This window comes from Dioscorea cayenensis, chromosome 20 (genome assembly GCF_009730915.1).
Source record: "Dioscorea cayenensis subsp. rotundata cultivar TDr96_F1 chromosome 20, TDr96_F1_v2_PseudoChromosome.rev07_lg8_w22 25.fasta, whole genome shotgun sequence".
Classification (NCBI taxonomy): domain Eukaryota; kingdom Viridiplantae; phylum Streptophyta; class Magnoliopsida; order Dioscoreales; family Dioscoreaceae; genus Dioscorea; species Dioscorea cayenensis.
Window position 1 is genome coordinate 29,702,537 of NC_052490.1, and position 72,089 is coordinate 29,774,625.

Consider the following 72,089-nt stretch of genomic DNA (forward strand, 5'->3'; position numbering starts at 1 on the left):
TTATCAATATCAATATAAAAAGATAGAAAGGACTTGAGTTTGTTGACCGCGTCAAAAAAATATTCTCTTCTTTTTTTATAGTGTTCTTTGTGTGTTTTTTATCTAATTATCCTAACAGAGAAGACACGATTTCTAGGAAGCGGCCAGAGATTAGGACAAAAAACCAATGACTACAAAGGTTCCAATACCCAGCTAGAACAAATATATAAAATTCTTTCTTACATTAGTCTCAATAGAATTACAAGTATATAAAGATAGCCACTATTATATAAGGAAATTATCAATATAAGGAATCCTATGCCAACTGCAAATTATCATTTACATATTTGGGAAATAGAGTGAATCATGAATATTTTCTAATATTCATTTACATCTTTGGGAGATTGGAAGATGGCACAGATATTCTCTAATAAATGTAGCACACTTGGATTCTGATTTGCAAACGCTGAACCCAATATTATTTATTTCTGAAAATTTAAATATAAATTAACTTTAAATAAAGTTGGGGTTATCTTTTTAAGAAAAATTATTTAAAAAAACTTTTTCCCTTGTTCAAAAGGACAGCTAAAGGTCTAAGAAGCTTCGTTGGAAAATACATGTGATTTAATTTAACAATATGGGATACTATTTAATGTGTAAACTTAGTAGTTAAACCCATTAAAATATACTAAATTTTAGAAATTATTTTTAAATAAATATATATATATATATATCACATTCATTAAAACTACTAGAACGTATAGGCATATGATAGTACATAGAGTACAAAATAAAACAATGACAACCAAAAGACTAACACATACCATTCATCTTGCACTTGAGAGAAAGAGAGGGACATAAGAATTCCAAGTTTCTCTAGAAAATCGTGGCAAAGTCTTCCAGTCTCACATTCTTAGTCTTTAGAGTTGTATGCATTTCATATAAAAAAACATATGGTTAACTTTCAAAATGATCGAAGATCATGGAAGTATCTTTGCTTTGAAGATAGACACATTTCACTACAACTAGATGTTTTAAAGCATTCCCTCAGATACTTAAGTCCCAAACATGCTTAAACATGGGTTGGATATGGTTTCTATTAGTAAAATTAAGAAAGTGGAAGGAATTTGGATGCCTTTGAGGGGTGAGATTAGTGTAATATTGCTTTGCTATCAAACCAATTTACTCTTGGAAAACAACAAACCAATTAAAAATGCTATAAGGAATTTAGTAGAAAAGAGTTACCTTCTTAACAGATAATTCATGTGTGCATCTGTTTGCCCGTACAAGTTAGTTATTAATAATTGAATTATCTGTCATTAATATTATATATATATATATATATATACATATATTGCACTAACTCTTCTTTGTCATTTATTTAAATTGAATTTCATAGTGACTCAAGTGTTTATTTTTGACTATAAGAACTAGTTTAACTGATTAGTTATCTGCAACCTATGGAAAGAAAAAGATGAGCATATTGAGAATTTTTTTTTTTCAAAAAACTCCTTGTGTAACAAACTATTTAAATTTTGAAAAAAAGTGGATAAACCACATGCATTAAAACTGATACAAAAAATCCACTAGATGTGGAAAAGACACAAAACAACAACGAAACAAGAAAAATAGAGCCGGTGAACAAACAACAACAGAAAGCAACTCCCACCGACAGGAGTGGAAAGAAACACGCCTAACCCTCCAGCTGCACCGGGTCCATCCCACCGGTTGGCCGACCACCGGCAAAGTTGGCACAGGGCGCTAACATCTCTAAAAATTCTCTCAGCTGACAACCCGCTTGTAGACCAACAAGTTTTCCCAATTTAAAAGAACCCACTTCATTCCAATCGGAGCGAGAGCTAAGCTCCACCGTCACATGAGTAGACTCAGAACATATAAAAATGCTCTTCTCAGCATCTTCGACCAGGAGATCACTTGCCCAACTCACTAAAATATTTCTTAATTTTTCCGCAATAAGGGTCCTACTACCATGCATGAAAATCCAATTAAAATGCGGGTGGAGATTGTGGTTTGATGTTGTCCAGGTTGGAACACAAAAGGGATCAAACTCCCAGGATTTAACATGTGCTTGTTGAGTACTGGGCACAGAATTCCCCACCATATATTGGCTAGTGTCCAGAGGCCCAAAAGAATTTGGGCGGCCCATATGTTGGACCCCATTTGACAAAGAAGGCCCATGCATGTCTAGCTCATGCATGATAACTCCCTCAGTGTTAACCTGGTCCAGCGCACTCAGGCACATCACAAGAGACAATAGACATGCGCTAGCTGTCAGCAGCTTCTTCGCCAGCCCATGCAAGATACCTCCTTTAGCGTTAACATGTTCTTGCGCACTCAAGCGCTTCACATGCAACACCAGACATGCGCCAGATGTCAGCCAATTTTTCGCCGAGGAAGAGACAAAGTTTCCTCTGTGGCACAGTTGTCCGACAACCTTAATAACATCGGCCAATAGCAATTCGACAATGTGAGTACTGTCTATCATTATGTCAGGCCTCGCACTTAAAGCATATGACGTCAAAAAATACTTGGGTGCAGGCTCTTACCTCTTGGACAGAATAAACGGTGACCGACCAACGGTCCGATCCAAATCAAGCCAGCGAGCCTCCCTGCCCCCATAGTAGACGACAAAGGCCAAATCACATACGATCCACGCCTCTGAATTTTCCGGTAAGACCCCGGTAGTAAAGTTCTCTTGACAAGACAACGAAACAAACCGAAGCATCGACGAGACCCCGAGAGCTCCGCTCACCGGCCGGGTCCTCTTCTCCGTGTTTAACACAACCTCGGACGAGACCCCGGGAGCTCCGCTCACCGGGCGGGTCCTCTTGTCCGTGTTTAACATGACCCTGGGAGCGTCGCTCACCGGTCAGGTCCTCTTCTTTGTGTTTAACACGATTCCAGGAGCCGCGCTCTCCTTTTTTCTGTAGTTACAGGCAACCTCTTTCATCTTCAACTCACTCATGGCCTCCTGCAAAGATAAACCAATGGCGAATCCAAACTGAGTGACACGGGAGTGAAACTCTTCAACTGTGTCCAACGGAGCCGGCGAAAACATTTAACGGTGGGCATCTCCATATGCGTCACGTTGGGTGGGCACCTCCATTTATGGCACACCACATGCAGCAGCTTTGCCCTCAACGGGCACAACAACCTCTTTGTTCCAAGGCTGTTCTCTAACCTTAACGAGACTGTTATCTAGGTAAACCAGTGATTCGGCGTTCGGTGACTCAAGGTCGAGCAACGCCTCATCGTCTCCCTCTTCGTTATCCAAAAAAAGATTCACACCTTCGTCGCTCAGAGGATGTGAGTGAAACACTGGAGTGTAGAAAGGAAGACCCTCAGGAGTGTAGAAAGGGAGACCCTCAGGAGTGAAGCACAAGTGCACGTCACCGTTCATCTCGATCTACTTAACTATTTAATATTCTCCCACTAGTTTGTTAACACAAGAAATACTATTCCAATAAATATAATGCATACAAAAAAAGTATCTTATTGATGAAAAGTGTGAGTATAAGGATGTTGATGAAAGTGCATGGTGTCCTAAGATTAAACCATGACTTCTTACCATTGGGATCGAAAATATTTGCACACATTATATTTATTTTATTTCCATAAAGTTTATTATATGCTTCTAGCACTGTTAATGGCCATGCATTAGCTATCCCATATTCTATGAATATTTACAAAAGTAGACCCTTTAAAGCTCTTGTTGAAGCGGCACCATTTCATACTCATATAGGTGGAGTTTCTTTATTATCTTTATTTTAGACAACCTCTATTATACTTCATTAAGAGTTAAAACTCATCCTTTCACACATTATTTTAGACAACCTCTATTGATGTGGCATAGCATACATTAAGCTTTATACAACACTAGCATACTTTATTTGTTCTATTGGTCTAATATCATTCTTTTCAAGTTTAACACTAGAATCTAATACATACTGCAAGTGTATGGATCGTTCAAGTAATAATTAAAATATCATTCCCATGAGGACTTTGTTGCTAGCTACCAATTTTTTACAATTATAGTTATTTAAGCAAATCGATAGGTATGTGAATTGTAAAAATAATAAATAATGAAAATTAACTAACAAAATTAAGGCTATTAATGACTTAGGTGATTAATTCAAATTGTGAGGGCTTCTATGATTAAGGGGTTTAGTGGTTAGTTGTTTCACATGTAAAAGTTAGTTTTACATCAAACCAAAAAATAAATTTTACATGTAAAACTATCACACCTACTTATCTTTACTTACTGTCAATCAAACAACCTCTCAGAGAACAATGAGAAATTTGAATAATCTTTTCGACTTCTATCTTGGTATTATATTTATATTTATATTTTATTTGTTTGTTATCCGTTGAGAATCTTGCACTAATGCTTAGTTAGGTATAATTCCTACTCTCGCTTTATTTTTTAGATAAATATGTTTAATAATTATTTTTTAAAATTATTAATACTAATAAATGTTTTTTAATATTTATAAAAATTAACTTTTAACGTAAAGTAATTAATTTTTATTAGTTTTAATTAAATCAAATTATGATCAGATATAATACACATATAGAGGAAGATACGGGCCGATTTTTGGCACAACCCAACTCAATAAACTGGACGTATCAGCTAACCCAACGAATTGGCCAAATCATCATGTTGGTCAACACGCCAAGTTGAGCTGGTCAACAGGTTAGTTTATTTTATTTTAATTTAAAAAGAAATTATAAAAAAAAAAATGGTTCACTTTACATAGGGTTCGAACCAATGATCAACTTCTACCCGAACGGCTCATCGTTTCTTAGTGAACAGTTGGGGGAAATTACACATTTATAGAAATTATTGATGTAACATATAATATATATATAAATATTATTATACAAATCAATATTTTGAATGATATGCAATGCTTTAAACATCTTAATTTAAAACTAATAATTATCTGTGAAACATTTTTTTACATATAATTAATTTAAAATCATATTATTTTCTGAAATTTTGGTTAATACATAATTAACTTAAAATTTTCTTAATTAATAATAAACTTTTCACTCTAAACATAATTTATATAAAAAAATCTTATAATTATAAATTTTTATCAAACTTTATGTTAACAATATATTTTAACAGAAAATTTAAAATTAAAAAAATATATTCATTATAAAATAATGTTAACCACTATTGGTAAAAGAATCATTTGAAATATTTTTATATTAATCATTTCTATATTTAATAGTTTTCATTTAAAAAATATTTTTTCATTTAGTAAGATTATTCAATTCCCACCGTTATTTTATTTTTTATTTTTTTTATGAAATCAATGATTGTCAAAGAACTTTAAATTTAATCCCATATAACAAAGTTGTGAAAAATATTATCAAATATAATAAGTATTTAATAAAATAATTAACTATTAAGGGTCCGTTTGGATACAAGGGGAGTGACATGTGCATGCCCCTATTTGGGCATGCACCAAGGGACATGGGAAGAGATTGAGGGGAGATTGTATGCCCCTCAACCCCTTCATGCTCATCCCCTCATTTTTGGGGGATTGAGTATGCCTGGATAAGCTAATGACATTTGTACCCTCTACAAATTACAAAATGACATGATATATATATATATATATATATATGAATTCCTCTCTCGCACTGATTCTGAACCCTACCTCCACTATAATCGTCTCCACCTTATTGTTGTCGCTGCTGCCACGGTCGCTACTGTTGCTACCATCAAGTCTTCTTAGTTAGGATTCTGGCTAATAGTTTTTTTTTTTTAAATTATGTTTTTAAGAATAGTGGAGATCTAGAGAGAAAGCGAGATTGAAAGGGATAATCACTACAAAGCTGGATCTGAGGATTTTTCTCAACAACATTTAGTTTTATTTCTTATTTGGATAATTATGAATTATGTTTATTTTTTTTAAAACATAAAATTCAGTGAAATTCTTTAGAGATCTGAATTTTTTTACTATTTTATATGTCTTCTTTTTAATTCCTTATTTTGTATAATTATGAATTGTGTTTATCATTGTTGTAGACTTAGTATATAAATTTTTGTGAAACTCTTTAAAGATCCCTGAAGCTTTTAAGGAAATGCAATAAGTGATATTTTACAAATTAGTGGGTTCATTTGGAGCTATGAAAGGTGCACTATTGAGTATGAGAAATGTTAAGGTACGTATCACTACATTTCGTGGTTAATTGATAATTTAATGGATATATTTTACTTATATTACTCATTTTCTTATTTGATGCAATGTAAAACCATAAAGAAGTAGCTAGTCTTACGGGAAGTGTTTTCCATTTTTAATGATCTTCCTCCAGTGTTCACAAAAGAGGAACTACACGGGTGACATTGGAGATGATGCATAACAATATGTTCAAGGAAACATTAGTTGGGATGAGGACATGGGTTTCTCTCAGTTACCAACTGATGAGTTTTCCATGCCTATGCAAGAACCTGCATCATATCAATCACCTGTGGCTTCAGAAGGTACTAGTACCGCCATATCCAGCCGAAAACAAAAAAGTATTGGTCGGGACCCTTCCATGGACACACTGTATGAAAATTTCCGCAACTTTGTGGAAACAGTTGGACCAGAATTTTGGTCAATGGCCGAAGCAGCTGCTAAAAAAGATGCTAATCGTGAAGAGCATGAAGAAAGGAGGAAATTGCTACCTCAAATACTTCCATTGGTTGAAGGTCTCTCTATTCATGAAGTGATGCTTATCTTGCAGGTTTTGCCAAAACATGAAGATGAACTCAAAACATTTATTGAGTTACCAGGCAGCATGAAACTACTACTATTTTGTCATGTACTTCTAGCAAGATTGGGATATATACCGCATAGTATATGAACTATGCATATTAATGGTGTTATGTTCCTTGTTTTAATGCTTTATAAATTATATGTAATGGTGTTATATTTCTTGTTTTAATGCTTGGCTATGTAATAGATCCATCATATTATGTCAAACTCAAACTTTGGACTTTCATGTAATATGTCTACTTTCATGTGGATTTTATGTTTTTCTTAATTGGGAGCATTCCTATAATGTGTTTTTTTTTATTGGTGCATAATATCTCAAAATTTGTTAGGAATGTTCTTGTGATTTTTAAAACGAGGAGAAGTTGATTTTTTTTTTTTTAAATTTTTGCATAATGTTTTGGATGGAAATTAAAAATCTTGTTATGGTTTGTATTTATTTTTGAAATATTAGATTTATTAAAATTTTGGTGATTTAAAAATTATTAAATTTGGACATTTGTTTATTTTAATTAAAAATAATTAAATTGTATTTGTCAATTAAAATGTATTTATTTAAAATTTTATTTTAAAAAATAAATACATCAATAACTCATTTAAGTATTATTTATGGAAATTGGAGTCATTTAATAATTGTTTCTTTTACAATTAAGATATATTATTTAATTAAAATATTCAAGGGTAAAAAAGTAATTTTACCAAAATTTTCCCCTATACCCTCTCATATTCATATCCATATTCCCTACAACTAAACATTACTTTTATTCCCAACCCCCAAACCACTTTCTCTATTCCTATTCCCATCCCCATCCCTATTCCCATATTCCCATTCCCTCTAACCAAATAGACCCTCAAAATTTTTATTATTGTGATTTATTTTAAATTATTTTAATTTTTTAGATATTTATTTGATTTTCGGCAAAAATAATAATAATTGTAATCATATAACACCAACACTCTAGTAACTTTATCATGCTAGCCAATCAAACAATAGGTTAAGTTGTTTTTGTGGGGTCCTTTATTCTTACCAGTATTTAATTAAGGTCGATCGGTTAAAAATGATGGATCACTAATCAAATTTTAATTATTTTTATATTCAGATAATTGCAAGTTCATGACTTCCATTAGGGGTCTTGCCACTAATGTCAATTACCCCAGACTCTATCTTGGGAACCTCTAATTAAAAAACAAGTATAAATGAGAAATAACTTGATAAACATGAAATTAATTTTTTATTGATTTCAAAAAACATACCAGTGCATAATCATGAGCGAGAATACCAACGTACTACGAAAACTTTTTTTTTAATCATGCATTTCATACTTTTTTTTATATTTGCACGATTTGGTTGACGCTCTTAACTCTTTTACTAAAAGCATATTGGAAGACCCTTTTAGCTCGGTGACTGTGACCTTCTTCGATTTTTTTATGTGTATTTGCATTTTGACTTATCGCATAGCTCTCAAGCTACAACCACTCTAAATTTATGAGTTGCCTATTTGATCTTCGTCAATTTTTTTATTACTGAAGACTTCGAAGCTTTGTGCTTTTGAAATGTTCAAGTCTTTGATTTGTGGAATTTCTTAGATCTTTAACTTTTTCATGTTTTGGGACTTCAGCGCTACATTTGTCATTTATATGAAATGTTTAGGTCTTAACTCTTCCATGCTTTTAAGCCTTGACTATAGTATCATCAAGTTATGACCTCCCACATGATCATGTCTTTGTTATTTTGATCTCATCCAAATAAAAAAATAACACACACACTCTTAAATTTATTTTTAAATTTAATCTAAATGTATTTTTATAGTTTATACAAATACCACCCGAATATATTAAAACTTAGGACTTCCTTAACTCAGGTGGTATTTGTATAAACTTAATACATGATTATATAATGTTTTTTTTCAATTCACCCGAATAGAAGCGATAATAATATAATGTAATATAATATTTATATAATTGTATATATTAAGTTTAAAAATTAATAAACCTAGTTTTCAATAATTATGTTTTAAATTTTATATAAAAACATATATTTATCCTCTATGCAAATGAGCTCAAAAACATTTTTATTTATATTGTCATTTTATTTTATTTTAATTTTATAATAATATGTGCCTTTACTGGTATATGGTATTTTTTTTCTAACTTTTATAATGATATAATGTTGTTCTTTTTTTATTTTCCAAAAGTTTAAAAATCTTGTTTTGTAGTTTGTGAATTATGAATGTTGAAAAAAATTATTTATAATATTAATAATTTCTAAATTTAATTTGAAACAAAAAATTGTTCAAAATGGGGGTACTTGACCTTAAAAATGGGGTAAGCCAGTTAATTGGCTATCAGATAAATTTTGATCAGGTTAGAATCAAGTTTTCGAAACTTGATAGGTTTGGGTTGGGTCTAAATTTTTAGATTAGGGTTTGGTACCTTAACCATGCCCACCCCCAGATGAGGCCCATTAGAGGTCTTTTTCCATTCCATTTGATAAGGAAGTCAACATCATGTATTATGGGATTTTAAAAATAAAAAATAAAAATAAAAAATAAAATGAGAATGGCTTGTTTAGTCTACTCTCACAATTTATGGAATTTTAAAGTTAATACATAAGGCAATTTATTGTTATGTATAAGTACTGTTTGCATATGTGTGGGTTGGGATCATATATCTAGCTAATGCATGAGACAAAGAAAATAATGTGGTATTTTTGGCTTTTGATTGGTAGTGTTTTTTGTTGTTTGGTTTTAGTAATTTAATTAAAAAGCTTTTATATTAAATTTTACTGTCTCAATCTTCAATTTTTTTTTTATTTTTATTTTATATATATTATTAAAAATTATATAAGTACTTGCCATTCTATTAATTAATTTATTTCATATCGGATAAGCTACTATTTACCCTATTTGCCACATAAAGTGAGAGATTTTCACTGCCGACCTTCTACATGGGACTTATAATATTTGTTTTTTATTTTTTTATTCTTACTTTAGAATTTAGGAAATATTAAGATTAATTAAACGAGTTTATCAAATTTAGAATAATTTACTGAAGAGTTAATAAAAAAAGATTAAAAAGATTAAAAAGATTAAAAAATAAGAAAAAACTCATTAGATATAATTTAAAAAAGTTCCCTGAAATTTAATCAACAAACTATATTTGTTTTAAAACTTTTCCATACATACATACATACATACATATATTACTTTCTTGTCACTTTAGGAAAAAAAATTCACTAAAACTAAAATTTCTTCAACTAAGCCCAGCCCAAGATGGAGCCCAATATGCCATTATGATCCTGTCCAGCAGTACTTGAAATTTCTTTTTACTTCACTTTTTATCAAATAATGTATTAAAAGCCTACAAGAACTACTAGGTAATAAGCACGATTCCAATGGTTGTGAACGTTTGTTTTTCAAGAGGTACGTGTTAATTGAAATAACTTTGCACCATGTATCAGTTTATTACAAATTTTTACTAATTATGAATTAACAACATGATGATCAAGCTCACACTATGAATTATTATTTAAACACTTCTTAATAGTGTTTTCATTGTTAATGGAGTTTCGCTATAGCCTCAAATATGTGATTATTTATTGGTTACATAATTGCACTTTGGTTAAGAAACATTGAAATTAGTTACTAGTTGTTTTATTATACTTTAAATTTAACAGGATAAAATAATTAAGAATAATTAAATCTTTTAAAATATTAGATTAATACAATCTAAATTTTATAATATAGATTTTTGGTTGAGAGTGAGTTTGAGTTAAAATTTAGTAGGATTTATAGAAAAGTAGTTTTTTCTACCGCGTTTTTTTAAAGATAAATCATAGTTTTGTTAAATAAAATCATATGGACTTATACTTAAGTTAAAAATGAAGCAATGGACAAAGAGGTATTGTTTAGAAGTCCACTAATGACGAATGTGAGAGTTGTAAAATTATAGTAGATAAAATAATAACTATGTTGACTATTTGAAACTGGTAGTAACATTCAAAAAATAGTTAATTTAAGTGATCATCTGTCTTAGGTGATACGGAATGAAACCATGGTTGAGCTCTTTAGTTGGATTTAATATTGAGTGTCTTTTCACTAAAGATAATAATGAGTGAGTTAAGGAAGTTGTGACTAAAATTTAACAACTATATGGACTACTCCAATTTCATTTTTTTTTTTTTTCCTATTTGGTGTTTATGAGGAGATATCACTGGTGCCTTTCCTTGCATTCTTGTCTTAGCTAAAATAAATATATCTATTCTTTTAAATTATTTTAATCTAAGATAGAGTGAGTGATTACCACTTTTCTTATTTTCTCATCTCATGGAAAAATTAGACACCAATGTATTTTATATTTAAAAATAAAAAACAAAAACAAAAATAAGATAATTTTTAAAATAAGATAATTTTAAAATGTAGCATTTTTATTTAAAAAAATTGGAGTGTAATGTTATCTTTGTTTTTGATAAATATAATAAATGCATTATACAATCAGGGGTGAGCATAGGTGGAGAATTTGATTATCAAGAACCAACATATAGTCTAGTGGTTTTTTATCGTATTTGTGTTTGAGAAGTTTTGAGTTTAAAATCTTTCAAGACTGAAAACAAAAAAAGAAAGTGTTTATTGTTAATTTATAAAAAAAAATTTGATCATCCACCCCCTTCAAATTTTGTATAAAAAGAGTTATTTTAAATTTAAAAATTATTTTAAATTACCCACCTATGTTTCAAATTAGCCAATACTAAAAATAAGGGTATTTTAGAAGTGGAACTTCATGTTTTAATTCTCACTTCAGGGAACCAAATAAAGAGAAGTCACTTGAAAGCCACCACTTCAGTCACTTCGGTGCCCACTTCGGCGAATCAAATACGCTAATACTAAGATGATTTGGGGAAGCCACTAAATTGTAAAATAAATTATAACAATTTATCGGGGTTAAAATAAAATCAAACTTTCACAAGGGCCAAAATGTGAAAAAGCAGCCAGCCCTTCTTGGAGCACAAGCAAAACTGAGGAAACGCCGCAGCCCAAAATAAAAAAGCCCTCTTTGGAAGCTCACACATCTCAGCAACACGCGACGAAGACGACGGAGCAGCCCTAGATCGAGCTGTAGCCATGTTTAGGAACCAGTACGATACCGATGTCACGACGTGGAGCCCCGCCGGAAGGCTCTTCCAGGTCGAGTACGCCATGGAAGCCGTCAAGCAGGGATCAGCGGCGATCGGCCTCCGTTCCGCCACTCACGCCGTCCTAGCCACCGTAAACAAGGCTAGCTCTGAGCTCTCATCCGCCCAGCGCAAGGTATTCAAGATCGATGATCATATCGGTGTTGCCATCGCCGGCCTTACTGCTGATGGGCGCGTCCTTTCTCGCTACCTCCGCAACGAGTGTATCAACCACTCGTTTGTCTATGAGTCGCCGCTTCCTGTTGGTCGCCTCGTCGTCAGACTCGCTGACAAAGCTCAGGTCTTCACTTTGCTCTCTCATTCTTGAATCTGCTTTGCCTGTTATGTTTTCACATTCTAATTGCTTTTTTAGTTGCTTTTGTTGATCTGCGATGAATGATTTCGTGTTTTCGGTGTGGATCGTGGGAATCTGGGAATTGGGATTCAGTGACATAGATTGAGAATGGGATATGGTTGTGAGATCTATATTGCCTTTTTTCCCTTTTTTTAGTTGTTTTTGTTTTTGATTGATCTGCGGATAGTGTTTTGAAGGGTTTTAACGAGCTTGGGTTTATGCTACTTTGCATCGTTTCCATTTGAGCAAAGTGGCTTTGGATGTGTCATTAGGGTTTGTAGATCTTTTATTCAGTGGTATCATAGTGTTAATAGGATGCTTTGATTGTTATTGTTGAGCATTACACTGTGGAATTCTGGTGTTGGTGAATAGATTATGGGGGCTTGTCCATAGAAAAGGAGAGAGGGCAATGTTTGGTTAACGCCACCCCAGCACACTTGAATTATTTTTTAGGATTGGCCTTGGCACACAGGTAAGTTTGTGATGGTTGCTTGCAACCTGGGCATCATGAGTTGCGCACAAGGTAATGAGTTGCTGGGAAGAACTTTGTACATGTGCCATTTGTTGGCTTTAAATGTCTTTCCTTCATGGGGAAACAACAATGTGGCTTTTAACTACTTGCTAGTTGCAAAAAAATTATAAGGATAAAACTGTAAAAGAGTAGATGTGATGCTCTCAGTCCTAATGATTTGACTGACTACTAATGGAGGAAGCATAGATTGGAGAATTTACTAGGATTTGGTGAGACCCAGTCAAAATATTATGAAAAATCGTAATATGTTTGTGGATTTGGTAAGAGTAGATGTGATGCTCTCAGTCCTAATGATTTTTTCTTCAAGGTTACATTTTGTGGATATGAGAAATCGTAATATGTTTTTTTAGTTTGCATGTTTTAGGGTTTAGAGTTATAATTTCTCTTGAGAAGAGTTTGGATAGAGTTCACAGACAATTGATTTCCAACATCTTGAAATCAGAAATTTCCAATCTGGGTAGAATTTCAAATTTTTATGATTTATCTATTTCCTTGGAACACCAATATTTTCAAACACATAAGTTCATTTTGTTATTTAATGTGAGTTTGTGATGTAAATGGCTTTATCTTGTTATAGTTTATAATATTAGTTCAGTGTTACCTTTTTCAGGTGACATATAATTCAAGAAATTAAATCAGTTCAACATCAATAGTTTATCCTAGTATGGCCATCAAATCTATGTCATCACTTGAGCCATTCCCATCCAAAAATTTATCTATGTTTCCTGTGCTTTTTTCAGGAATATGTGGTTTGGGTTGTCTTCAAATCAAAGCTTTTCTGTTCTTTTTTGCCACACATATATAATACCTTTTCAAAAATACGTTGTCCTAGTGTATTACTGTTAGCTAGCTGTCTCCTGTTTTTCGTTTGGAAAATGCATTTAGGCCACCTTTTTTTTTTCTCCCAATTCCATCAAGGTATGTGTAAAGTGAAGAAACAACTTTATATAAATATTAATAGCAAAATTTAGCAATAAATACCTCGTTGTTATGACTTGGTTGAATGGTCAAATAGCTAATATGGTCTTTCAAAACCAACTATGATCTTTCTTTAAAATATTTCTTAATTCAAAGAATGAATAAAAGTCCACCTAATTGGGGCTCACAATTTGCAAGTGAAAGCTGCATGACAATGGATAGCAAGTGGTTGTCATAGGTACACGCTTGGTGAAAGTTCATTTAAGTCAATTGCCTTATGTTGCAGTTGATCTGAGAAACCATCCAGATGCGAAATTTTATTCTCATGCCCATGATGCTTGACTTGAAATCTCCAAACATATCTTGGCTGAAACTCTTGGTGTATACAGTTGTATGCTTTACATTTTGTACAGGTTGTTTTGATTTGTTTGCCATTGCTTCTCTATATAACATGTTTTGTCCTTGGTGTTATGTTTCTCAGATGATTAGCCCGTGCTTCATTAGTAAATAATAATAATAAAAATTATTATTATCATCATCTATTGTTATCAGAAAAAAGCTTGATATTGCTTTGCTTTGTTACTGGCTTATGTGAACAGCAATACCTATCAATGTTTCCGCATAGCGTATTTTGCTGTTACCAGACCATATTTGTGGTTGTTCTGTTTTCAAGGGACGGGCATGACAAATATATTCTCTGTTAAAAATTTAGATTGCTCGAAAGAAACCGGGACTTTGTTACTTTGAGATGACTGCTTCTTCTCTCCCTTTCAATCATTTTGATTATATTTTTTTTGTCAATTTGGCTTAGAGCAAGAAGGGTTATGCATCTTTTCCTTCTTGATGTCTTGAAATGCTGGCCTTCCATATCTGATGGAGGCCTTTAAGGTTTTCTTGGTTAGTTTTGAATTTATGTTACATGGTAGGATTTCTTATGTTATTCTCTAGGTTGTTTTTTCTTGGATTTGTCATCTTTCTAGTTCTAGAACCTTGATTCAACTGAAAGGAGGAGGTAACCTAGGGATTTTAAAGATTTATTATAGAATTAAGTGATGTGATTGATTATTTTCTTCTGTCACACATAAACATCTGCTATCCAGCCTATCCTTTTTTTTGTTGCTATTTGTTATTTTTATTTTTTAATTTTTTGATGAAGGACGACTCTTTCTCTTTTTGATATGATTTTCAAGTGTCATGCTTGATGTGCAGATCTATTATGTTCTTCATCCTCAGCAAAATGCTAGACAGTCTTTCTTCATTTAATATTTGAAGTTTTGGATGAACTACATCTCATGATAACACCCTTTAGATCACAAAATAAGAAGACTAGGTGGAATGTACCTTAAAGAAATTCTAAAAAAGAAGATGGACTTTTGAAAACTTTTGTACCTTCAGGTCAATATTTTCTCTGCCAAATATGTGTAGCATGCGCAACTTTTAAGTAACATCAAATCTTCTATATTTACATATTAAGCATTTTACCTAGGATGAAAATTTTAATATGGTCAAAGATGTGCATAACGACAGGTAAAGAGCTTGTTAAGATATCTTGGTTCATTCTCTCCTTTCCATTTTTTTATTGTATTATTATACATTTCTCTTTTGTATCCCAAGTAAATTTGAAATTTTTTCAACTGATGGAAAGAGGATGGACACAGAAACTGCTTATGCTTATCTACTAAAAATATGTGTTGACATAGTCAAATGTTGGAGTTAACTTTTTTGCTAAGTTACATTTGTGTGCATCTTCTTGAATCATCGTGCATAGGGAGCATGAATTTGTTATGTTATCATGGCACTGTGCATGATTGGCTGTTGAGAACCATCCATGTTAATTATATAAGCATGTTAGGCAAGTTTAGATAAATCCAAAGGTTTAAGTATCTTTTTAGCATGATTTGAATAAAATCTTGTACTGGATGTTTTATGTTTGACTTGATGAATGAGAAGTTTAAAAATATTTGAAAACAATGTTCTTTGGTATGTTTTACAATAGATAACATGAAAATGTTGAGGACTGACTTCGATGGTTGATCATGCATTTACACTACAAGGAGCAACCAGCAATTTTAAAACATTTTGCCCTAAATTTCCCCCATATGATGTTAGTTTTTACATCAGAGGCAATCCCTTTACTAGAAATCTTGACATAATATTTGTTTTTTGATGTTAATTTGAATATTCATTTTCATTGCAACAAGCATTTTGTGTATTCAGTTTGATTACTTTATTTTATTTTATTTTATTTCAGTGCCTATAGCAGAATAACTGTCCGACATCAGTTCTTCTTTATTATCAAAGTGTTCCATCTTAGTTCAAAATGTAATTTTGTTTCCTTGTTGACATTGGTTGAAGAGTTCTCTCAGATATAATGAGAAACTTGATCATTCGCATCCAAAACATCTCCAGAATATTTCACAACCAAAAATTGTCATTCAGAAGATCTACGTAAGTCCCCTTTGTGCACCCAAGCTCGATTTCAGGATTTGAAAAATCAATCTTTATGTTGTTGTTCCTCTATTTTCTTGTCCACTATTTTTCAAGTCAGTCATCGCTATCTACTGCAGAACATAGAATAGAACTTGTTATTTTACAAGAAATCATGTGTTGACTGAACCTTCAAATTTATGTTCCAATGGTCCCCATACTGGTTTGCAAGGCGTCCTTTTATCTTGTGCTATATTATTCTAGTTGCACAGTCATCGGTTTCTGTGAAATGCGGAAAGCTTTAATTCAAATTTCTAACTCTATTCTTCTATCTCAGGTCTGCACGCAACGTTCCTGGAAAAGACCTTATGGTGTGGGCCTGCTGGTTGCTGGCCTAGATGAATCTGGTGCTCACCTCTATTATAACTGTCCCAGTGGCAACTACTTTGAATACCAAGCATTCGCTATAGGATCACGATCTCAAGCTGCGAAGACCTTCTTAGAACGGAAATACGGGACTTACTCTAGGGCCTCTTGCGATGAACTGATCAAGGATGCTCTCTTTGCCATTAAAGAAACATTGCAAGGTGAGAAATTAATGAGCTCGATCTGCACAGTGGCTGTTGTTGGAGTTGGAGAACCATTTCATGTACTTGACCAAAAGACAATCCAAGAGTTGATTGATTCTATCGAAACTCGAGAGGAAGCTCCCGCAGCCGAACCAGGAGCCATGCAGGAGGATCAGGGCCAAGATGTTGCACCAATGGATATCTGATTCAAAGGTTGAGTTCCATGGTACCATGAGGGATTGCATTGTTAGGATTTTATTTTTATGGTCTCAAACTTTCTAAATCCATAATGGCAACTGTTTTATTGTTTTGTTTAATCTTTAGGAATTTACTGATGATGTTGTGTTAATACTATTTGGGTAAAACTTTGATGTTGTTCACTTGGATGATTTGGTGAACTATAGACCCAGATGCATTTGAAGGATGAAAGTTATGTGTTTGTCTCTGTTCATCGTTAATTCATTATGCATGTAGCTGTGGATGGCATGTAGCTGTGGATGGCCGACGGAAACAAAAAAAAAATGCATTTATGTATTTTTCCCCTCCTTTAATTTTATAACGCGGGGAGTTGTTTTTGTTTGAAATTTATAAATTTTGTTTTTGTTATTGTTATTGTTTTTAAAATTCGAGGGGGATACAAATAATTAATAAATATCAAGGTATGATATTTGGCTTTTTAAATGGGCTGGCAGAGATGACTGGTTTTAAAAGATAATTTCATAAAGGATTTTTTCCATGGCTGATTTTAAAATTTTACAAAAACTTTGTCAGTTACTTTTGAATTTGGATTTTTTCAAAAGCTTCTAATTTAAGTGCTGAGCATTAATTTACACTGAATATGCAAAACAAGATCTAAAACATTAATTAAAAAAAAAGGAAAATTAATGTTCACCCCTCGTCATTTTCAAAATTTCCCAAAAACCCCCCTCCAACTTTTGCACACCCCGGACAACCATCCGTTATATTTTACATTCCCTTTAACCCCCCGCTGGTAAGTTGAAGTGGGTCCATGATATAAAATTCTTTTTTTGCCCTTGCAAAAGGAGGGAAAAATGGCGCCCAATCATATCATGTCCGAACTTTATGCATAGTTTTCCAATGCCTCCTGCTTGCTTTTTCTCAAACAAAGTTTAGGGTGCTCATATCTTGTTCTTGTTCTTCTTTTTCTTCTTCTCATTTGATGTACTCAATTTTAGCTCTTCCGATTAAATTATGGAGAGTTTTTGTGATGTTGCTAGATACAAGAGGATCGAGTCGTAGCGTCAGGGGACGGTGAGTTGCGTTTTTAGCCATTGCCACCCTTCCGGTCCGTAAGTTGTGTTGTAGCCATTACCACGCTTAGGGTCACGATCGCGGATCGTGCTGATGAATCATGTCTCGAATAGGCATTGTGTATATACTTCTTAGTATTGTTTAAATATTGAACTTTAGATTTAAATATATCTGTTATGGTTTAAATATTGGCTTCTATGTTTAAATTTGTTCTTTTATCGTTTAAACTGTATTTTTATCCACTTAAAATATACAACGCGATGGTGGCAGCGGTCTCGAAGCGTAATTAATGCACGCTCGGTTACCCAAGCGTTTCCATCTGCATCGCACATAAAAAAATCGAGGCCGAAGCGTGACAGTCGTTGGATTTCGCAGTATAAATGGGAAGGAAGAACCATTTCGTTGAACATACTCTATTGGCGCAACCACTCCTCTTCCTCTTCTTCTTGTGTGATGGTCATCCTGTCGAGTCGAACATTTGGTGTTCACGACATTCGCTCCATTCAAACCACATTTTTAAGATCATAGACTTTTTACAGGATGTGTCATGATTGTTTTCCTCTTGTCATCCCTAAACAACCTGTAGGTGAAAACTTTTTTTTCTTGCCCAAGTCGAAATGCTCGCCTTCTTGCTCTACTCTACGGGTAAGCAATGACGGAAGTGCGTTTCGCCTTGGGTCAAGTAAAAAAAGTTTCACCTACAAGTTGATTGCGGATGATTACCAGAAGAAGGTTCATCACATATCCTTTAAAAAGAACTTGATCAATAAAAAAATATGGTCTGGCTGGAGCGAGTGTTGTGGACACCGTATTCAAAGGTGTACTTGATCTATAAAGCAATGACTGTCCGTGATGGTTACGTCGTGCGTTAAACGGAGAGTTTGAAGCTTAAACAGAGAATTTTTGTATTGTCTTACATTCTATTTTTATCAGAGATTTGTATTTTAAGTGATGGTCATTTTGTAATTACTGTCGATATTTAATAATAAAATGAATGTTGTATTGTATTGTATTAAATGTATTTTTTTATCGAGATTTGTATTTTTAAGTACATTTCATTGTAATTACGTTGATACTTCATAAGAAAAATGTTAAACCGATAAAAATGAAATTTAAACAGGGCAAAAATAAAGTTAATATTGAATAAGAATGTTATCGAGATTTGTATTTTCAAATTTAAAGCAGAGACATAACAAAAGAACGGCATTGTAAACAATACAAACAGTTATACAATAATCGATTTACTCTTTAAACAATGACAACGGTGTTTAATCACATACATAAAGATGTTTAAACGTTTTACATATTATTTACATTATATAGACTTTAGTTAAAAAGTAAACCGTTATTTTAAACACTATATGTATCTGTTTAAACATAAAAAGCTTGACGTTTAAACAAAGACTCACGTTGAGGTGAGAACTTTCATTCGAGCGATGACAATATGTCTTCCTCGCGACATTGACATATATTTCCCTTTTTGCCCTTGGGATGGAGGGAAAAATACCGCCCAATCACATCACATCACGTCTAGTCTATCCTCTATGCATACAACTATGCACTTTTTTGTTTGCCTATCTGACTGCTGTTTGTTGTTTACATCTTCTTTTTCTTCTTCTTCGTCTTCTTTTTGTTCTTCTTTTCATTTGGTTTGTACGATTTGGTTTTCGGCCGGTATATTATGGAGAATTTTTGCGGTATTGCTAGATTCAATGGGGAGGGAAGAGTGCTAATGTTCACGGCTCAGACTTCTTGGGAGTTGGTGTTAGCTGAGATATGTAAGCGATGGGGTCTCGAAGTTTCCCTTGTCAGGGTGAAGTTTATAACACCAGATGGATATAAAACGGTTTGTCCAATAGAAAACGATGTTGACTTCCAGCGAATGTGTCACATGCACTCCATCTTCAAATGCGGTGTAGTTGATCTTGTTGTCGAGACAGACAATGTGCCATTGCGGAATCCTAATGAAAACGAGTTTTACTCGTTGTAAGTTCCTTCTCTTTTATTTGATCCAGTTGTATGGGTTCATTATTGTTTAAATATGTCAGTTACTGCTTAACATATTGTACTATTCGTTTACGTTAATTGGTAACGGTTTAAGTATTTAAGTTAACGTTTAAATATTGGCATTATCCCTTAAATATTATATTCTCCGCTTAATATATTGATCTTTTCATTTGACTGAAGTGTTGGCAGGAATTCAGATTCTGCGAGTGCTCCCGTTCAATCCCATGGTGACCCTGACGGTGTGGGATGTCTTCCATTCTCGTCAGACCATTCTGAAGTGCTATTGTTGGATATTGGACAACGTTTTGACGGTGTGGAACATTTCAGAGTCGTACTTCGAAATTATGCAATCAAACGGAATTTGACTTCAAATTCATAAAGAACGAGAAACATCGAGTGACTGTGGAATGCGCTGCCGATGGTTGTCATTGGCGCCTTCATGCTTCAAAAGAGTATAATAAAAATACTTTCAGAATCAAGACAATCAACCCGTCACACACTTGCGGTGGTGGCATAGGTTCGGCGTCACATCCGAAAGCATCCAAAAAATGGGTAAGCGCACGAGTGATTCAGAAGCTCAAGGACCGGCCCTTGTACAAGGCCATCGACATTCAGAAGGACATGTTGCTCATCACTGGTTGATTAATAAATCGGATATGGCACATTGGTCGAATTATCTGTTCAGAGGTGATCGTTGGGGTGAGATGTATTCAAATGTCGCGGAGTCGTTCAATGCTTGGATCAAAGAAGCTCGTCATTTACCGGTGACGAAAATGGTCGACTCCATAAGGTCTACGAATTTTGATTTATACTTAACATTTCGTGTTACCCTTTAAAATGTTTCCATCTTTGTTTAATTAGACTTCTCCGACATTAGATATTAATCTTATCGTTTAACTTTTTAGAATAATGTTTAAACAGGTTCACGAATTATTTAACCATCACTATCTTTGTTTAATGTTATTTGTAGGTACAAGTTGATGCACATGTTATGTAACCGGCGTGAGCAAGCGAACAAATGGGAGACCTACTTATGCCCAGACATACATTCGAAGGTAGAGATAATTGTTGAGGATAGCCGAAATCTTCGCGTTAGTCGTTGTGTCGATGATCGTTACGAAGTGATCGACCCGGTCGCGACGAACTCTCGTGGATCTTGCCATCGAACTTGTTCATGTCGAAGGTGGCAAGTTTATGGTATCCCTTGCAAACACGCTTGCTGCTGCAATAATGCGCATGAACACCAACGTTCATCGATTTATTAGTGGCTACTTCACCGCCGACAATTACAAACGGGCGTATAGAAGCTATATTCCCCATACACGCGATGACGAGGGCCTTCGGGGACGGAAATCGTGAGCTTCATTCATCGACCGCTTTGGCGAGAAGGCAACTCGGGCGTCCCTAGGCGAAAGAAGATCGAGTCGCAAGAGTTTGATGTCCATGAGTTACATTGCGCTACGCGCCATGGATCCCGGTCATAATCGTAGATCTTGTAATGAAATCGTCGCCCGACTAGGCATTGTAAATAAGCTAACTTCTAAAGAGAAACAATTTGAATTGACTGCCAATTTTTCATATATTTAAACTCTTATTCTTCACAGTGTTATCCGTTATTTAAACGAGATCACGGTGTTATGTTAAACAGAGAACACTGTAATTTTTAAATGTTTCAAACTGATATTTAAACGATATATGGTAAAGTTAAATAATTAAACTGAAATGTAAACAATCACACGCCATGGATCCGGTCATAATCGTAGATCTTGTAATGAAACTGTCGCCGACTAGGCATTGTAAATAAGCTGACTTCTAAAAAGAAACAATTTGAATTGACTGCCAATTTTTCATATATTTAAACTCTTATTCTTCACAGTGTTATCCGTTATTTAAACAGACATACGATGTTATGTTAAACAGAGAACACAGTAATTTTAAATGTTTTCAAAACTCGATATTTAAACGATATATGGTAAAGTTAAATAATTAAAACTGAAATATAAACAATCACATCGTAGATTAAACAATGAAATGAAAGCCGAATGGAATTTAACATGCTTTACAATTGAAAAACAAACAAAATTTACATTGACATGTACAAGTCATGTTCAAATCGAAAAAATGAAAAACAATGAATTGAATACAAGTCCTGCTCGCGAAAACAAAAATTTAACTCGCTTGGACGACCCCCTTTCTCATGGATGACTGGTCCCTCCCTCCTTAAGTATGCGGGTAACATACTTTAATCTCAGGTAAGGAACGTCTGTCTGCAGTAGCCGTAGCTTCTCACCCCAAAGTAATTGCTCGATAAACCGCATGACATAGGCAGGCGTAATCGACGCTTCCTTGTTTTTGCCGTGGGGTTTCCATGTCGCATGCAGTGGGTACTTTTCGGGTCGCCGACTCGTCGAACTCCATATCGACAGTACGTGTCGAATAGATTCCATTGTCGAGATATGCAAGTTGAGATTAACATACCGAATTAAATAACAAACACTATCATTCGGAATAATTAAAGAACTTACCATGTCCGACGCGTCTTTTTCGTACCCCGCGCATGAAGAATAATGCATGTATTCTTGTTTGTCATTGTCAAGGACGACAACATGGAAGTGGCCATTCATTATTATCGGGAGGATGACAATTTGAACTTCATGCAAGCAGCGCACAACATCTCCGATCATAGCCATAGTTGTATCATGTGCGTCATCCTGCTTTGACATAAACAGCGCCAACGGTCTTATGATGGAGGCGCGCTTCTTGTAGGGATATGGCACCTTGCTCAGCGACTTTGTATTATGCATACAAAAGCGTCCATCACATCATCTGTGACCATCTCCTTCCCCTCAAGCAGAGTGTATAAATTGGCTCGTGATGGTCGACGACGATCATTCTTCCACACGCAGTCATTTCGAGATTAAAGCGATATGTATATAATTAGCCCATATTCTAAATAGTTAAATGATATTAGCAATGTTCAAATGATAGTATAAATAATTAAATGTTAAGTAGAAAACTAAAACGATAACATATAAACATTTAAACAATATCAATAGAAAGTTAAACACTATAAACAAAAATTTAAACACTATCATGAAAAACTTTAAACTTACCGTCCATACGGCAATTAAGGAAGATTCTCATCAACTCCCTCGCTCAGTACTTGTTAAGTCGAGATTGACCAACCCATTTTTTCTTCTTCGGAACGAAGACTTGCCTAGCCGTCTTGTCCCATTGTTGATTGGCCTTGATCATCTCTCGCGTTGATCGGTCGGGGTCTTCATGCGGGCATCGCTTCGAGCCTTGAAGGTGTTCGACACCGACCGCATCTTCCTTCGATCGCGGGGACGACGGCGACAACATCAACCGCGGACACATCCTTACGTGGTTGTTCTTGTTGTCAGGATTGTGTCCGGCTCGCGGGGACGACGGCGACAACATCAACCGCATGACACATCCTTACATGGTTTTTTTGTTGTTGTGGGATTGTGTCCCCGCTTTGATGCGGTCGATCGGCCACTGCGATGCAATCAACTATCTTCTCACCGTGGCCACGGCAACGACGATTATCGGAGACAAATCCTTAGCTTGTTCTTGTTCTTCGAGGATTGTGTCCGTCTTTTGATGCCGCATCCCGACGGCCCGGTTCCACTGGGTCGAGGATTTCGTTAACAAGAGAGTTGACGATCTTTTCCACCGCGGCGACGGCCACATCATCTACGATGTCCTCCACCGTCATGGCCATGTCATCAACGGCGACAGACTCGATGAATGACATCGAGCCCGATGGTTTTTGCTATTGTTTTCATCGTTAGCCGGCGGTGGAGACGAGGCGATGATTGTTCTCATCTTTTTCGCAAGTCTCTTCGAATGTGGCCGTCTTGGAATGGCCACCCGATGATGTCGTCGTCGTCAAGTCCGCGCCTCGTTCGTCCCGGGTGCTTCGATTGTTTGGAGGGACGGCAGCGATCGATGAACGTCCCTTCCGAGCCTCAACACGAGCGACTAGCCGAGGAAACTTCGGTCATCAATATCCGCACGCTCGCATAAGAGTTGCGAGTGACATCTTCGCCTAATATAGCCGGTGGGGACTGCCATGGTCGGGAGGGCCGCCATGGTCGGTGGGCGCCACATTAGGGAGGCACTCGTTGTCGTGGTAGGGGGCATTGCTGATCTGGGCGTGGTGGGGGAGGGCTTCTCCGGCGTCGAGGAATGCGTGTGCGTGGTGGGCTGGAAGTACGAGAACGGGGTTGAGCGCGCACGATAGAGGTTGCCCTCTCATCCTGCCTTCGAGCAAGTGGTTCCGGAGGAATAGCATCCATCCGTCGGTTGGCCCCAACATATATTTCTTCTTCAGCACTCACCGGAACCAGCTCAGGAAACTAACATATGTAAACCAAACAATTTCAGGGAAATCATTCAGTTTAAACTATAACAACTAAAGTTAAACATATTTTTTATATATTAAACATTATCGAATTTATTTAAACGGAAAACACAATGTTTAAACCTTTATTAATAAGTTTTACACAGTAAATAACACATTTAAACACTAAATAAAATGTTTAAACATTAAAGACTTATGTTAAACATTGTCCATGATTTATTACCTCTTTTCCTTCGAGCGATGACAAGTTGGTTTCTACCGTCGCTTGCTTTCGGTAACTACTTTCACCGTAGCACAGCATCCTTGGGATCTTGCCGAATAGGACTTTCTTTCCCGTTCCGGTCAGCTCGTAAAATCATACGTTAAGCGCGACCGAGCACCCCTTAATATATCCTGTGTTGGTCTTCTTCCCTGCGCATCTATCTTGCACTCGAGCGGTCGCTGTGGAATGTCCTCCATCGACCACTAGTGCGTCGCCCTGCGCCCATGCGTATCGCCCCATGGCGGGTAGATCATCGACATAATCAACGATCCAGTTCGGAACCGAGCATGATGTATTTGGGAAGAGGACTGTACCCATGAGATACACCATCAGGAGTTTGACAAAATTTTCTTCTTCCCCCCTTTGTCGAACAAGTTGGACAAGAGCGCTCTTGATGGAGTCTCTGTGTCTCTCATAGGTTTTTGATAAATACCTACCTTCGAACACTGAGCGGATTTTATTCTTCTTAAACACGACTGCGTTGCCATCACAACCCAGACCAAGAATGAGGGCCACATCTTGAGGCCTGAAACTCAGCAGGCTTTTCCCGATCCTGAATTTATTGGTGCGACCATCGTTCCTTTACAATAGAGAATCAAGAAGGGCCCTCTTTTGGTAGATAGCTTCCAGTTCAGTGAATGCTGCAAACGGTGTCCTTCGGATGATCTCCCAGTGTCGAGGGGTCATGTTATCTTTCAATTCAGCTAAGGTCTTCACTACCGGTGTCAAATAGCATCGCCCATTAACTAGGTTGACCGCCATAGTCAAAAGCCTGTGACAATAAAAACACATTAATAACAAAATTTAAATTGTAACATCTCATTTGTTAAACGTAAACCTCATTTTTAAAACTGAAACCATATCAAATAAAATGGGAATTGTACATTATAAATATTACACAAATCATAACAATCGAAAAAACCTATTCCGATAGTGTATACAGACGAAAGCGCAAAACAACACAAAACCCTAGCCGAGAAATCTCCCAGCAGACTAACAAAACCCCAGTAGAGAAATCCCACCGCAGACTTCAATATCTTCCAACAAAAAAGCAGGGAGCACAAAAACAAAAATCGAAAAAAATCTTTCTTTAGTAATGAGCAGCTTAACATAAAACCATACTCAATACCTTAGTTTGCAAACTGATGAAATGCCAACTACTTGCGTGGGGGACTTTTCCTTCGAGATGCTGGTGGAAAGGGAAAAAAGCCATGAATTACAGAGGGTCGCACGTGAGAGACAACTTCGGAGACAACTTGGAAATGGTTTAACCCGAAGACTCTAGTTGAGAAAAAAATAACTAAAAGGCTCCATAGAATTCCTCTCTTGGGGTTACCCTACTGAAAAACCCCCCACTTCCTCTCATACTGAAATAGGTAGCGATCACGACTCCCCATGCAAGGGCATTTTTGTCCATAAAATTTTTAAAAATAACACCGTTGACATCCGATTCACGTCTTTGGGGGGTTGAAAAAGCATGGAAATAAAAAGGAAGGGGTTTTTGGGGAGTCATGAAAACTAAGGGTGTTTTTAGCGATAACTGCAAAACTTAGAGGGTGTTTTTAGCAGTTTCAAAGGGCAAAAAAATAAACAAACAAACAAATAAATTAAATTCTGAGGACTAATAAAAAATAAACACAAGGACTCCCAAAAAAATTTAAAATTCTCGCCACTCGCATCACCACTGACCCAAGCAAGGGACACATAAACCAAAAATAAATATATATAAACGTATAAAACCCTTAGATAAATATCCAAAACCCTAGAGGCGTCGCCGCTGTCGGCGCGGCCGCGATGGGCAAAGCAAAGACGAAGGGCAAGCAGAGGCTTGACAAGTTCTACCACCTCGCCAAGGAGCAAGGCTACCGCTCCCGTGCTGCCTTCAAGCTCCACCAGCTTGACGCCAAGTACTCCCTTCTCTCCTCCTCCCGCTCCGTCCTTGACCTCTGTGCCGCCCCCGGAGGATGGCTCCAGGTCGCCGTTCGTCGCGCTCCTGTCGGTGCCTTCATTCTCGGTGTTGATCTCCACCCTATCCGCCCTATCAAGGGTGCGGAGTCCATCGTTGAGGACATCACCACCCCGCGATGTCGCTCTACGATTAAGCGTCTCATGGGGCAGCATGGAGTGTCGGCGTTTAACCTTGTTTTGCATGATGGGTCTCCCAATGTTGGTGGTGCTTGGGCGCAGGAAGCTACAAGCCAATCTGCATTGGTTGTTGATTCGATACGCCTTGCTACAGAATTCTTGGCTCCCCAGGGCACCTTCGTCACCAAGGTTTGATCGGAAAAATGAAAAAAAATTGATTTTGTTTTTACTTTTTATTTCTATTTTTTATCATGTTGTGCAATTGCTTGTCTTTAGATGTACTTGTTATCATTGGGAATATAGAACCATGGTATTGGAGAATTTTTGAGTGTTTAGTGGCATTAGGATTTTGGATAGGTGTCAACTATCTTGAGCAATTAGAAGATATATGGAATTAAATCTTATGAAACTGGTGCTTCTGCTTTGATGTAGGATCATGAAATTGGAGAAATTAACTTAATGGAGACGGGAATGAGTAGTGACGATAATCCTTTTTTTGGTTCTGGAAGTGTGATTTCTTTTTTTCCTTCTTGAAGAAATTGGAGGGTTTTTGATATACTAATGTAATCATGAAGATTTAGAAGTCCTGAATTTATTTGTTTCTTGTGTTATTTGTTTATGTAACTCCAGTTTTTCTTGACATTTCTGGTGCTCATGTCGGTTTTCTTATACTTCCTGTTAAGTTATTGTTTCTTTGATAACAATTTCTCTTGATGTTCACTTGTTCAGTTTAAATCATTTTGTATTTCAGGTTTTTAGATCACAAGACTACAGTGCAATTATCTACTGTATGAAACAGGTAATTGCCTCTGATTATTTGTGTTGACCTTGGTTTTTTTTTTTGACACTTATTAACTAAATCCCATAATTTGCAGCTTTTTGAGAAGGTTGAGGTTACTAAACCTGTTGCCAGTCGTAGTACTTCTGCAGAAATTTATGTTATTGGTTTAAAATACAAGGCCCCTGCAAAGATTGACCCCCGTCTTCTTGATGTGAAACACCTGTTTCAAGGGGTCACAGATACTCCTAAGGTAGCTTTCCCTGCATTTGTAGTCAGTTTATTGATTTAATTAATCTTGATGTATTAAATAGCTTCTACCATGTTTAATTTTTATCTTTCACACAGGTGGTGGATGTTCTTAGAGGAACCAAACAAAAGAGAAATCGTGAAGGGTAAGCGGTTTTTCAATAGATGTGCATTCTATATAAGGTATATGATTTAGCTGATGTTGCAAACTATGTTAAAGCAGGTCATAATGTCTGTCTTCATAACATGATTTTCAGATAAAACACTTGATATTATTATCATTTTGTGCTCCATGCGCTGTTTAATGTATATCTTAAACATGTTGCTGCTGTTATCATATATTTGTAATAAATGCACATATAGTCACTTAAATGGAATCATTTACTTTTTGATGTATAAGCCTGCTACATACTGTGATTATATTTTTATTTACAGCTTTGTTTTGGGTTAATTATGTTAATCTTGTCTTATATTTTGCATCAATTTATTCTTCAACTACTAAAAAACTTCGAGACCTATCTGAACTATGTGGAATTAATGATGCCAGGTTTAGCAATTTATTCTTTCTCATCTTTGCCTTCAAATCCATTCTAGTTCTTCAATCAAATATCTTCAAGATAGCTGTTTTATGGCTTGTTTTTCATATGGTATCTTCTGTCAGAAGCAGTGATATAGGCTGAGTGGAGTCGCATTTCTGGAAAGGCTCTAGTGTATGACTATGGATAAATGTGATCCAGATATTCTGAAATCTCTGCTTATTTTCATGGTGTAGTTATGAGGATGGGAGTTCCATTTTGAGGAAGGTTGGCAAAGCTTCAGACTTTATTTGGTCAGAAACACCACTGGAGTTTCTTGGTTCAGTGACAGAGTTGTCTTTTGTAGACCCAGCATGTTTGTCTATCAAGAACCATGAATTAACTTCAGAGGAGGTAATTGGTCAAATCATTTATTCTCAATCACTCTATATTTTCTCCTAAACGAAGGACTGGCTTAATTCACCAGGTTAGATCATTATGTGCGGATTTATGTGTGCTGGACAAACATAGCTTCAAGCATCTCCTAAAGTAAGTTGAGCATTTTTTTTGTTTGTTATATATCTGAGGTCAACATTTCAAAGATAGATTTGATACATGGTATTACCAGTGTAGGCTCTAATATATATATTTCTACCTTAACCTTATTTGCTATTCTTTCACCTGGTTTTATTCTAAGCAACTGGTTTCTCCAATGGGAATCCCTGATGAGTTTTGTTTTTCTTTATTTATTATGCACAGATGGCGTATGCGCATAAGAAAGGAACTCTTGTCTAGTAAGAAAGTTGCTTCTAAAGCTGCTGAAACAGAGAATGGCACAAAGTGCAATGTGGATGAAGATGATGTAAAAGGAAATGAGGATGATCGGCTACTAGGTGAAATGGAAGAGCTAACATTTGCTCTGGAACATAAGAAAAAGAGACAGAAAAAACTTCTTGCAAAACGCCGAGCTAAGGTTTGTTTTAATTGGATAAATTTAGTAAATTTCATATAAATTTTGCTGATGCCTTCTTTTACATAAATTTACAGGATAAGGTTCGCAAAGCAACTGGGATGCAGGTTGATGCCACAGAAGATAGTTACAATGACAATTCATTATTTTCTCTCTCCTCCATTAAGGTTTGTTCTTATTTTTTTAATTAAAGTACCTTGTATACTTCGATTGTTTGCATAGATGACTTACCTTCATGCTTCAAGCTTTTGGTGTATATTTCATTACTCCTAATAAGGTGCACCATGTACTTACCCATAAGATGTTGGTGAGAAGGTTCATGCAGCGTATGGTTATGCTTTGTATTCATCATGGAGAACCATATTGCTATAGGGATCAAGCTTTTTGTTTGTAACTTTTGTCTGAATTTTCATGTCTTTTGATGATTAAAGATAATGCACCATATAATTTCCCATAATTTATGTTTGAGAAGTTTTATGCAATATATTGTTATAGGCCTCCATTGAACTTAACAAAGAATCTAGGTAAAGGTATCAAGCATTTAGTTTCTAACTCATGCTTTATTTAATAATTATCCTTTAGAAACAAATTCAGCATAGATTGTGGTTGTGGGAAGTAATGCGCTCGAGTTTTTGGCTAACTTTTTGCATAGTTTTTCATTCTTTGATTTAGTTTTCCTGATATTTTCCCTTCAAATTAGTTACTTTTTGACTTCTGTTCGCAAGTTTTTGTGTTTGGAAGATGTTGAAGATCTTATAATATCAGGTGAAGAGCGCATGCATACTACTCTTCAATGATACATTATATATCTTTTTCTTTCAGCTTGCTTTAGAACATTGTGACAGAGTAGATGAAAATCTACTAACATGAAGCAGACTCAATATTGTACTGGAATTCTTTGGCACTCAGGTTATTTGATTTCGTTTTAGCCATATTACTGCTGAAGTATTATGTTACACCTTTGCATTGGGCAGATTAGAATTATTCCTAGTGGTCTTGTTTACTTCCACATTTTGAACTTCAGAGTTGAATGTTCTGGTATTTGGTTCATTCATTGCTTTTCCATATTGCCACTGAAGTATTGCTTTTCAATTATTTGCATTGTTGTTTATTTCCACATTTTGAAGTGGAAAGCCAATTGTTGCATTGTTTGTGAAGCAATTTTTGATTTGGACAGTAGCTGGTTAAAATTTTGTGAGCTGATCATTTTGCTTGTTGTGTTCAGGGGAAGAAGGAACTGTCTGCCATCCATACTGCAGAGCTCAATCATGAAGATGGTGAATTCACGGACAGTGAAAATGAAGAAATGCGTGCTGCTGTTTACCATGATACCGTTGATAGCCCGGGGGATTCTGATGAAGATCAAAAGCGGTAATCTTTCCTTTTCTGAGACTTATATATGTTGAGTTGTATTTTTGAGGTATCAGTTCCTGTTGCAATGGTTCTTATTATTTCTCAATTCTCAGGAACTCATCCATGTCTAATCCTAACTAAATTCTCTAACAGGTATGATGAACAACTTGAGGAAATGCTTGACCAAGCTTATGAACGATACATAACTAGAAAGGGTGGGAGCACAAAACCAACCAAACGAGCTAAGCGGGTTGCCTCTACTGACGGTGCTGATTTGATGGAGGTATGATTTCTGACTTTGAAATGAAAACTCAGATTTTCATGTCAGGGTATAAGATATCCACTGCCAGTACTTAGTGATTGACACATTGAAATAGATGGAGGTAATGGGTGAGCGCATTATTTTCTTATTTATTAGTCTTTTGTTCTTACTCACTCATGAGCATTCAAAAAATCTTGCTGCCAACAATTAATTAGTTATTTTGTTCCAAGGTCTTTGTGTGACTGATGTAATAATGGGGATTGATATCTGATATTTCTTCATATCTGTTGAATTCATTTGGAATCGCTTTTACTGTCACTAGGCTCACCAATTTTATGTTAATGCTTATTTGACAATATTATGCTGTGCATATTCATCTATTAACAAGGTTCTTTCTTCCCTGTAATTTGATATGCTTTCTGGTAATTCTTCTTTGTTGGAATTTTACTAGAGCTTGGATGTAGTTTGCCCACACATCTCATGTGTGTTTTTTCTAATGCCAAATGTGTTTTTATTCTTAACTAATCTTTTTATATTGTCTGGCCATCAAAACAGGGAGGTGATGATGATGATGTGGCTCCATCGGATTATGATTCTGACCATGATGAGAATGGCCAGGAGATGAACCCTCTCATGGTGTCTTTGCATGAGGATGAACCGGCAACTCAAGAGCAAATCATGGACAAGTGGTTTAGTCAAGATGTGTTTGCTCGAGCTGCAACACAAGGAGAGTTTGAAAAAAGTGACAGTGATGATGAAGGAGAGGAGCACTTGCCCAGAATGTCCAAAAAGATAAAAGACAAGGCGGCTGGTGGCAAAGGCCTCACTAAACCAAAATCTCGGGTTTCACAGCAAGAAGATTTTGAAATCGTTCCCGCTGAACCTATAAAAGCAAGTGATGATGATGATGATTCATCCTCTGATACATCAGAGGATTTAGATGATCTTGAAAAGGCTGAAATATCAGCTCTGGGGGTGAAGATGTTAAGGAAGAAGCTGAGGAATCAGATAATTGATGATGGCTACAGTAGATATATGTTTGATGATGATGAAGACCAGCTTCCATTATGGTTTGTGCAGGAAGAGAAGAAGCACTCCCAGCCTATGAAACCTGTGACAAGGGAGGAGGTTGCCGCCATGAGAGCTCAGTTCAGAGAGATTGATGCTCGACCAGCGAAGAAGGTGGCAGAGGCCAAAGCTCGAAAGAAACGTATTGCAATGAAGAAGATGGAGAATGCTCGTCAGAAGGCAAATGCAATCTCCGACCAGACTGACATCTCTGAGCGGTCAAAAGATAAGATGATCAATCAACTCTACAAGAAGGCAATGCCAAAGAGGCCCCAGAAGGAGTATGTTGTCGCAAAGAAGGGGGTTCAGGTGAAGCCTGGTAAGGGAAAGGTCTTGGTTGATCGGCGAATGAAGAAGGATGCAAGGTCTCGTGGGGCGGGGAAGTCAGGTAAGGGTAAGAAGATGAAAGGCGGTGCCAAAGGGAAGGTAAAAGGCCAGAGGAATAGAGGAGCTTCGAAAGCTCCTTCAAAAGGAAATAAAGGTGGCCGCAAGGGAATGAAGGCCTAAAAAAGCTGCACTCTGGCTGTATTTTTACTGTCTTCTTCAAAGGATGATGAAAACTGTTTTACCAATCTATTTAGAGCTCAAAAAGTTTTTTTTTTTTTGGCTACTTTTATGAGGCAATCTGCTTACAGCTTCTCAATTTCTTGAGTTGTACTTCTTTCCTTGTTTCACTTTTGGGCTTGTGATAATTTTGATAGGCAGGCTATAATGTTGTGCTTGTGGCTGTCTTCGAATTTCAATGCTTTATTCAGAAGACATTTACATGTAAAGTGGTTCCATACTGACATGTAGACATGGCCACTGTTTAGGAACCGCCGGTTATAAACCTTGAACCGGAACCGAACCGTCTAGGCAAGGTTCTTGGCGGTTCGGTTTCGGTTCCGGTTCTGGCGGTTTGGTTCTACGGTTCCGGTTTGACTGGTTCATACTGTTTCGGTTTTTTTAACTAAATAATTCAATAATTCAAATTAATTAACACAAAAAAATACAAGAATTAATTTAATATTAATATAAGATAGTAGGTTAAGTTAGTAGGTATACTAGTATACCCGAGGTTTTCAATGTTTTATTTATTTTGTTGTTATTATTTTTTTAATGTTCATGTATGTTATCTGCTTTTTTTCTTTTAGGAATTGTTTTTTTATCCTTTTTCTTTTTGATTTCTAGTATACTTATATAAGTTTGCATAGTTTACTAAATTGAAAAATCTTGGGAGTTTTATCTATATATTGGAATATATATATATATATCTTTAAATGGTCAACAAAATCAGGCAAATTGATATATATACACATATATATTCATGTTTATTTTATTTTTATTTATTTATATTTTTTTAAGGAAAAATTACTGCTTTACTCCCTCGATAATTTCAAAAACTTCCCAAATGTACTCGTGAGTTTTGCATACCCTCGAACAACCCTTCCTTTATTGTTTCACTTCCTTTTTACCCCCTGCATTATGAAATTCCATCATTGCCCTTAAACCTTTTTGCATACATTTTTTTCATTCTTTTTGCATTCCTTTTTGACGTACTCATTTCTTAAACAGAGCTCATTTCTTAAAAGCAGAGCTCATTTCTTAAACAGAGAGTTCATTTCTTAAACGAAACCTCATTTCTTAAACGAAAAACTCATTTCTTAAACGAAACCTCATTTTTTTAAACATAAAACTCATTTTTTTAAACAAAAAAACATTAATATTTAAACGGAAAAAAACAAATATTTACATGATAAATTAATCCTGGATATAAAACCAATTAATCTTGGCCACTCGTACATATTTAAATAGAAACAACGATATTTAAGCACTTTTTTTAAAGCGTAAAGCGCAATATATTAAGCGAAACATCGATAGTTAAACAAAGACAAACAAGCATATAAAGCAGAGAACTCATTTCTTAAACGGAGAGCTTATTTTTTTTAAACAAAGACCTCATTTTTTTAAACGAAACCTCATTGAGTAGGGACATTGAGTATCTCATCGTCGTCGATCTCGCGTGAGCAGCTGAGTCTTGAGCTCCGGGATCCGGGCGAGCGATCTCGAAGGTGGCATGCTCGTGTGGGGTCTTAAAGGAGAAATCTTTATTGGCGTTGGCGATCCGGGTTGGCGACGTTCCTCGGCGGTCGGAGTGGTGAGGTCTTCGATGGCGACGTCGGATAAGACGGGTCGAACTTGAACGGAACCATTCTCGATCGCGGAGACCGCAACATGGATAGCAATAGGGTTAGGGTTAGGGGATCATTCCGGGGTTTGGATCCATGGTGCCTAAGTCGGTGACGGGAACGGAGGGAGGAAGCGGTGCCGATGAGGGTTCGATCTCGCCGTCTTCGTCTTCATCTTCATCGTCTTCCCTGTCGTCGACCTCATCTCTTTTCATCTTCTTCGTCAGTCGACCTCGGGGAAGACCGCATGCTCCTCGTCGTCGAGCTGAAGGCATCGAAAGGTTGCACTCGTACATATTTAAATAGAAACAACGATATTTAAGCACTTTTTTTAAACGCAAAACGCAATATATTAAAAGCGAAACATCGATAGTTAAACAAAGACAAACAAGCATATAAACAGAGAACTCATTTCTTAAAGCAGAGAACTCATTTCTTAAACAGAGAGCTTATTTTTTTAAAGCAGAGACCTCATTGAGTAGGGGACATTGAGTATCTCATCGTCGCCGATCTCGTCGCGAACGCTGAGTCTTTCGAGCTCCGGATCCGGGCGAGCGATCTCGGCGTGGCTTTCGCTCGTGGGGTCTTAAAGGAGAAATCTTTTATCGGCGTTGGCGATCCGGTTGGGCGACGTTCCTCGGCGGTCCGGAGTGGTGAGGTCTTCGGTGGCGACGTCGGATAAGACGGGCTGAACTTGAACGGAACCATTCTCGACTGCGGAGACCGCAACATGGATAGCAATAGGGTTAGGGTTAGGGATCATTCCGGGGTTTGGATCCATGGTGCCTAAGTCGCGATGGCGAGCGGAGGGAGGAAGCGGCGCCGATGAGGGTTCGATCTCGCCGTCTTCGTCTTCGTCTTCATCGTCTTCCCTGTCGTCGACCTCATCTCTTTCATCTTCTTCGTCGCTGACCTCGGGGAAGACCGCGATGCTCCTCGTTGTCGAGCGAAGGCATCGAAAGGTTGCACCTTTTTCTCTGAACATGAAATCCCATTTTTCATGCAACGTGACTGTGATTGTGAGCCGCATGCTTTGTCTCACTGGCCCAGTCCAACTGCAATAAAGAGATTTTGGGGGTGATAAATACACCACAAAAAACTCATTTCTTAAACAGAGACCTCATTTTTTTAAACAAAACCCTCATTTCTTAAACAGAAAACTCATTTCTTAAACAGAGACCTCATTTTTTTAAACAGAAACCTCTTTTCTTAAACAGAAAACTCATTTCTTAAACAGAAAACTCAATTTTTTAAACAAAAAACTCATTTTTTTAAATAGAAAACTCATTTTTTAAACAGGAAACTCATTTTTTAAACAGAACCTCATACCTCATATTTTAAATAGAAGCTTCATTTTCAAATAGAAACTCATTGTACCCAAGGGCATTATAGTCAAACCCTGTCACACTTGCCATAACTTCCCACGCAAGGGACAATTTCGTCCAAAAAATTCCAAATTAACTCTATCAATCACTATTAGATGTTTGGGGGGTTTAAAAAATCATTGTATTCAAAAGGAAGGGGTTTTTGAGGAGTGCAAAACTAACGGGGTGTTTTTGGCAATATTGTAAACTTACAAGGTGTTTTTGGCAATTTCCACTTTTTTTTAATGATTCAAATGTTTTACATGAGAGCATTTTACTCAGTATATTTTCATTTATATAAAATAAATATAATTTAATATAAACTACGTTAATTTTATAAGTTTCAAAAGAGAAGATATATAAAGTCTAGTCTTTGTTTTTTATATTAAATTATAAAAATAATATAGAAATCTACTAAAGAATTGAATATTTAAGTACTTCTCGTTAATTAAATTGTTTTAATAAATTCATATTTAATTTGTAACTAATAATTTGTGACATAATCAATTAATTATAACTTATCCTCTTGCATGAGTAACAAAGTTTTGCATGGCTTAATACATATAAGTTGGACGAATGTCACAAATCAGACCTAATCGGCTAATCAAGTATTCAGAATCAGACCTAATCAATAATCAATTTGGTTAATATCTTTAATTAATTATTTAAAATATCTTTAAACATGCAATTACTTAATTAATTACTAATTAATGATATTAACAAAATAAAAACCTAATCATAAATGACATTATTTATATAGTATGACATTATTCATATTATATTTATATAATATAATATGAACTTTTGTTTTGAACCTTTGGTTGAACCGTATGTGGAACTGCCGGTTGAACCGCATATGGAACCGTCGGTTGAACCACCGGTTCCACGGTTTTTAAATTTTGAAACCGGAACCGAACCTTATATGAAGGTTCCGGTTCCGGTTTTAGGACGGTTACGGTTTTTCCGGTTCCGGTTCCGGTTTTTGGCGGTTCGGTTCCGGTTCGGTTCCACGGTTTCGGTTCAAAATGGCCACGTCTACTGACATGAGCGGTGATGGCCTGGAAATTGTTAATTTCTGTAACATATCATACCTTATTATAATATTTTTATTTTTATTTTTAATGAAATTTTGTTATTTTAGGAGATGTGATAAATTTTAAATCTGAAATCCTAAACTTTAGACACTAAATCCTAGATCAACAAATTGGAGAGGCGCCGGCATTTTCTACATGGTAAAGACAAAATCCTAGATCAACAAATTGGGGAGGCTCTGGCATTTTGCATGGTAAAAACGTCAAGCTATTTATAAAATTAAGAAAGCAAATAAAAACAGTTCTCAAATGGAGAAAAAAGAAATAGTTTATACATTTTTCTTTTTTATCTTATGTATATCACAAACTGTATAAGATTACAAAACCTCTATTTATAGATTAATATGCATATAGAGATGTAGGAAGATGAAGAGACATGAGAAGATGAAGTGGTTTGGGAGGTTTGGGAGCTGAAAATGTTTAATAGTTTGGGGATACAAAGACTTATATATGCACTAATAGGCATCCACTTTAATTAATGTTTCATGACGCTCCCTTGGATGCCCATAATAAAAAAAATGCCTCGTTAAAACCTCCCAATAGAATAAAAAAGAGTACATTATCCTTAGTATACGTTATAATCGCTGCTTCATTAAAAACCTTACTTGAAAAATTCAATGGGAAAAACCATGGTTAAGGAAAACCATACACAACATGCATGACAATATCAATTGAGATCTTTGAGTTGACGAACTCCAATATTATGGACAAACTTTTCAAATATTGTAATAGGAAGTGCTTTGGTAAACAAATCTGCTAGATTATCACTTGAACGGACTTGTTGAATATTAATATCACCATTCTTCTCAAGATCATGAGTAAAAAAGAATTTTGGTGAAATATGTTTTGTTCAATCCTCTTTAATATATCCGTCTTTCAGTTGGGTAATACATGCAACATTATCTTTATATAGGACTGTTGAGGGTCATTTTTCTTGAAAACAAAGCACAAGTCCATTGAATGTGTTGAATTGCAGATCTTAATTAGACGCATTCTCGGCTTGGCTCATGTATTGCTAAAATTTCTGCATGATTAGATGATGTGGCAGTTATAGTTTGTTTCATAGATCGCCATGACATAGTTGTACCATCACATGTAAACAAATATCCTGTTTGTGATCGGCCATTATGTGGGTCAGATAAATACTAAATATCTGTATAACCAATTAAATATTATTTATATTTATTTGGGGAAAACAAACCCATATCCATTGTTCCTCGAAGGTAATGAAGTATATGTTTTACTCATTCTAATGCTTTCATGTGGGACAAGAACTATATCTTGTTAACAAATTAACAGCTAATGATATATCAGGTCTTGTGCTACCAGCAAGATACATTAGTGTTCCGATTGCACTAAGATATGGTACTTCAAAAACAAGTAGTTCCTTATCATTTTCCCCAGGTCAAAAAGGGTCTTTATTCACATTTAGTGACCTTATGACCATCGGAGTAGTCAATGGATGTGATTTATCCATATAAAATCGTTTCAATACTTTCATAGTGTGAGCTTTTTGATGCACAAAAATCTCATTTTTCAAATATTCAATTTGCAACTCAAGGCAAAACTTTGTTCTCCCAAGATCCTTTATCTTAAATTCTTTCTTTAACTAATTTACTGTCTTTTGAAGCTCTTTTGGAGTTCCAATAATACTTAAGTCGTCAACATAAACTGCAATTATAACATACTCATTAATTCCAGATTTTTTTTATAAAAATACATGGATAAATAGGATCATTTTTAGATTTTTTTTATTAAATATTCAGTAAGACGATTATACCACATGCGTCCAGATTGTTTCAGTCAATACAATGACTTATTTAATTTGATTGAATAATGTTCTTGATAAGTTGAATCGCATGCTTCAAGCATTTTAAATCCTTCAAGGAGTTATATATATATATATATATATATATTTCACTATCAAATGACCCACATAAATAAGCTGTAACTACGCAAATCGAGTCCTTCATATACTGCCAGACTAATTAAGTATTAAAAGGTAGTTACATCCACCACAGGTTTCATCATAGTCAATGCTAGGTCTTCGTGAAAATCTTTGATCCACAAGTTGTGCCTTATATCTCATAATTTCACCTTTCTCATTTCGGTTTCGCACAAATACCCATTTATATCCAATTGGCTTTACACTTTTAGGTGTACGAACAATAGGTAAAAAAAAAAACTTTTAGTTTTCCAAGTAAGTTTAATTTTGACTCAATTACATCTTTCCATTTTGGCTAGTCATTTCTTTGTTTGCAGAGTTTGGTTCATGATTCTCATTATTTAGCGCTATATTATTTGCAAAAATATTGTCAACGTTGACTTTATTTCAGTTCCATTTTATTCCATTTAGAACATAATTGATAGAGATCTCTTTATTTTCACAAATTTTAGGTACCTGTGTATCTTTTGGAACTAAAATATTGTTTAGAATTTGGACTATTCTAAATACTCTTCTAGAGTTATTTTATTCTCGATTTGGCCATTTAGTTTCTTAGCTCCTTTTGAGGATTTTTATCTTTGGAACTTATAGGCCTGCCACCCTTCATGCGTGCTTTGGATTTATTTGTGATATTAATTTATTCTACAGGGACATCAAATTTCATTGGAGAATTAACAATTGGTATATGTGATTTAGTCACATTCTTTGGGTAAGTAAATGCATCTGGTAGTTGTTCAGCTAAACTTTTTAAATGAATTATCTTTTGAACTTCTAGGTCATATTGTTTAGTAAGAGGAGGATCATGATAAGATAATGACAATTCATTCAAACTAATCTCTTTTACCAATTGTTTACTTTCTCCCCTTAATGTTGAAAAAACTAATTCATCAAAATGACAATCAATGAATTGAGCTTTGAATAAATCACCTGTTAATGGTTATTATAGATGGAGTCTCATACCCAACATAAATTCCTAACCTCCTTTGAAGGACTGTCTTAGTGTGTTGTGGTGGAGCAATTGGAACATAAACACACATCTAAAAATTCTTAGATGGGAAATATTAGGTTCTTGACCAAAAACTAATTGTAAAACGGAGTATTTATGATAATTTGTCGGTCTGATGCGAATTAAAGATGATGCATGCAAAATAGCATGCCCCCAACAAGAAATTGAAAATTTTGTTCTCATAAGCAATGACCTTGTAATTAATTAAGCACAAAAGCTTGACAAGTGATTCTACAAGACCATTCTATGTATGAACATGTTCTATAGGATATTCGACATAAATTACAGTAGTCATTAAAAGTTTGAGAAGTAAATGTACCAACATTATCAAGGCATATTTTAATAATTGGATAATTAGGAAATTGTACTTGTAATCGAATTAATTGAGCAAGCAATCAAGAAAATGCTTAGTTGCATGTTGATAAAAAACATACATGGGACCATCATGCCCATGTGAATGCTCAATTATTTTTCGCATTATAATTGATCTGGGATGACCCAACCATCATGCCAAACAATGAATGTATTATAATTTGTAAGCTTGTGATTTATGATAGCATATGTTTCAGTTATACTAATATATGTGTAGTACAAACCAGAGGAAGATGCATGTAATTTTTCTACTATACATTCTTTATCTGAGATCAAACTTACAATATAAAGATATTTAATATTTCTCTTATTTGTTGTCTTAATATGATATCTATTTCGGTGGATATCTTTCAAACTTAGCAAGTTTCTTTGAGACTTGGTAGAATATAATGCACTATTGATATAAAATTTTGTTCCGCCTGGTAATGACAAATTAACTCTTCCGGAGACTTGGATTAACTTTGTACTACCTGATATAGTACTGACATTGGCTTTTTTGCATTACTAAATAAGAGAAGTTTTTTTTTTGTTTTTAAGGATGGTGTGAGTTGTTGCATTATCAGGGAGATGCATATTTTCACTCAAATGAATACTCATTTCCCATCATCAATTAAATAATTAATCTTCTCTTCAGGATATATTAGGAAGTTAGTAATATCCAAATGAGTATAATCAATATGGCAATGATCAAGATAATCTTTATAAGAAAAATTTATCTCTATCTTTTCCTCTTTGTCTTGAGTAATTCTTGGTAAAGATCAATAAGATATTTTAAATTATTTCAAAGAATAAGTGGGTCTTTTACCGTAAGGTATTCAGTTTTCAATCCTTTACAGATCATGGCTTTGGCCTTATCTTGGTTGGATACTTTATTCCTTTCTATGATTGTGTCTTCAGGACCATTTGCATCCAAATGAATTTCATTATCTAACACCCATGATAAATAATTCTTCCCCGTAATGTCAAGAGCCACAAATTCAAGTTTTACAATATTAGACATATTGATATTATCACATAAATATAAGATAAGTCAAATAATATCAAATATCATGAGAATCGAATTATTGTGAAAGCAAGTATGAATATATAAAAACCATGCATATTCTATTACTTGTTATTAGGAGATCTATGATAACCAAGATCAAAACAATTTACCTCAAAGCTTGATGTATATACAAATAAAGACAATACCCAAGTGGAGAGAAGAGAAATAGACAACTTTTTATTCACTTTCCTTCTTTGTATCATGTATATCACATCTATATTGTACAAGATTACAAAGCCTCTATTTATAGGGTAAGATGCATATGAAAATCACAACTATTAAACTTCCTCATAAATATTATAGGAAGATGAAGAGGTTTGAGAGTTTGGGGAGATAAAAAGGTTTAGGAGTTTGGGGATATGAATAGTTATACATTAATAAGCATCCACTTTAATTAATGTTTCAGAACAAAGCTGTATTTTTCTCTTATGCAGAGGATTTGAATAACCTATTTTTATTGATGGCTTGAAGGTTTCAATTTATTTTTGAAGAGAAATATTTTGCAATGAAATTGATTAAATTTTGATATAAAAGGTATTTTTATTAATATCAAGAATTTTTACTTACAAAATATATTTATTTATATAATTAAGTTTTATAAAAAAATAAAGTATGTGCTACTCCCCATAGTTCCACTCTATTTCACTGACTAACTTAATTAAAATATTTATTTAATTTCTTAGTAAATTTTCATTAAATTACTAATTCATAACTTGGGAAAGATATAAGAGCTTCAGTCCATTTTAAGATTATTAATTATTTTAAAATTTAATTAAAATTTAATATTACAAAGAATTATGAAAAAATATGTTTTATATAGATTATGTATTGTGGGGCCCTTTATCTTCACCTGACCACCCGACTTTTAATTAAGGTCAATTGGTAAAAATGATGGATCACAAATTAAAATTTAATTACTTTAGTAATTTAGATAATTGCGGTTCATGAATTTCATTGGGGGCAAGCCCCTAATATTAATTAGCTCAGACTTTGTGGTAAAAGCCTTATATTAAAAAAACAAGTGTGAATGAGAATGATTGGACAAACATAAAAATTAATTTTTATTGACTTCAAACAACATATTAGTGTCAAGAAATTTTTTAATTTTCAAGTGTGAATGAGAATGATTGGTTTCAAACACTAATATATTAAAAGCCTTATATTAAAAAAACAAGTGTGAATGAGAATGATTGGACAAACATAAAAATTAATTTTGTATTGACTTCAAACAACATAAAAATTAATTTCTATTTCTTAATTTTTTTATACTCCCATAATTGGGTTAGTGTTCTTAACTCTTTCACGAAGAGTATGTTGAAATAGGCCTCTCTTAAGTTTGTTGATCTCGACCTTTCTTGTAGATCTCGGGCTTCCTTGAGCTCCTTTAGTTCATATCTCAACACATTTTTATGAATTTTTCATTATTTCTATTTACCTCTATGAGTTTCAAAACCTCACGGTAGGTTTCGAGAAATTTTCACGAATTTTTCATTACTCTTGTTCACCTTCGTGAGTGTCAAGAACTCATAGTAGGCTTGAAAGAGTTTTCAATGATTTTATCACTCTAATTCACTCTTGTGAGTGTGAAGATTTTATAGTAAGCTTGAAAGAGTTTTTAATGATTTTATTACTCTAATTCATCCCTATGAATGTCAAAACCTCACCGTAGGCTTCATAAGAGCTTTCATAGATTTTCATTACTCAATCTATCCTTATGAGTGTTAACATTTCATAATAGGCTTCAATTTTTTGTTTTTTATAAATTTTCCAATATTCCAATTTGCCCTTTTGAGTGTTAAGACATCGCAGTTAGCTTCAAGGAGGTTCTCATAATCTTTTTTCCCTCTTATCCACGCCCATGAATGTCAAGATCTTATGGTAGGTTATAGAAAGGTTTTATAGATTTTTCTTCCTATTTACCCCCATGAATGTCAAGACCTCATGGTAAGTTTCAAAAATGTTTCATTGACTTTATTTCTCCTATGCACCCCCATGAGTGTCAAGATCTCATGGTAACTTTTAAAAAGGTTTTTATAGATTTTTTTTTATCCACTTCATGAGTGTCAAGATCTCATGGTAGGTTTGAAGAAGGTTTTTATAGATTTTTCATCCTATCCACTTCCATGAGTGTCATCAAGACCTCATGGTAGGTTTTAAAAAAATTTTCTATAAAATTTTTCATTAACTCCAATCCACTCCTATGAGTGTCAGTAGGTAATGAACGTCTCCTTAAGACCTTATAGTAAGCTTCGGGGGAGATGTCATGAAATTACCAAAATACCCATCATTTTCACTAAAAATCCATTTTCCTTTTTTTTTTTTTAAATTTTTGCATCTTAGCCCCTCTGGTGTTTTTTTTGCATATTAGACCCTAAGTTTTTTTTTATTTTCTCGACTAGACCCCTGAATCCTTCCATTTTCTCATTTCCCGTAATCTTTTGTAAATAAACCCTCGAATATAGTATTTTTGGTCCTTTCTCATAAATTTTGCATATAAATCCAAAGTCTGCACAATTTTGTCCTTTTTGGTAATTTCTTTAGGAATATATCTTTTTCTCTCTTACAGTGTTTTTTGACATAATCATGTATATAAATATATGCATACATGTGTGTGTAATATATACCATTTCATCTCTTTATTCTAAATTCAACCTATAACCCTAATATACAACTAGCATCATAAACACACACACACACACACACACACACACTACATTAAACCTAACAACCAAATATTCTTATGATCATCCACTAGACAACATCTTTCATATCTTGCTTACAAACCACATGACACTCCCAAATTCCTTAGATAATGATATGAGCGTTATTTTAAGTTATAACAATGACTTTCTGATATACGGATAATTATATATATGAACCTTTTACGCTTGCTTGTGTTAAAGAGCTAATGCAGTATGATCCATTTGAGAGGAATAAAGGTATTTATAATTGTGTGCAAAGTTAAGGAATAAATGCACCCGTGAATGAAGATGGAAATGAAGATGGGCTCTTAGTAAAAAATCTATGATATTTAAACTAAAGAACTTGATGGTTTGTCTTCTTTTCCTATGCAAATTTTTAAAACTCTTTCATGCTTCACAATGTCCATGACCACTTATAAGTTTCCTCCATATGTAATCAAGAGATTTTACATAACTATTTAATTATCAAGGGTTGACAACAAGCAGATCAGAAGATCATTCCATTATGCACAAAAATGATACTATAATTTTTTATCTGCTCTTCTTTCTAAAGGTAGAAGAACACTCACGATAATCATAGGAAATATATATATATATATATATATATATATATATATACACATAGATAAGGGTGGAATTTAAAATTTTGTCTCTCTAAGAATGAAAAGGATGCAAGGAAATATAGGGCAAAGGAAAAAAGAGAGAATGAAGATAGAGAGAAGAAAAAAACACATGGCATGTAGATCATAGGGATTTGAATCACAAGAGGCACATAAACACTACATACAAATAAGAACCTTAATCATGGAAGACATAGAATAAGGACCACATGCATGTGTGCATAAACACATAGCATGCATATGGTAGGCTGGATCATACATCTTAGCATGTAAATAAGAATCCCATCTCCAATCTACAACCCAAAATCCTAAATTTGGTTTTGTTACAGTAAACTATACTCCAACTAACCACAAACCTCAAATTTTACCCCAAAAAAGCATATTCACAAAATATTCCTTCCACATTTTTTTATATTATTATTACTATTCAATAAAAAGGATACTTGAAATTAATCATTTTTAACAATAATTTAATTAAATATTTATTACAATTTAATAATTCTAATAAAAATAAATTAAAAAAATTTACAACTATTTTTTTAATTTATGATTTAATTTATTTAAAAATTGAATTATGACTTTCTTAATTATCTTGATAAATAATGAAATTATTTTTTCATATAGTAGGAAAATATTTAATACATAAACACATGATTGATTACAATTTTAACAACATGAAAATTAATTAAATTAATAATTTTAATATTAATTAAATAATGAATTGCACGTAAATTAATATTGTAGATATATAATAACTAGTTATAATTATATTAATGAATTATTAATTTTATGATTTTAATTAGGTATGATACCCAAATTGGTCCATCTACTTTTATTTCTCTTCTCTTTTGGTCCCTCTACTCAGAAATGCTCCAAAATAGTTCTTTTACTCTTGAAAATGGTTTTACTTAGTCCCTTCTACTCTAAAATAGGCCAATTATTGGCTGTATTTTTCAAGAGGAACTAGATGGGAAGAGATTAAGGGTAGAGGGACTAAATTGGATCATTTTCAAGAGTAGAGAGATTAGTGGGGCGCATTTCTAAGTAGAGGGACCAAAAAAGAAGAGAGAGAAAAATAGAGGGATAAATTCGGGTATTATACCTTTTAATAACAATAATTTTAAAAAATAAAAAAAATGATTAAAAAATTAATATTTTTGTGAGACCCCAAATTTGGGATTACAATAGTGTGACCCCAAATTTAGGGCCAAATTTGGGTGTGGGTTGGAGCAACCTACACTCAAATTTGACCCCGAATTTGAGATTTGGGTCATCCATTAATGGAGATGACCTAAATCACAGAGGACATAGAATAGAGCCCGCATGCATGCATTATGGCTATTTTGATGTACAACCCTTGCTAATGGGTGTCACCATAATTTCATCTATATTTATTTGATCATGCATACATTTTCCTTTGACATCCTTACATAAGAGAACATACCTCTATTTCTTTTGTTGTTCGACAAACCTCATTTGTGCTTTTTCTAGTTCTCTGGCTCATTTCCAAATAAATAATAAAGGGACATCTTGTGGTAAAAAATAATAGAGGAATAAAAAGTTCATTCTCACTATAATAAAGAGACCATTTTGGTGATGACATATTTTTATTAAAATAATATAATTATTAAGCGCATATGTGGAAAGAAGAAATGATTGACGGACAGACTAAGCTACTAAAAATCTTAAGTATTCAATTGTGGGGTAAACTTCAAATCTGTATAGTAGAATTAAGATCCATTGGTAATGGTTAATCTTTACCTTTGGCCCATCTATTTAAATCGAGGCCCTAAGTTTTCAACAAAGCAAAGGGGTTTCAAACAATTAATAATGCTTTGCAAGATCCATTACCATTTGATGAATATTAATGAAACCATTTGATATCATGAAAATTTTATGTACTACTTGGACAAGCAGATGAGTGAAAAACATACTTAAAATGCTTCACAGAGCATTAAATGTTGAAAGTGAGGATATATCATGCCCTATAAAATAACAAATGGCTAAGTCTTATGCAACATTTTTCTATTTTATTCTTGCAAAGCTTAATATATTGTAATCATACATTACAACTTTCATTTTAAGCATAAATGAAGTGGATGAGTAATGGATTAAAAAAATCATCAGTGGTAACCTAAAGAAATCAGATCATATGTCACTGTGGAAGTACAACAGATGAAGAATTCAATTAATAGAGTTCCAACCACTAACAATAATTGCAGTCGGTCATTTTAAGATGAAGACTGATGAGGAAGTCGGGATGTTATCTCAAGTAGTTGGATTTTAGGTGGACTCCACTGATGATGATATACTAGCCGTTATGTCAAGATTCAATGAATGCCTAACAATTCATTGGGTTTTCATCCATCTGTCTTTGGCATAGGGTAGAACTCTACCTCCTCTGTCAATAAATCTATAACATTCGTTTAACTAAAATCTCTAGCAAAATTTGACTAAATTGCAAATGTGCAATTTTATGAATTATTAGCATTTATTTTTGCATACTTGAATAAAATAATATAATTATAAAGTGCATCTATGGAAAGAAGAAATGTCCGACAGACAGACAGACCTAAAAATATTAAGTCAATAGCAAAGTTCAATAATGTGGTAACCGTCAAATCTTTACCATAGAATTATGCTCCATTGGTAATGGTTCTCCTGCTTTTACTTTTGGAGCATCTATTTAAATCATAGCTCTTTTGACTCCACTGATGATGAGATACTGGCTGCCATATCAAGATGCAATGAAGACATGCTAGTCCATGTAGTTTTCAACCAACTGCCTTTGGCATAGGTAACTAGTTTAACGACATTCGAAGTTTTAGCCCTAAATATTATTTTTCTCCATTTCTATTCATAAAACTTTGTCATATACTGATGGGATAGTTTTGTTAAATGTAACATATGGATTATAAGAAGATTATTCGTTCTGCAAAGTGGAGAAATATATGTATGGCTTTTATCAATTAAATATCACTGACCTTGTAATGAACGACACATAGCCACTCTTTGTTCCTTTTGTTCCAGGACTTGTATCAAGCTGCTTGTTCGTTTTAGGGTTCAAATCATGGGTAAGAATATAGTGATTTTTCATTTGAAGCAGTATGTGCACCAAACTCTTAACCAGCGGTGAGACAAGTGACTGCAACTCACAACCTCATGCCAGAATGGTTGAAGATGAAAGGCGTTATTTCACAAAAACATAAACAGTGCAACATAGAAACAGAGTGCGAGTGCGAGTAAAAAAGACAAATACAGAGTGCCAGTACTTCAGAGAATGTCTCTGGAGATCTTACATATATAGACATAGCTGTTAGGCCGCAGCTATGAGAGTCAGCGGGCTAACTCTCTAATAATTTCCATGAAATGATATCGAGCGCATGGCCAATAGCGCGCCAACCCTGTTTATCCAAGTGCAATCACTAGATTGTCATTAAAGTTGAATTCTGATTCAAGGAGCTGTAGTTCAAGACTCAGCTCACCACTGTCTCTATCAGTTGGAAACTTTAATGAAAAGTTAAGATTTAAGTCTTCAAAGATACCTTAGCTTGATCTAGTGAAACCTAAGATTCAGGCTTTGTTCATTGCTTCTTTTCCTTTTGATCATATTATTATCTTGTTGAATTATTCTTTGATGTTGATCGTATTTAGGTTATGGTTGTAGTGGGGGATTATTGGAACTTGGCTTCAATATAACCAAACTTAAATCATAGGTTTTGTTTTAAAATGCCTTAGCCAGCAGACCCATCACATCCTCTCCCTAAAAAGCCACAACATTTCACATCCTAGCTTATAAAATATTTCATTCCTTTATTAACTAGGTTGTATCCTTTGATTGCATCCTTTGTGGTCCTTATAGCCGTTGGATTAACTCATATATAGAGAGTGATATGAGAAGCTGCAATGATGATCATCATTTTTCTTCCAAAAACCTGCAAGCTGTGAGATTAGAGAAGCTTTGATTTTCTTTTCCCATCATCTTCATCCCTTGAATCTTTATCATCGCTTGAATCTTCTGGGTGCACTTGGATTATTTCTCATCGCCGAATGTGCTAGGCGGGGAGTGTCTTCTACCTTGGGTTAGCGTATCCTAGCGTTTGGAGTGAGGCCGTAAAAACCCAACGTTAGGGCAGTGCTCGGGCACGCCTATCCCAGGCTGGAGACTTCTAACTCTCTTTATACTTGTTGAATGCCAAATACATGCTTGAATATATCTTGAATACATTCTAAATACAGAGATTTTTTTACATTCTAACGCTGAATTGATGCTCTTATAGTAGATCTGCATTATCTGTATTGTAATTGTTTTGTGCTTGTTCTAAATCATCTATATTCTGTCAGTGTATATTGCTATAGTACTATACACTGTACTCGTATTTAGCTACAGTGATATATTTTAGTCATACTACTGCTGTAATTAAAAAATCTACAACTTAGATATTTGTTCTTGTCTTGGGAAACTATAGTATATTGTATTATGTCAATATATTTCTAGCATATTATATTTCTACAAGTATAATCCTACATATTATATTTTGTGAAGTGTAACACTGCAGACTATATTTGTGTCATCATATTTTGTTATATTGTACCTATGCAAGTAAATTTCTGAATATCATATTCTGACCCTATATTACTATAGTATAGTATATTTCTATAGTATTTCCTAAGTGTTGAATTTTGCTTGTTTAAATTGCTACTATTTAATTTCTGTATTCTCTGATTTTCTAAAAAAACCTGAAACTTACTTTTGTCACATTAGTAGACTTTGAACCTGATTAACGTACATTACACACACATGGATGCACAATCTGATACTTCGTGTAAACCTGTCAAGTTTGACGGTAAGATGAACTTTAGGAGGTGGAAGCATCAAGCTAAATTTTGGTTATGTACCTTAGGAGTATCCTCAACCCTTACCCTATCATCTGATTCTGATTCCTCTGATCTTGATCCTAGTGGACTTCGCCGATTATCCATCTCAACTGTAGACCAAACCTTTAGCTTCTTAGCTCCTAGTAGAACTCCTGAAGGGATCGGTTTCCACTGTCACCATAGAATTCTTAACATTCTTTCTAATCATTTTTATGACAAATACTTTGATTATAAGACTTCTTAGGATATATGAAGTGCCCTAGAAAAGGAGTATGGCCCTGACAATGCTACTAGAATTAGCCACATGAGCATAAAGTTTGAGAACTACAAGATGGTAGATGGGGTATAGATGGGAGAACAGATTCATACATTTCAGGACTACCTTAGTGCCATAGAGAAGTGTGGTACCGTGTACAATGAGAGCCACATTGTGTCTATTCTCCTGAACAAACTACCACTTTCTTGGTTAGGCTTTGGATATGGACTTAGACACAAGATTGATTCCTTGGACCTCGTAGGAGTTTACAACATTATTAGAATTGAGGAAGCCAACCGAATCTTCTCTAAGGGTGTAGATTCTCATAAATACCGAGTTTATCTAGCTGAACATAGTGGTAACCCTAATAGTTCTAAAAGCTCTAGAAATTCCCACTCTTCTGATAGAGGTCGCCAGTTTTCCCCTAAAGGGAAACCCTTTAAGGCCAAGGGCAAGACAACTCATTTCCGTTCTCAAAACTCTCAGCAACCCAAAACTTCTGCTCCTAAACCTTATGAGAAAAGTCCTAAACACTGTTTTGTTTGTGGTAGGACAAACCATGTTGCTCGTGATTGCTTCTTCCGCAAGACTGAACCTGTCAAGAAAAATTTTGGTCCACCCAAAACGCAAGTAAATGTGCTTGAAATGGGTGAACCCTTCTCTGGGGCTTTCTTTAGGTCAGTGTCTTTCATTCCTTCTGTCAATTTGACTTGTCAAAACCTATAATGGTTGCTTGATTCTGGTGCTAACGTCTACGTTTGTACTGAACGTTTCTGGTTCTCCACTTATCAGGTCTCAAGTGGAGGATGTGTAACTCTTGGAAATGAAACAATAGCACACGTGTTAGGGAGATGGATTGATTTGAAGATGATATCTGAGAAAGTTCTCACCCTGTTAGACATTCAGCATGTACCCGACATTAGGAAAAATCTGATCAGTGGTTCCCTTTTGATTCAGTCTGGTTATAAGGTTGTACTTGAGTGAAACCATAATGTAATCTCCAGAAGTAATTTTTTTGTTGGTAAAGGTTTTGTATCCGGTGGTTTGTTCAAACTCAATATATGTGAACCTTCTGATTTATCTTTCAATGGAAGTTCTGATTATTCTTGTTCTTCATCCGCTGTCTTGAATGTTGAGTCTTGTGATCTTTGGCATGGAATATTGGGTCATATGAACTTTGGATCCATTAGAAGGTTGATGAACCTTGAACTGATTCCTAAATCCAAGATTGATCTAGGTTCTAAATGTTAGATCTGTGTTCAAGCCAAATTACTCAAGAAACCTTTTCGTCGTATTCACCGTAATTCTGAACTGCTTAATTTGATCCACATTGATATTTGTGATTCTTGTAGATCTCCTACCAGAGCGGGAAACCGTTATTTTATTACCTTTATCGATGATCATTCCCGATTCTGTTATACCTACCTGATCAAATCCAAAGATGAAGCCCTTAGCAAGTTCATGCATTTCAAAGCCAAGCTGAGAACCAGCTAGGCAAGACCATTAAAGTTCTTAGATCTGATAGAGGTGGAGAGTATACTTCTAATGCTATGCCTTTATTCTGTGAACAGAATGGCATTGTGCATGAGTTTATTGCTCCTTACACTCCTGAGTTCAGTGGGGTTCCTGAAAGGAAAAACAAGACATTGATGGACATGGTAAATGCCATGCTATTAAGTTCTGGTGTACTCGAGAACTTGTGGGGGAAGGCTTTGCTCTCAGCTTGTTTTATCCTGAATAGGATTTCTTTTAAGGACCATAGCACAACACCCTGTGAACTTTGGAAAGGAAGAGCCCCATAGCTCGACTACTTCAAAGTGTAGGGGTGTCTAGCTAAGGTCAAGATCCCTGATCTTAGAACTTAGAAGATAGGCCCTAAAACCCTAGATGCAGTGTTTGTAGGGTATGCTATAGATAACAATGTTGGGAGATTCCTAGTTATTAACTCAGAGGTGAGTGAAATAGCTACAAATACCATCATTGAAGCTAGAGATGCTGTCTACTTTGAGAACATCTTCCCTTTAAGATCAGCCTCCAATCCCACTCCTTCTGTACCCCTGACCTCTAGCTCTACTTCTAGATCAGTTTCTATTCCTATACAAGAATCTAGAAGAAGAAAAAGATGTAGAAAAGAAAGGAACCTAGGTGATGATTTTGTCACCTTCATGATTGAGGATACTCCTACCACTTATCAGGAGGCTATGGCTTCTGTTGATTTAGTTTTTTGGAAAGAAGCTATAGATGATGAGTATCACACAATCATGAGTAACCACACCTGGATACTTGCTTTACTGTCTCCTGGAAGTAAACCTTTGGGCTGGTAATGGGTCTTTAGGAAGAAGTTGAGACCTGATGGATCCATTGAAAAGTTTAAGACTGGGTTAGTTGCAAAAGGGTTCAGACAGAAAGAGGGATTTGATTAATTTGACACCTACTCACCAATTGCTCACACCACCACCATTAGGATTCTTGTAGCACTTGCCTCTACTTTCAGTCTTGAAATCCATCAAATGGATGTAAAGACTACTTTCCTGAATGGTGATTTAGAGGAAAAAATTTACATAGAGCAACCTGAAGGCTTTGTTATCCCCGGATAAGAGCACAAGGTTTGCAAACTTGTAAAATCTCTTTATGGACTGAAGCAGGCCCCAAAGCAGTGGCATGCCAAGTTTGACTCTACAATCATCTCTTATGGATTTGTTGTAAACAACTATGACAGGTGTGTTTTCATTAAATTAGTAGATGGCAAATGTGTTATTGTGTGTTTGTATGTTGATGATTTGCTTATCTTTGCTTCTGATCTTGATCTTATCTGTGATGTCAAGAACTTTCTAAGCAGTAAGTTTGATATGAAAGATCTACGAGAAGTTGATGTTATCCTAGGAATCAAGCTTACTAGATCAGTATACAACATCATTTTATCCTAATAATTACACTGAGAAAGTGTTAGAGAAATACGAATATCTGCATTGTAAATCTGTTGCTACACTTTTTGGTCCCATTGTACACCTTAAGAAGAACAAAGGTGAACCTGTGAATCAGGATCTCTATGCTCAGATCATAGTATACCTGATGTATCTGTCGAACAAAACTAGACCTGACATTGTGTATTCTGTATCTAGACTGAGTAAATATACCAGTAACCCAAATCAAGAACACTGCTTTGCTCTTGAGAGGGTTCTTAGATTCCTCAAAGGCTCTATGTCTTTTGGACTGAGGTACTCTGGATTCCCTAGTGTGGTAGAAGGATATACAAATGATAACTGGATATCTGACTCAGTAGATCTTAAATCAGCCTCAGGCCAAGTATTCTTACTTGGTGGAGGAGATATCCAATGGAAATATGCTAAGCAGAAGCTCAATGCTAGGAGCACCATGGAAGCTGAATTGATTGCGCTTGATTCTACATGTAGAGAGGCTGAGTGGATTAGAAATTTACTTTCTGAAATTCCTGTTATGTCTTCTCCTATACCTATGATTTCTATACATTGTGATTATAAATATGCTATTGAACTGTGCAAGGGTGAAAGTACTAAGGATAAAATGAATAGGCATATGCTGATACGCCACAAGTCAGTATAGAGACATCTTAAGCACAACATTGTGAGCATTAATTACATAAAGTCAGAGCTAAATCTAGCAGATTGCCTGACTAAAGGCTTATCGAGATAAATGATAGCCGAGGCGTTGAGGGGAATGGGGCTAAGCCCATAAAGGTCAATAACAATGGTGACCCTACTTCTTTGAATGGAGATCCCATGATAGAAGTTCAAGGGGAAGTTATTGATTGGTTGACTAAGAGAGCACCCTATGCATATTTGAGATATGTACATTATAACTCCATTCCTATGACGTGTGCTCTTATGTAGTGGTGTAAAGGTTGAGCATAGCTCTTAATGAGATCAAAGGCTGGTTAAGCGAGATATTACACTACAAATATCTCTGGAGATCTCACCTATATGGAGATAGCTGTCTGGCCGCAGCTATGAGAGTCAGCGGGCTAACTCTCTAATAATTTCCATGAAATGATATCGAGCGCATGGCCAATAGCGCGCCAACCCTGTTTATCCAAGTGCAATCACTAGATTGTCATTAAAGTTGAATTCTGATTCAAGGAGTTGTAGTTCAAGACTCAGCTCACCACTGTCTCTATCAGTTGGAAACTTTAATGAAAAGTTAAGATTTAAGTCTTCAAAGATACCTTAGCTTGATCTAGTGAAACCTAAGATTCAGGCTTTGTTCATTACTTCTTTTCCTTTTGATCATATTATCATCTTGTTAAATTATTCTTTGATGTTGATCGTATTTAGGTTATGATTGTAGTGTGGGATTGTTGGAGCTATGGCTTCAATACAACCAAACCTAAATCATAGGTTTTGTTTTAAAATGCCTTAGCCTGCAGACCCATCACATCCTCTCCCTAAAAGGCACAACATTTCACATCCTAGCTTATAAAATATTTCATTCCTTTATTAACTAGGTTGTATCAGTTGATTGCATCCTTTGTGCTCCTTATAGCCGTTGGATTAACTCATATATAGAGAGTGATATGAGAAGCTGCAATGATGATCATCACTTTTCTTCCAAACACCTGCAAGCTGTGAGATTAGAGAAGCTTTGATTTTCTTTTCCCATCATCTTCATTCCCTTGAATCTTCATCATCGCTTGAATCTTCTGGGCGCACTTGGATTATTTCCCATCGCCAAATGTGCTAGGCGGGGAGTGTCTTCTACCTTGGGTTAGCGTATCCTAGCGTTTGGAGTGAGGCCGTAAAAACCCTCACGAGGGAGCCAATTCAGCGTTAGGGCAGTGCTCAGGCACGCCTATCCCAGGCTGGAGACTTCTAACTCTCTTTATACTTGTTGAATGCCAAATACATGCTTGAATATATCTTGAATACATGCTAAATACAGAGATTTTTCTTACATCTTTTACCTATCTATGAATATGTGAAACGCTAGATTACACTTGTAAAGTTCTGGTAAAAATATTGAAGTATATGTATAAATATATGACACATCCAACAAGCAAAAAAAAATGGATGCGTATGTGTATATTTATGTCTAGGAATTGTTGTTCTCTATGCCCCATCCAAATCCCAAAAATGAAAAGGTTTTAAAAAAAATATATTTATCAAAGTTGTTAAAAAAAAATTACACAGAAAAAGGAATATTAAATCAAAAATTTCTTTTTAAAGGAAAATGAATTCTATTGATACAGACGGAAATAGTCTAGATAAATTACATTATGATAAAAAAATATTTATTACATGATATTAGTTTTTGACTTATTGATTTATGGGACTAGGTATTTGGGATGATATTTTTTTTTTTAATTTTTTTTTTAAGAAATATGTATAAAGCATAGTATATTAAAGAAGAAAGAGCGACTGAGACATAATATTAGTTTTTGAGATGTGGTATTATGTTTTATTTTTTTTTGTCAATACCAAATTGATTTTTTAACCCACCCAAGCTATCATTTATCTTTATTACTCACTGGGCAAAGTCAATATTTCCCTCTGAATCTGGATTGGTGAAAAACAAAAGCAACAAGAGCAACAAGAGCAACAAGAGTGAGAGAGAGAGAGAGAGAGAGAGAGAGAGAGAGATGAGAGCTCTGTTGTCCAAGCTAGCTTGGACACCAAGCTCTATGGTACTGAGAGGCGCCTTCTCCAGTAACAGGGCAGCCAAGAATGGTGGGAAGGACGACATCCTGGGTCCTTGCCTCCCTGACCTCTGGCCCACACCCAGCTCTCTTTCTCCTCCTCCTCTTCCTCCTTCACCTTCACCAATCAGAGGTAAAACCCTACGTCCTTCAAATTCAGTATTTATTACTTAAAATCGAACTCTCTTGATGAGTTTTTGAATCTTTCAAGATGAATATTTGTTCATGTCTCTATTGTTGCTTTCTCGGTTTGGTATTCATAGCTCCAAGAATACCAGAGGCAGTGCAATCATTAAAATTTTTATTCCCATTTGAACATTGCCTCTCCTTAAATATTTGGTAAGATGCTTATATTGGATTAGTTAGAGGTAGGTTTGATGTGTGCTAGTTTTTGTGCTGATGTTTGCATTGGTGGGTGAAAGGGTTATTGTTTACTTTTGGTGTTATCTCAATTAAAGGATGAAAAATCTAATGGCTTTAATTTGACATCAGTGGACTTGTTCCTTCTATGATTACAAGGATAGGGAAGAGAATGAATGCTTGCAAATTAAAAAAATAAAATAATGATAATATTTGTTTCTTTATGCATATGATGGAATCTACTGAATTGATGTTTATTGGTCAGCCATCTTTTACTTAACATACGTTAGATTTCCCACAAGCATAAATTATGAATGGGAATCATGTTTGTTTTCTCCTTCACTTTTTCAGCAGTGTAGATTTAAAGAGAGAAAAAAAAAAATTCTTTTAGATATCATTAAAAAAATTAGAGCCAAATGTAAACAACCTCTGGCCTTAATTATTATTGATGATCTTGTTTGGATATACCATTTTGGAAATGAAGCAAAAGTGGTAAATATGGGTTACGGTGTAGGAATTATCAAATTTAACCTTTTGAAATTGGTGGTCTCAATAAATTGATAGTGGAAGAAAAGTAGAAATCATTAATCTAAGAGCCACAAAAGTTTCAAGCTATTTGGGTGTCCGGGTATTTGTGTTCCACTTCGATCGCCCCAGTTTGAGAAAGATTTTTAATCTTGCATTTTATACAAATTTTGGAAAGAACATTTGTTTTGCCAAAGCTTTAGTTTAAATAATGTTTTGGTTAATAATTTGGTTGAGTTAGAATTATCAGCAGTAGTCAGTTGTAGATTACAAAAGGATATTGTTTTGATGTAACTATAGTTTAAATACTAAACGATGAAGCATAGAAATTGACAATGTTGCCTCAGATGCTTCAAATTTGGTAATTGGTAATAGCTTCTCTGTGGTTGTACATTCTTCGTCTTGGAGGGTTATGCCAGGTTTGTTTGTTTTTTTTTTTTCCTTCAAGAGTAGCTAAGAGAATGTGGAAAGATGAATCTTGGATGTTAGTTATGCAAAACTTATTTCAATGTTCGCTTTTGATAACTGAATAAATGTAATTTTATCATCTTGATAAATGTCATAGTTATGATTTTTTTGGTACTTAATTTTGGTCAATTTATGTACCTATCATTTAATAGAAACTTGAAGCTTATTATGTGTTCTTGATTTTGAGAGCCTTAAGTGATCAAATATTGAATGCACAAGTTTCATGAAATGTTGAGAAACAATGATGGCTTCAGTGACATTTGCTTATTGTTTTCATAAATTCTTCCAGCAGGTGATTGTAATTTAGGAAAAAATTTAACATGTACACACACACTCTCTATTTTCTTCTTGCTTCTCATTTATGTGCATGTGGAGGTGAGTTATTTGATTTTTTAAAGCTTGCGGCTATGCATGTAAAAAACTTGTTTGAGCTTTGCTTCAATGTAATTGTTCATATTTTGCGGGATATGTTCTAACCTGGTGTTTACCTTTTTGAAGTATAAAATAATTTTGTGGATGAGTAAAAACTAGTTCCCTAATGAGCTAAAGCTGAATCTGTTAATTGCTTAAGTACCTATAAATAAGCTATTGTTCCATTTTGGTCTGGACTAGGAAAAAAAAAAAGCTTGTTCTCAGAAGATAATTTTTGCAATGGAGTAAATTTCCCATGAAGATCTAACTAATCCTTCCCAAAATGAATGAGAGAAGAGCAACAATTTCTCTTGCCCATTTCTCTAAATTCTTCTTTTCATCAATCAGCATAAATAAGTAGTATCTGCATGTTTTGTTATACATATGATCCTACTTTGTATTACCCATCTGAGATGGTTATGGATAGGCCATGTATTTCACGATCTTATTTTATTATCCTGTCATACAGCAGAGTGCTACTCTTTCTAATATTAATTCTATGTCAACTTCTGAAAGAAGTCCTGGTTACAAAATTATTTTCTTTGTATTTCTGGAAATTTTGTGTGTAGATCTACAAATCATAAAGTTTCCAACAGCATAACATTCATTTGTGACACAAATGTGGTAGATGAGGAACTGACTCCAACAATCATTAATGGAGAGTTAATTGCTAAGGAAATAAGGTCATCAATTGCTGAAGAAGTACGGCAAATGAAGCAAGCGATTGATAAAGTTCCTGGTCTAGCTGTAATTCTGGTTGGTCAAAGAAGGGACTCTCAAAGTTATGTACGCTGTAAGATAAAGGCTTGTGAGGAGGTTGGAATATCATCTCGGGTGGCTGAATTTCCTGTTGATTGCAATGATAATGAAATAGTGAATGCTGTATCAAGCTTTAATGAAGACCCATCAGTTCATGGCATCCTTGTTCAGCTACCTTTGCCACAGGTAATTTCTTTAACCACATTGCAAGTTTTAGCTGCGAATTTTTTTTCTCTTTTTTCTTGTTGAGTTATCCTCAAATTTATATATAATTATGTTAAATTCAGCATATGAATGAGGAGAAAATTCTCAGCGCCTTAAGTTTGGAGAAAGATGTGGATGGCTTCCATCCACTAAATGTTGGAAATCTTGCAATGAGAGACAGAGAACCATTGTTTATTCCTTGCTCTGCAAGAGCATGCATCGAGTTGCTACTTCGGTCTAATGTCAAAATCATGGGCAAAAACGCAGTTATCATTGGTCGAAGCAGGGTGGTTGGTTTGCCAACCTCACTACTATTACAGGTAAAAAAGCTAAGCTAAATTTATGTTAACATGGATGTCAGCAATCAGAAATTGTGATATTTGTTATAATTGCAGAGGCACCATGCGACAGTGAGCATCATTCATGCTTTCACTGAAAACCCAGAAGACATCACTCGTGAAGCAGACATTGTAATCTCAGCTGCAGGAGTACCCGGCCTTGTCCGTGGTAATTGGTTAAAGAAAGGAGCAGTTGTGATTGATGTTGGAACTAATGCGATTGAGGTAACACTTTGTCTCAATAATTCATTTAAGTAGGAATTTGTTGGAAAAAAGCCAAATCATGTCTTAAGTTAACTTGCACTTGGGTATTCAGGATCGTGGAAGTAGGCATGGGTACTATCTCACTGGAGATGTTTGCTATTTAGAGGCATTGTCGGTTGTTTCAGCAATAACTCCAGTTCCTGGCGGGGTTGGACCTGTCACAATTGCGATGCTTCTTTCAAACACTCTTGATGCTGCAAAACTTGCATATAGACTATCTTAGTCTCAGAATTGGCATTAACTAACATTTTTATGATTCAAAATTACTCATTTTTGTTTTATTAGGTGTCTTTAGCTACTGTGTAGCTCTTTTTCTTCAAAAAATTACTCATTTTTGTTATCACAACCTTGTTTATTGTTGAATATATTCTTTTGCTTTGCTTTTAATCTCTCAATTCTTGAGTTATACTTCTTCTCTTGTTTCACTTTTGAATTTGTTTATATTTATTTATTTATTATTCCTATTATCATTTTTTTTATAGACAGAATATAGTGTTGTGTTTATAGCTGCCCTCAAATTATGAAGCTTTACTATTCAGAATATATCTGCATGTGTCTCATTATCATCCAAAAAAAGACACAGACACACACTTAAGTCTAGTAATTGTTTTTATACTAAATAATTTCTTAACATGTGTAGCTTTTGAGACAAAAATTTTTAAAAATGTTGCATTGTTTTAGTTGATTTTTTGGAAAACTAGAATCCCAGATATCAAAAGGTTTTAAAAATAGTGAAACAAAAAATTATAAAAAATTATAAAAAGGAATTATTTTGATCTTTCTTCTCAAAAAAATTTGTCAATACACACAGACATTGGCTCAAAACAGAGAAAATTCTTAAATAAATGTGGTCATACATTGTATTAAAATCATAATCATTAAATATTTATAATATGATATAAGATGTATATCAATACTCTAAAATATTTATATTAATACAACATTAGCATTCATTGTTCTAATTATGGACATCAGCAAGAACTACCACCACACGGTTTTTAAAAATCAATTTTTTTTTAAACTTTGATTGATGGAGAGCTTATAAAATCATATCATAAAATCATAAGATTTTACTAACCACTAAACACATACATGCGCATATATATATATATATAAATAACACATATTGTATATACATATAATTTGTATAAGGAGTTTCTTTTCATCTTATTTTTGTATTTGCTTATCCAATAATTAAATGAATGTCTACGGTTTGTATATAAGATATGAGTCTTATTTTAGGATTGGGATTAGCTTAAAATTGTAATAGATGTTTAAGTTATGAATTGTTTCTTCTTGTTAATAATTAATTGCTTATGATTTGGTTTTAAGAAACTCAATGCTTATGAATGTGTAGGCCTCTTATTTACAAAATCTTAGATATTTAGGAAAGGATTGAAAGGTGAACTTTGATGTTGGAAACCCTATAACCAAATCTAAAATCTTAGATTATTAGGATTTCTTGAGGGTCTATTTTCACCAAACTCAAGGGACTTAGTTAAGTTTAATTACCAAAAAATAAGAGTTCGCCTAATTATTATGTCTTGAAAGGGAATAGCTACTACTTTAGGACGATTCACCTTCAATAGCAATCAATGAAACCAAACTAAGAGGAGCTTATAATAGAATCTTCATTTCCTCTTTGTAGTGAACCCCGATCCTATGATAGCTTGAATCTAAATCTTTACCCCAACCCATCACTGTCAATTACACTTGCTTCTTGTTAATTGCATTGTTTTTTTGTTTAATTGCTTCACTTTTTATACCAAATATTGGTTTGGCTGTTTAGATAACCTTTAATTATGATTGATTGGTAATTAACAATAATATAGTCCTCTTGAGAATGATATTTTTATTACTGCTTGATAAATCGTACGCTTGTGGCATATATCAACCCTTCAAAGAATGTAAATGTTCTCAACTTATATAAATCTAATATAAACTACATAAAGGATCACCATTTTCTAAACTCCCTTTTCCCTATTTTTTCATTCCAAACCCTCCAATTTGTAAGAGCAATAACCAGTGAGAAAATGGTGATTGCATGATGCTAACACACTCTGAGTGAGAAGGTAAGCGCAAAAGTTTCCTTCTTGCATCGTCTATGTTAGCCTATTACAATCTAGGAATTTAAATTTGTTTTGTACGTATATACCCTTGGCAACCAACGAAAGCCTTATATAAGGTATGTAAGAGATAATTCTATTCTCAAAAGTATGAGGAAATATAGCATTTACCATTAATTCATGTTTAGTAAACTTTGACGGATATTTTGTTAAATATATCCATGGATCTTGAAGATAAACATTATTTTTGTAATTAAAAGTGGAGGAACAATTGAATAATTCTACTTATTTATATCTCATATCATTCTAATAATTGAAAGTGATTTTTTTGATAGCCTTGTATGTAGTTCTTAAGTTCACTAAAAATCTTTGTTAAAAACAAAAGAAAAAAAAATTCACTAAAAGTTTCAGTTGTCCACATCACAAAACAGATTTATACATTCTCTCTTGTCAATATATTAAAGTTTTATATAAATGGTATATTATGTCTTAAATATAAACGTCACATTATGCTTTTCTTTCCATTTTGTTCGGTATGTTTTATTCCCTTCCTTTTAATAAAGTGAGGAGGAAGAAGGAAGGAGGAGTTGGCCCCACCTCTGTTCACCTTTTTGAGCTTCTCTTCAACTTTGCTCGCCATCGGTGTGACTATTTGCTTCTCGTCACAAATATGCCTCAATAGAGAGTCTCCTGCACCCTCTGAGCCTCTCAAATGGCCCCTTCGGGGCCCAAATCTCCTCCTCCTCCTAGCCCTGGCCTCCCGACTGGAGTCTCCTGGGCGACTGTGGTCTCTATGGGGCCAAAGGCTGACTCTCATGACCCTCCTCTGCACTTAAGAAGGGACCATTTTGAAAAACTCCGAAATTCTACTGCTTCCTCCGTCACCATTGGTCATGATCTTTGGCTTCAGGCTAAAGACAGCATGCAGAATTCCCTCTATGCCAAGTTCTTGGGCAAAGCGCTTTTCCTTGAACAAGCAAAGCTAGCCCTCGCTGATGCTTGGAGAGGAATTGGTGAATTTACAGTTACGGATCTTCCTAATGGGTTTTATTTTATTAAATGCAAAACTTCTGATATGCAGGAACGCCTCTTATGGGATGGCCCATGGAATGTTGCCGGTAGAATCCTTCAGTTATCCCCTTGGTCGGAGAGCTTCCAACCAGCGTTTGAGAAACTCTTAAATGCCGCAGTCTGGATTCAAATCTACCACCTTCCCATGGAGCTCTGTGGGGAGAGATTCTTGAACTAGTTGCCTCTCAGTTCGGTAGAGTCCTAAAGGTTGATGAACATACTCTTGATCGCTCGAGAGCAAAGTTTGCCCGTGTCTGTGTTGAGATTAATCTGGAACAACCTTTACAACAAGGAACCTTGGTTAATTATGGTGCCTTCTCTGTCTTTGTACTGGTGCTTTATGAAAAAAATCCCTGTTTTATGTTACAAGTGTGGGAGAATTGGTCATGGAGAAGCTAATTGCTCCTTCGTCAGCAGTCATCAGCGTTTGGGTTCCTCTGTGCCCTCCTGTCAGTTTGATCTAGAGCCGGTGCATTTGGAACCTGCGATGCTGATTGATGAGGTTGACTGATGCAGGAGCAAGACATTTAAGCCCAGAGTCTGGACATTTTGATGCAGAAAAACAGAAGTGTGACAACCTCTTAATTTCGGGGAATATTGCGAGTAAGAATCTGTAGCAACCTGGTTGGCAAACAGAGCTGCATTATATATAGATGGAAAGCTTTGGATGTCTAGTTTCCAATGCCCCCAAACCTTATCTTAATCGGAGTTTTCTAGCAAAAGATATTGATGCTTGAAGAGGAAGGGGGTCATGCTTGGCAGATTTCTGCATATTTCTGAATTCCTGCAGCTATTTTCTTTCTGTTTGGTGCTAAGTATCATTAAGGTCTTAATTAGAATATAATATGTATTAGTTGACTGCTTTTGCTTGGGTTTTCGCTCCCAATGTGGGGGTGTTTTTAAATAGTTTGTTTATGATGTATAAGAGTTAGGTGTGAACTTTCCCAAAAGACCCGAAGTGTTATCTTCTTCTCTTAGTGTGTTCACGTATCTCTTTGGGGGTTCTTTCCTTCATTGAGTGGTGAACTCTATCCCTTGGAAGGCTGGTTTGCATAGGTGACTGGGATCCTGTATCCGTCTTGCGGCTCCGCAACGGTGGTGGACTCGGATTGCTTGCAGCTCATCTCCAAGATCAACTCACATAAGGACTGTAATCAGCTCATCTACAAGATCAACTCACACAAGGGCCAGATCAGGTATTCTCCTTCCTTTCTCAGTTAAATTATCCGTATCAAGTGGTACCAGAGCTTGGGTTACGAATGGCTGGTCGTCGTCGCGGTACACGCAATGTTGTAGCAACCCCCACCCGAGAAAGAAATGTTCGTGATGTCGAAGTCGCAGAGCTACGAAGACAAGTGCGACAACTTCAAGAACAGCTTGAACATTTGCAACAGCCATTGGAAGAACATTCGCAAGGTGCAGAGCAGGAAGAAGAAGAAATTGAGGAGGAAGCCATTGATGATGAGGTTGAGTGTTCTCAAATTGAGGAGGTGGTTTATGCAGATGAAGGGGAACTTCTCATTTGTCGGAACTTAAATGTGCATCGCAAGGAAGTAGATGATTGGTTGCGTCATAATATCTTCCACACAAGATGCACCTCTCATGGGAAGGTTTGTGATGTAATAATTGATGGAGGCAGCTGTGAAAATGTGGTTTCTTCTGATATGGTGGAGAAATTGCAGCTGAAAACTGAAGAACATCCACACCCTTATGGGCTCACTTGGCTGGAAAAAAAGAGGGAGATAAAGGTTAGTAAAAGATGCCTTGTTCAGTTCTCCATTGGTGAAAGATATAAAGATGAAGTTTTGTGTGATGTTGTACCAATGGATGCTTGTCATTTGCTCTTGGGTAGACCATGGCAATATGATAGGAAAACTATACATGATGGGTCCAAGAATACTTACAGTTTTGTCAAGGATGGTGTCAAAATTGTTTTGGCCCCAACTAAGTTAGAGGGTTGTTCTAAACCATTGAAGGAGAAAGGGGTTGTTTTGCTCTCTAAATCTGAAATTCTGAAGGAGTTGGGAAGTGTCAAGGAAGGGTACATTCTTGTAATGCTTGAAGCCAACAAGGAGATACATAGTCATCATGTTATGGTGCAACCACTACTCCAAGAGTTTTCAGATATGATTCCTGAAGAAATGCCTCCTGGTCTTCCACCTTTGAGAAGTATCCAGCATTGTATTGACTTCATTCCTGGTTCTATCATCCCTAATAAGGCAGCTTACAGAATGAGTCCACGGGAACATGAGGAGTTACAACGACAAGTTGAAGAGTTAATGGCTAAAGGCTTTGTTAGAGAGAGCAAGAGTCCTTGTGCTGTCCCTGCTTTGCTTGTGCCAAAAAAGGATGGGACATGGCGCATGTGTATTGATAGTCGGGCCGTTAACAAAATCACCATAAGCTACCGCTATCCAATTCCTCGTTTGGATGATCTCTTAGATCAATTGCATGGTGCTATTTTTTTCTCTCGGATTGACCTTCGAAGTGGGTATCATCAAATTCGCATGAGAGAAGGAGATGAATGGAAGACGGCATTCAAAAACTAGGGATGGTCTCTATGAATGGCTTGTCATGCCCTTTGGCCTTTCAAACGCACCTAGCACTTTCATGCTCTGATGAATGATGTCTTCAAGCCTTTCATTGGAAGATTTGTTGTTGTATACTTTGATGATATCTTGGTGTATAGCAAGGATGAGAAGCAACATTACTACCACCTTTGTGAAGTTTTTAAAACTTTGAGGGAGCAGAAGCTTTATGCAAACTTGAAAAAGTGTGAATTCTTCTCTAATAGCCTGGTGTTCTTAGGCTATGTGGTGTCTAAAGATGGGTTGAAAATGGATGAAAGTAAACTAGAAGCCATTCTAAGTTGGCCACAACCCGAAGTCTATCCATGATATAAGAAGTTTCCATGGGCTTGCTTCTTTTTATCGGCGATTCATTAAGGGGTTTAGTACCATCATTGCACCTATTATCGAGTGTCTAAAAGGGGGATGTACAAGTGGAATGAAGAAGCCCGAGAAAAGTTTTGAAATCATCAAGAAAAAATGACGAAGCTCCAGGTTCTTTCACTTCCTGATTTTGAGAAGCTTTTTGAGGTGGAATGCGATGCTTCTAATGTTGGCATTGGAGCCGTCTTAAGCCAAGAGAAGAGGCCTATTGCATTTTTCAGTGAGAAATTAAGTGATTCCCGGAAGAATTATTCTACTTACGACAAGGAGTTCTATGCCATCATCCGTGCTTTAGATCATTGGAGTCACTATCTCCTTCCAAAACCATTCATTCTATTCTCAGATCATGAGGCACTAAAGTTTATAAATGGCCAACAAAAATTAAATCGTCGCCATGCTTTGTGGGTAGAATTTCTGCAGGCCTATAGCTTTGTTATCAAGCATAAGGCAGGTTCCCAAAATCAAGTTGCTGATGCATTGAGTAGGAGGCACATGTTGCTATCCACATTGCAAGTGAGTGTTGTTGGGTTTGAAATCTTGAAGGAATTATACAAAGGTGACCCTTACTTTGGTGCTATTTGGGAAGAATGTTCTAAGGGGCCGTACAAGAAGTTTTTTTCAACAAGATGATTATCTCTTCAAGGGAAATTGTTTATGTATTCCTCGATGTTCTTTAAGGGAAGCTATTCTCATTGAGGCTCATGACAGCTACCTTGGAGGACACTTTGGGCAGAATAAAACGCTCGCTATCATCAAGGAAAGATTTTATTGGCCAAAGATGGAGAAGGAGGTGATGAGGTATGTTCAGAAATGTCATGTTTGTCACAAGGCTAAAGGACACTCTCATAATGCAGGGTTGTACACCTCGCTTCCAATACCCCATGCTCCATGGCAAGATGTTAGCATGGATTTCGTGGTGGGGCTTCCCCGAACTCAGAGAAATAGAGATTCAATCATGGTAGTGGTGGATCGATTTTCTAAGATGGCTCATTTTCTCCCATGTTGTAAGACAGCAGATGCCACTTATGTTGCGGACTTGTATCTTCGAGAAGTTGTAAGGTTGCACGGGATTCCTCTAACCATCACTTCTGACAGAGATGTGAGGTTTATGAGCCATTTTTGGCGTACTCTTTGGAGGAAGTTGGGTACACGACTGCAGTTTAGTACCACAGCCCACCCACAAACTGATGGACAAACTGAGGGTTACTAATAGAACTCTTGGAAATCGCTTCATTGTTATGTGGGCAAGAACATTCGACAATGGGACTTAATGTTACCACAGATTGAGTTTGCCTATAATCATTCTATCAACCAATCTACTAATTGTAGTCCATTTGAAATTGTTTATGGACAAAAATCTCAATTGCCCATTAGATCTAGTGGCCCTTCCTACAACTCGTTCTTTTTAGTGGTGAAGCAAGTGAGGAGGGTCGATCGGGATAAAAAAACTGCATGCTCAAGTCAGAACTCATATTATGAAGCAGACTGACAGGTATTGTAAGCAAGCAAACAAGCATCGTAAGTACATTGACTTCAAGGAAGGTGACTTTGTTTGGGTTCATCTGAGGAAAGAGAGATTCCCACCAGGAAAATATGCTAAACTGAAAGATAGAGCAGCTGGCCCATTTAAGGTGTTGAGAAGAATTGGGGAGAATGCCTATGAAATTGATCTTCTCCGAGAATATGAGGTTTCCAGGACTTTTAATGTATCTGATCTCTCTCTTTGTCATGGAACTTCTGAAGATTTAGACTCGAGGGCGAGTCTTCTCCAACTCGGGGGGTTTGATGCAGGAGCAAGACATTTAAGCCCAGAGTCTGGACATTTTGATGCAGAAAAACAGAAGTGTGACAACCTCTTAATTTCAGGGAATATTGCAGTAAGAATCTGTAGCAACCTGGTTGGCAAACAGAGCTGCATTATATATAGATGGAAAGCTTTGGATGTCTAGTTTCCAATGCCCCAAACCTTATCTTAATCGGAGTTTTCTAGCAAAAAGATATTGATGCTTGAAGAGGAAGGGGTCATGCTTGGCAGATTTCTGCATATTTCTGAATTCCTGCATGACTATTTTCTTTCTACATTTTGGTGCTAAGTATCATTAAGGTCTTAATTAGAATATAATATGTATTAGTTGACTGCTTTTGCTTGGGTTTTCGCTCCCAATGTGGGGGTGTTTTAAATAGTTTGTTTATGACTGTAAGAGTTAGGTGTGAACTTTCCCAAAAAGGCCGAAGTGTTATCTTCTTCTCTTAGTGTGTTCTCGTATCTCTTTGGGGGTTCTTTCCTTCATTGAGTGGTGAACTCTATCCCTTGGAAGGCTGGTTGGCATAGGTGACTGGGATCCTGTATCCGTCTTGCAGCTCCATAGCGGTGGTGGACTCGGATTGCTTGCGGCTCATCTCCAAGATCAACTCACATAAGGACTGTAATCAGCTCATCTACAAGATCAACTCACACAAGGGCCAGATCAGGTATTCTCCTTCCTTTCTCAGTTAAATTATCCGTATCAAGTGGTACCAGAGCTTGGGTTACGAATGGCTGGTCGTCGTCGCGGTACACGCAATGTTGTAGCAACCCCCACCCGAGAAAGAAATGTTCGTGATGTCGAAGTCGCAGAGCTACGAAGACAAGTGCGACAACTTCAAGAACAGCTTGAACATTTGCAACAGCCATTGGAAGAACATTCGCAAGGTGCGAGGCGGGAAGAAGAAGAAATTGAGGAGGAAGCCATTGATGATGAGGTTGAGTGTTCTCAAATTGAGGAGGTGGTTTATGCGAGATGAAGGGGAACTTCTCATTTGTCGGAACTTAAATGTGCATCGCAAGGAAGTAGATGATTGGTTGCGTCATAATATCTTCCACACAAGATGCACCTCTCATGGGAAGGTTTGTGATGTAATAATTGATGGAGGCAGCTGTGAAAATGTGGTTTCTTCGATATGGTGGAGAAATTGCAGCTGAAAAGCCGAAGAACATCCACACCCTTATGGGCTCACTTGGTTTGGAAAAAAAGAGGGAGATAAAGGTTAGTAAAAAGATGCCTTGTTCGGGTTCTCCATTGGTGAAAGATATAAAGATGAAGTTTTGTGTGATGTTGTACCAATGGATGCTTGTCATTTGCTCTTGGGTAGACCATGGCAATATGATAGGAAAACTATACATGATGGGTCCAAGAATACTTACAGTTTTGTCAAGGATGGTGTCAAAATTGTTTTTGGCCCTCAACTAAGTTAGAGGGTTGTTCTAAACCATTGAAGGAGAAAGGGGTTGTTTTGCTCTCTAAATCTGAAATTCGAAGGAGTTGGGAAGTGTCAAGGAAGGGTACATTCTTGTAATGCTTGAAGCCAACAAGGAGATACATAGTCATCATGTTATGGTGCAACCACTACTCCAAGAGTTTTTCGGATATGATTCTCGAAGAAATGCCTCCTGGTCTTCCACCTTTGAGAAGTATCCAGCATTGTATTGACTTCATTCCTGGTTCTATCATCCCTAATAAAGGCGACTTACGGAATGAGTCCACGGGAACATGAGGGAGTTACAACGACAAGTTGAAGAGTTAATGGCTAAAGGCTTTGTTAGAGAGAGCAAGAGTCCTTGTGCTGTCCCTGCTTTGCTTGTGCCAAAAAAGGATGGGACATGGCGCATGTGTATTGATAGTCGGGCCGTTAACAAAATCACCATAAGCTACCGCTATCCAATTCCTCGTTTGGATGATCTCTTAGATCAATTGCATGGTGCTATTTTTTTCTCTCGGATTGACCTTGAAGTGGGTATCATCAAATTCGCATGAGAGAAGGAGATGAATGGAAGGCGGCATTCAAAAACTAGGGATGGTCTCTATGAATGGCTTGTCATGCCCTTTGGCCTTTCAAACGCACCTAGCACTTTCATGCGCCTGATGAATGATGTCTTCAAGCCTTTCATTGGAAGATTTGTTGTTGTATACTTTGATGATATCTTGGTGTATAGCAAGGATGAGAAGCAACATTACTACCACCTTTGTGAAGTTTTTAAAACTTTGAGGGAGCAGAAGCTTTATGCAAACTTGAAAAAGTGTGAATTCTTCTCTAATAGCCTGGTGTTCTTAGGCTATGTGGTGTCTAAAGATGGGTTGAAAATGGATGAAAGTAAACTAGAAGCCATTCTAAGTTGGCCACAACCGAAGTCTATCCATGATATAAGAAGTTTCCATGGGCTTGCTTCTTTTTATCGGCGATTCATTAAGGGGTTTAGTACCATCATTGCACCTATTACTGAGTGTCTAAAAGGGGGGATGTACAAGTGGAATGAAGAAGCCCAGAAAAGTTTTGAAATCATCAAGAAAAAAAGGACAGAAGCTCCAGTTCTTTCACTTCCCGATTTTTGAGAAGCTTTTTTTGAGGTGGAATGCGATGCTTCTAATGTTGGCATTGGAGCCGTCTTAAGCCAAGAGAAGAGGCCTATTGCATTTTTTTCGTGAGAAATTAAGTGATTCCCGGAAGAATTATTCTACTTACGACAAGGAGTTCTATGCCATCATCCGTGCTTTAGATCATTGGAGTCACTATCTCCTTCCAAAACCATTCATTCTATTCTCGGATCATGAGGCACTAAAGTTTATAAATGGCCAACAAAAAAATTAAATCGTCGCCATGCTTTGTGGGTAGAATTTCTGCAGGCCTATAGCTTTGTTATCAAGCATAAAGGCGGGTTCCCAAAAATCAAGTTCTCGATGCATTGAGTAGGAGGCACATGTTGCTATCCACATTGCAAGTGAGTGTTGTTGGGTTTGAAATCTTGAAGGAATTATACAAAGGTGACCCTTACTTTGGTGCTATTTGGGAAGAATGTTCTAAGGGGCCGTACAAGAAGTTTTTTCAACAAGATGATTATCTCTTCAAGGGAAATTGTTTATGTATTCCTCGATGTTCTTTAAGGGAAGCTATTCTCATTGAGGGCTCATGATGCTACCTTGGAGGACACTTTGGGCAGAATAAAAGCGCTCGCTATCATCAAGGAAAGATTTTTATTGGCCAAAGATGGAGAAGGAGGTGATGAGGTATGTTCAGAAATGTCATGTTTGTCACAAGGCTAAAGGACACTCTCATAATGCGAGGGGTTGTACACCTCGCTCCAATACCCCATGCTCCATGGCAAGATGTTAGCATGGATTTCGTGGTGGGGGCTTCCCGAACTCGAGAGAAATAGAGATTCAATCATGGTAGTGGTGGATCGATTTTCTAAGATGGCTCATTTTCTCCCATGTTGTAAGACAGCAGATGCCACTTATGTTGCGGACTTGTATCTTCGAGAAGTTGTAAGGCTGCACGGGATTCCTCTAACCATCACTTCTGACAGAGATGTGAGGTTTATGAGCCATTTTTGGCGTACTCTTTGGAGGAAGTTGGGTACACGACTGCAGTTTAGTACCACAGCCCACCCACAAACTGATGGACAAACTGAGGTTACTAATAGAACTCTTGGAAATCTGCTTCGCTGTTATGTGGGCAAGAACATTCGACAATGGGACTTAATGTTACCACAGATTGAGTTTGCCTATAATCATTCTATCAACCAATCTACTAATTGTAGTCCATTTGAAATTGTTTATGGACAAAATCTCAATTGCCCATTAGATCTAGTGGCCCTTCCTACAACTCGTTCTTTTAGTGGTGAAGCAAGTGAGAGGGCTGATCAGATAAAAAAACTGCATGCTCAAGTCAGAACTCATATTATGAAGCAGACTGACAGGTATTGTAAGCAAGCAAACAAGCATCGTAAGTACATTGACTTCAAGGAAGGTGACTTTGTTTGGGTTCATCTGAGGAAAGAGAGATTCCCACCAGGAAAATATGCTAAACTGAAAGATAGAGCAGCTGGCCCATTTAAGGTGTTGAGAAGAATTGGGGAGAATGCCTATGAAATTGATCTTCCTGCAGAATATGAGGTTTCCAGGACTTTTAATGTATCTGATCTCTCTCTTTGTCATGGAACTTCTGAAGATTTAGACTCGAGGGCGAGTCTTCTCCAACTCGGGGGGTTTGATGCAGGAGCAAGACATTTAAGCCCAGAGTCTGGACATTTTGATGCAGAAAAACAGAAGTGTGACAACCTCTTAATTTCAGGGAATATTGCAGTAAGAATCTGTAGCAACCTGGTTGGCAAACAGAGCTGCATTATATATAGATGGAAAGCTTTGGATGTCTAGTTTCCAATGCCCCAAACCTTATCTTAATCGGAGTTTTCTAGCAAAAGATATTGATGCTTGAAGAGGAAGGGGTCATGCTGGCAGATTTCTGCATATTTCTGAATTCCTGCAGCTATTTTCTTTCTGTTTGGTGCTAAGTATCATTAAGGTCTTAATTAGAATATAATATGTATTAGTTGACTGCTTTTGCTTGGGTTTTCGCTCCCAATGTGGGGGTGTTTTAAATAGTTTGTTTATGACTGTAAGAGTTAGGTGTGAACTTTCCCAAAAGACTGAAGTGTTATCTTCTTCTCTTAGTGTGTTCTGTATCTCTTTGGGGGTTCTTTCCTTCATTGAGTGGTGAACTCTATCCCTTGGAAGGCTGGTTGGCATAGGTGACTGGGATCCTGTATCCGTCTTGCGGCTCCGCAACGGTGGTGGACTCGGATTGCTTGCAGCTCATCTCCAAGATCAACTCACATAAGGACTGTAATCAGCTCATCTACAAGATCAACTCACACAAGGGCCAGATCAGGTATTCTCCTTCCTTTCTCAGTTAAATTATCCGTATCATTGACAAAGGACAGGAGGGCTCCTCTGGCGACCACATCTCTCCGCAGGCCCTCTCAGAGCCAGATAGTGTTTATGGTCCTTAGCTTAAACCTAAAAAAGCCAAGTCGCTTTGCGTGGTCGTGGTGGAAGTTGCGGGAGGGGAGGGAGGGGCACGGTGGTTCTCGTGGTGGTGGCCACGGTGGCGCTTGTCGTTCTTCCTCTGGTGTCGTTTGTGGGGACGATGGTCTCGACCTCGACGCGTGGACCCCTGCATGGACCTCCACTCAACACGTGGCTGATCAACCCGACATGCATGCAACACGTGGCTCTTTCTCGGGGCGTGGAGGTAGAGTGAGCTTCTCTCATTCCACCCCTAATCCTGAGGACCCTGTGCCCGTTACTTTTCCACCCGTTGACACCCTTCCTGTTGATGATGAAACTGTGAGTCCCAAGAAACAACCGTCCTTCTCCTCCTCCCCACCCCCATCCCTCCCGTCTTTGTCCATCCTCCCGAGGCGCCTCAGATCCCTGACAACCCTCTTCCCTTCTTGAACCTGCCTCCTTCGCTGGCTCCCGATGTCCCCCCGCGTGTTGAGATGGGTAAAAGCTTACTTTTTGAAACTGGCTCCACCAGTGGACCAAGAGATCTATCCTCCTCTCGGGATCCGATGCTTATTTCCTCTGTAACCCCTCTCCCAACTCATCCAGCTCCTTAATTTCCCTCTCCTGAGGACCGGCATGGCTTTGTGGTTGATATTGTCGTTGACGCCCTCAATCATTCTCCTCCTGGTAACCAAAATATGGAAAACTCCTCTTCTGAGGACTCTGGCTCCCTGAAGGATATTGATGATGACATGACTCTTGGGCATTACCAAATGGATGCTAA

General features: G+C 35.9%; 3 protein-coding genes and 1 long non-coding RNA gene across 4 annotated transcripts; 3 read left to right on the forward strand and 1 right to left on the reverse strand.

Annotated features, from left to right (window-relative positions):
• Window positions 1-11,785: 11,785 nt before the first annotated feature.
• On the forward strand, window positions 11,786-17,190 carry LOC120251630 (proteasome subunit alpha type-1-like). The gene is made up of 2 exons (XM_039260221.1): window positions 11,786-12,241; window positions 16,510-17,190. The coding sequence occupies exons 1-2, from the start codon at window positions 11,891-11,893 to the stop codon at window positions 16,945-16,947; spliced, it is 789 nt and encodes a 262-aa protein (XP_039116155.1). The 5' UTR covers window positions 11,786-11,890; the 3' UTR covers window positions 16,948-17,190.
• Window positions 17,191-26,405: 9,215 nt separating this feature from the next.
• Window positions 26,406-32,559, forward strand: LOC120251551 (adoMet-dependent rRNA methyltransferase spb1). The gene is made up of 11 exons (XM_039260108.1): window positions 26,406-26,943; window positions 27,506-27,553; window positions 27,630-27,785; window positions 27,881-27,927; window positions 28,554-28,710; window positions 28,784-28,845; window positions 29,056-29,269; window positions 29,344-29,433; window positions 30,492-30,637; window positions 30,773-30,902; window positions 31,437-32,559. The coding sequence occupies exons 1-11, from the start codon at window positions 26,464-26,466 to the stop codon at window positions 32,454-32,456; spliced, it is 2,550 nt and encodes an 849-aa protein (XP_039116042.1). The 5' UTR covers window positions 26,406-26,463; the 3' UTR covers window positions 32,457-32,559.
• On the reverse strand, window positions 32,542-36,570 carry LOC120251552. The gene is made up of 2 exons (XR_005533442.1): window positions 36,521-36,570; window positions 32,542-32,733 (listed from the first exon to the last, which is right to left on the reverse strand). It is a non-coding gene; the product is annotated as an uncharacterized LOC120251552 (long non-coding RNA).
• Window positions 36,571-54,915: 18,345 nt separating this feature from the next.
• LOC120251064 (bifunctional protein FolD 1, mitochondrial-like) lies at window positions 54,916-58,772 on the forward strand. The gene is made up of 5 exons (XM_039259605.1): window positions 54,916-55,197; window positions 57,457-57,773; window positions 57,875-58,111; window positions 58,187-58,354; window positions 58,446-58,772. Exons 1-5 carry the CDS (start codon window positions 55,008-55,010, stop codon window positions 58,614-58,616), a joined length of 1,083 nt encoding a protein of 360 aa, XP_039115539.1. The 5' UTR covers window positions 54,916-55,007; the 3' UTR covers window positions 58,617-58,772.
• The last annotated feature ends 13,317 nt before the right edge of the window (window positions 58,773-72,089 follow it).

Bases quoted from the DNA above. Each gene is read 5' to 3' on its own strand.
- LOC120251630 (XM_039260221.1), top strand. From the start codon at position 11,891: ATGTTTAGGAACCAGTACGATACCGATGTCACGACGTGGAGCCCCGCC. The intron at 12,242-16,509 runs GTCTTCACTTTG...CTTCTATCTCAG, and splicing joins GACTCGCTGACAAAGCTCAG to GTCTGCACGCAACGTTCCTG.
- LOC120251551 (XM_039260108.1), top strand. From the start codon at position 26,464: ATGGGCAAAGCAAAGACGAAGGGCAAGCAGAGGCTTGACAAGTTCTAC. The intron at 27,786-27,880 runs GTAGCTTTCCCT...TCTTTCACACAG, and splicing joins GGGTCACAGATACTCCTAAG to GTGGTGGATGTTCTTAGAGG. The intron at 29,434-30,491 runs GTTTGTTCTTAT...TGTTGTGTTCAG, and splicing joins TTTCTCTCTCCTCCATTAAG to GGGAAGAAGGAACTGTCTGC.
- LOC120251064 (XM_039259605.1), top strand. From the start codon at position 55,008: ATGAGAGCTCTGTTGTCCAAGCTAGCTTGGACACCAAGCTCTATGGTA. The intron at 58,112-58,186 runs GTAAAAAAGCTA...TTATAATTGCAG, and splicing joins CAACCTCACTACTATTACAG to AGGCACCATGCGACAGTGAG. The intron at 58,355-58,445 runs GTAACACTTTGT...TTGGGTATTCAG, and splicing joins TTGGAACTAATGCGATTGAG to GATCGTGGAAGTAGGCATGG.